Here is a 72089-nt window from a genome sequence, read left to right on the forward strand (position 1 = left end):
GGTGTCTTTCTTGGAACATTGGTTTCTGTTTGTATATATGATGAGTTTTCTTAAAAGAAATGGTAAAATGCTCATTAAGTGACTAAGATCAGTTGTAGAGATCGTTTATGTGTTCATGTACTAATATATTGAGGCAGAGGCTGAAAACACCGCGGGCGATACACACGAAATTAAATCTATATGTGGATGTGTTTAAATATTCAAATGTAACCCCCTTTGTAATCGTTAACATTTTCATTAACTGTAATTTAATTACACATTTTGTCTTAGTAACTTTAACTAACTACAGTTACATTTATTTTGTAATTAAATTACGTAACGCCGTTACATGTAACTAGTTACTCCTCAACACTGGTTGTGACTAGGGCTGCAAAGTGGTGGAAAATTCCCGTAAACTTTCCAAAAATCCCCAGAAGATTCCAAGAAATCCTGAAAAGTTCCACCGTTTTGCAACGCTAGTTGTGACGTATCACTGTAGCGTCTCAGATCAAGCAGCACGTGAACCGACCATATCTTCTTTTTTACTAGTTATAACATGAAGTAAACATGAATGAACATCAGAAGGTATTTTGTATCTCATTTCAACCACAGAGAGACAATACACACCATTTTTCAAGTTCAAGTCCACTGAAGTTAATCAGCTCTCCTTTCTGGTTTGTTTGACAGACAAAATAGCAGATTCTGAGTTATGATTGGTCAGATCCCCTGTCAATCAATCTCCCGGGGAAGGGTGAATTCAGACCAATATTCAGTTAATTACACATTTAGATTCTCATTTTCATTGTTCATCTTTTCACAGAATCTGCTGTCTGTATACAAATAAAAATAATGACGTCAAGGGAGATTGTCAAAATATGCAAAACTATCAGCCCTTTAGGCTCAAAATGTAGGATGGAGGAGGCTAACGTACACAGGCCGATTAACTATATGGACAACTGGGCAAGTTTTCAATGTTTTCAAATCTAAACCGGGCTGTTTTTAGGGGTATAATATTCAGATGACACATTTATCAAAGTACAGTTATTTGAAGTGGTATAATCTTAATTCAAAGGTAAAACAAGATTTTTTCCCCCAAAAGTAAAGTAAAAATTTAAGTTAAAAAAAAACAGTAAAAAATTAGATCCTGATTTTTTTTTTATAGTGTGCTTAAATAAATAAATAAATAAAACTTAGCTAGCTAGCAAACATGGGCAAACAACCAAGCTGAAACTAATCAAACTTTCAATTAGCAAAATATTTAGCCTTGGCTAACAGCATAAACTCTGTTGTTGGTGTTGGTGGAGCCCAGGATCATAGTCGATTTATTCTTCTACATGATGTTATCATCAGACCATCACATGAATGTTGACCCTAAGTCGTCTGAAGACAACACCATGTGAGATAATAAATCAATGATGACCTGTGGTCAACGTTCATATGATGGTCTGAAGAAAACCTTTGAGAAAATAAATCAATGAGGACTTGAGTTCAGCAGTCATATGATGGTCTGAGGACAAACACATCAGTAATGACAGGAGGAGCAGGGCAGCTTGTGCAACCTGAAATGTCTCATGCTACACAACACTACTTACAAATCAGTCAAAAAAGACGAGGAAAGAGCGATTATCTGTGGCCACCATTCTCCTTTTTGGGGGTTGTCTTGCTGATGCCTCTCCAGTGCACCTGTTGCCACTGATGAAACTGATTCACAATCACTTAAGACTTTTAACTGGAAAGACTGATTTCCCTAAGTGACTTGGTGTGATGATCAAGTTTTCCATTAATTCTATGAGCAGTCCATAATCATTAAATAAATAATCTCCCACATTATATACAATGGTTTCGTCAGTTTCCGAAAGGCATCATTACCAGTGAAGTGAGGCAGGGTGCTGCAAAATATTACATAATCTTTCCATTGATGTATGGTTTGTTAGGATAGGACAATATTTGTCTGAGATACAACTATTAGAAAATCTGGAATCTGAGGGAGCAAAAAAATCTAAATATTGAGAAAATCTCCTTTAAAGTTGTTCAAATGAAGTTCTTAGCAATGCATATTACTAATCAAAATATCTTCATGGAACATGACCTTTACTTAATATCCCAATGACTTTTGTCATAAAAGAGAAATGTATAATTTTGACCCATACAATGTATTGTTGTCTATTGCTACAAATATACCTGTGCTACTGGTTTTGTGCTCCAGGGTTGCATTTTAGTTTAAATGAACTCAATTTTAGGGCAACCAGGTTAGGCTGCTTAAAGTTAAACCAACAAATCATTTTTACATTTACATCTTTAATACTTCCTATGCATGATTTCATTCTAATTCCACCTCAACAATAAGAAAATTAAAATTTCATATGAAAACAACTGTAGTGTGAGTGATATGGTGTGAAAGCAGCAAATCCTTTGCTCCTCCTGTATTGCTCCTGCATCACAAAACTTTATTTCTGACGAAGATCCAGGTGTACAGTAGATATCATAACAGTCTATGGATAAACCTTGTCCTCTGCTTCTGCTGCTGCGGACTGAAGAATAAGATGAATGATGGGGAGGAGATAAAGCTTGCGGCAGTTTTAAAGGGGACCGAAGTAACCGTTTTTTAGAGGGACAAAGTACAGATTTAGGGGGGCTGAAACGCCTGTGAGTAGGGCCTACTGACCCCCCTGGCTTACATACAAAGAGTGCTACTTGTGAATCATTGACTCATGTACCTACAGCTCTTATCATTGAGGCTGACGTTTGGCAACTCGAACCTTCAGCTCCCTCCACAGATTCTATGGGATTAAGGTCTGGAGACTGGCTAGGCCACTCCAGGACCTTAAATGGTATACATTTACCAAGTTACTGGATGTCTGTTTTTATGTTCACTAAACACAAATAAAATGATTTGGTACAACGTAATAATTTTACATGCACAAATAATTAAAAACATGAATGATTAATTGTTAATTACATTGTATAAGATTTGAAACTTTGTTTTTGCATCCCTGATGTCATCAGTTTTCACTATATATGCTTACCCTGGGTTCTATCTTTAGGAAACATGGGGTTTCTTTTCATTGCTACGCTGCCGATATGCAAGGCTCAGAATAATCAAACAGCTTTAAATCCTCTGTTTGCCTGTTTGTAAGAGGTTTCTAAAAACTCCTTTTTTGAATGCAGATGAAACAGGTTATTGTTTTGGCCCCTCTGTTTCTTCGGGAATTAACACGATTGATCTTGGATATCTATAAACTTTTTTTTCCTCATGTGCAGATTTAGGTGTGGAGTTTGGCAACTCTCTGAAGTTTGATAAACATATTTGCTCTGTGATTGGATCTCGTTTCTTTCACCTCCGCTTGCTTGCTCAAATTAAGCCGTTTCTATCTGAGTGTTACGGGATCTGTGGTTGTAGAATAAATGCCTCGATGAAGGACTAAACAAACAAAGGAAACTTTAGTCTTCATCAACACACTTTCCATAAATCAACATTAAACTCAGACAAAGACAGAGGGAGAACTGAGGACTTATAAAGGATCAGGAAACAAAGGAGTAAACGAGATGATTAATACAAAACAGGTGGGGATAATAAACGATGATTAACTAATGACAAGAACCGGAACAAAACCAAATAAACTAGACGGGCACACACGTAACACTGAGAAGACTGTAGGAAATTCCCGAATGTCACGCCTCTTCTGAAAGACCTTAGCATTGAGTTCAAAATCCTATTACTTTTCTATAAATCTTTACATCATCAAACACCAAGTTATCCGTCTAATTTACTCCACTCCTAAAAACCCTCACAAAGCCTAAGATCGGAAGATCAAAACTTACTCCAGAGTCCAAGAACTCACTATAGAGCTTTTTCTGTGGCTGGTCCCACTTTATGGACCAGTCCTCCAAACTATATTAGGGTTGCTTCTCCTTTATCTGCAAATCTGTTGTCTGCAGACTTTGCAAACGTTGAAAGAAAGGCATCTGTAGTATGTGTGCCTAACATATTCAATGAAGAAAACACAACACACCCTAGAATAAGATACACACACTATCTAACACTACAGACGCGGCACTAACATATAGCACCTGAAACACACAGCTCACACAAACAAAGCTTATAATCATGTCTTACGCAAAAGTACTAGTCAAACCTAAGAAAGAAGATTAGATAAATGAAGGGCTATTGAGGAATGTGAGCAGGGATAGATGTATGGTTGAGCAAAGCTGAGACTTAGATGATTATAAATGAAGATGTGAATAAGACATCGGTTCATTTTAGCTGTTGTAGACTATAAGGACCTTTGAAATGTCTGCATTTGGTGAAGTGATATAAACATGTAATGCTGTGAAGACCTGTCTGGAACTACTTTAGCTGCGCGTTTCCCTGAAAAATAACTGCACACCTTAGAATATTAACCAACCAATCAACATGAAGCCCAGCCCAGTAGTATAACAATCATTTCCTTTTTTTCTATGGTACTCAGTTTATGAGTAAAAAAGTTCCCTGGACTCTTGTATTGTTAGTGCCATGCAGGACTGATGGAGTCATGAGTTCACAATTACTTTCAGTGTCTGATACACTCGAGGGAAAAGTTCCTGGGAGTTTCCATTCAGTGTCATCAGAAACAAGGTTTATCACAGGTTAATAATGACAATCTTCTGTACTCTTCTTGTTTCTGGAATATTACTGTTTTGTTGATCATAGCTCAGATATACAAGATGTCATTCCAGTCTGTGAGATATGGTACCACGAAAAAGAAAACCATCTTATCTTTTTATGTGGCTGCACATTCTGGAATCAATCCAAGCTTCTTGTATCTGCTGTCATGTGTTTTCCAGTTTGCAGTTGCTTATTCTGAAAGTAACACTAAGTGAAACTGCACATTGTTGATTGCTCAGTCAACAGAGAATAACCACTGAGAGCCCAGGAACATCCCCTAACTCACTCTAGACCAATCAGCATCGAGAGTCTGGACCTGGAGGTGTGTCTAAGAAATATATCAGGAAGCTGCAACATGAACACAACTCAGACTGAAGTTAGACTGGAGTGAACTAAAGCACACAGGTAAGAGACGTTCCTTCATTCAGATCATTCTAGCTCTTGTGCTGCAAACAATACAATGTCCAGTGTTTTACAGTCAGCTTCAGCTTCAGCACATTCTTCATGTTTGGTTTTGCTCCTGCAGATGATCATGTGTGACCGTGTGTCGCTGAGATTTCATGTTGGTGATTTAATTCTAGCACTCTGTGTGTGTGTGTGTGTGTGTGTGTGTGTGTGTGTGTGTGTGTGTGTGTGTGTGTGTGTGTGTGTGTGTGTGTGTGTGTGTGTGTGTGTCTGTGTCTGTGTCTGTGTCTGTGTCTGTGTCTGTGTCTGTGTTAGTGAACTCTACAGCTTGACTTGTCTTGATAGATGTTCTGGCCATGTTTTGTTTGAGCTTTAAAGGACTTTGTTTATGTGACATGATTAACTTGTAGAAACCAGCATCAACTAAACCCAGTCTGGTTATAGACTGTAGCTGGACACAAACAGATCTGACAGCATTTATCTTATTCAGCCTGCTTGTGTAGTTTGTTGTGAAAGTGAAAGTTGCCCGAGCAGAAAGAGGAAATGTTGCTCATGTGGGGAGTTACCGGACTGTGTAATGCAGGATTATTGGAGTATTTCTCAATGCGGTTGAGTAAAGGAAGTGAACTGTGTTTGGGTCTCCAGTGGCCATGGACAAACCAGTGTGCTTGATTGACACGGCGTCCGACGGGAAGCTGTGTGTCCAGCGGTCAGCGTTGCAGGTTCTGGAGCAGATCCAGCAGCCCGTGGTGGTGGTGGCCGTGGTGGGTCTCTACCGCACCGGGAAGTCCTACCTGATGAACCGACTGGCGGGGAAGCAAACAGGTCAGCAGCATCCAAACGCTCAAACGCTGTTGTTCAAATGATTGCATGCGAGTCATTGTGGGGTTTCTGGTGTGTGGTTATCAGGGTTTGCACTGGGCAGCACAATCGAGTCCAAGACAAAGGGCATCTGGATGTGGTGCGTGCCTCACCCCACTAAAGCAGAAACCACTCTGGTGCTGCTGGACACCGAGGGACTCGGGGACGTGGACAAGGTGAAGTAACAGCCTCTATAGTCTGAAAAAAACATTTAGAAGAACCACTGATGAGAAAATGTGCAGGTGCGGGTGGGACGGGTGACGGGCGCGGGTATTTGCTATTGGCACTCAATCCGGTACACACTGATAGGCAGCTGCTTTCAAATGGTCCCTAGCTTGTGTTCACGCTCTGGTAATTGGTTAAAGCCTACTCAACTGCCGCTTACAAGAAGATGAAATGTTTTTTACCTTTGGCAGTGCCTGGCGCGAAGAGCCCAAAAAGTTTGAGTTTCGTCTACCTCATGTTGTTTGGGTCACGGTTTTTATGTCAAACAGGTCGGGTCGGGTACGAAATTAAATTAGTGTTGCTGTTGGATAACGGGTTGGGTGTTGTGTCAATTATCAAACAGGACCCGTGCAGGACTATGCCCTCCAGTGATGCATCATCCAGGGTAGAGCGGAGACACGATTAAAATATATGAGGGAAGACACGGGAACAACTTGAGAGCCAAAACTGTGTAAAAACAGTTTCCAAACTTTGAGATTGTTTTTTCAAAATGATGTTATCTGTGTACTTCAGTGGAGAGAGTGTGGCAGGCAGGCAGGGTGGAGGATTCGCAAGCTGCAAAATTCTGGGAATTTAAGACTGGAAACTTTTCATGGAATTGACGGGAATATATGGGAATTAAAGGGAATAAACTGGAAATTTGCAAAATTGCAGGTAGTTGAGAAAAAAATCTTGCAGCATAATCTTGGTTAAAACAACCAGATTTAATGCAATTTCAGTTGCCCAACACATTTTGTACCCTACACATTGCTCGATCACATGCACAAAGCTTACTCGGGGCTATGCACTGTGCTTTCCTCCTTAACATGCTCAGATCATTTCTGAAATCCTGCACACAAAATATCAAAATATCCATCTTGGTAAGTATTCATGTAAATTACATAAATATTACACAAAAAAAATGTTAACTTCCTTGTGCTGTGTCTAATATACTGTGCAACTAAATTAGGCTATACCATTATAAAAACAAGTATACTGACTGAACAAACATTTAGGTGAGATGATGATAAAACAAAAGTCTAAAATGACCCCCCCACACACACACATTCCCCTCCATTTGCTCTGAAGCACACTTGCTGCATTAGAGCCCAAAGACTACATCTAAATATATTTGATTCCATATGAATTGAGCTATCTCATGTAACAAAGAAAGACAGAGATGTAAGATTGTGACACAGATGACTGATTATTTTGATCCCCTAGTCTAACGCTCCACAGAGACTTACTGAAGTACTGTTCATTTTCTCAGTTGCTAGGGAAGTAGACGGTCAGTTATTGTCTCGAGGCTGTCAGAGTGTATGCATGCCATTCATGCAATGTCCATTTTTGTCAATGATTGTCTGTCTCAGGGGGACTCGAAGCATGACACCAAGATCTTTTCTCTGTCTGTCCTTCTGAGTAGCACTCTAGTGCTGAACAGCCAAGGGACGCTCGACAACAGAGCTATTGAGGAACTGCAGTATCCTTCCATTCCTACATTATACATTACTTAAAGAAGAAGCTTTAAGGACTCATTACGGCTTTCCACCAAAATAACATCTGAAAATTAATTAAAATGTTAAAGCAAATAACCTAATTTTACAGTTTTATTATCAAATATAATTACTTAAATACTCAATCAAACTTTTAATTACAGTACCTCTTGAGCACAAGATAGTTTCACCATGTCCGTGTAAATAAGCTGAGGCAGCGGTTTAAAACTTCTTCTTTATTTCAACATAGCCATTATACTAGTTGATTTGACATTTGAATGGTTATAATATTTGTAATGTCTTGCCATTGGTCATTTGGTATTGCATTATGCCTGTCTAGGTGAGAAACGGAAACGTTTGGGAACCCTTGTACTAGACAAATGCACACACAACCTGTGATAGCTCAAATAAATGCCCAGCAATTTGCATTTGGATTCTGCATTGAAAATATATGTGCATGCGCTGTTGCATTTGTAGTGACTTATTTTGACCAATATAAACAGTTTGATCAGTGATATGCTACTCAAGGAGCTCTCTATTTTCTCTACGGCATTAGGATGTTCCCCATGTGCTTAGTATCCAAACCTAAACCATCTCCAGATATGTCACAGAGTTAACGGAGTACATCAAGATCAAATCATCTGAGGATGACGAGGACTCAGAGTTTGTCAAGTTCTTCCCCAATTTCATCTGGGCCGTGAGGGACTTCACCCTAGAACAGAAAATTAATGGCAAATACGTGACCGAGGACCAATACTTGGATTTTGCCTTGAAGCTGAAACCAGGTGATATTCAAATAGAGCTTTTAAATGATCTGACCATAAATTAGAAGTATAGTCAGCCAGTCAATTAATACTAGCAATAAAATAATTTCTGCAAAAGCATGCACGCATTTGAAAGCAACTGGGAATTTCAATTGAGAAGCAACACTGTTTTGCTAATCTCTTTGACAAATGCATCTTTTAAAGGCTCTGCGAGAACCGTCAACGAGTTCAACCTTCCACGGCAATGTATCCGAAATTATTTCCCATCCCGGAAGTGTTTTACTTTCCCTTTCCCAACCGCCCCAGAGAAGGTGTCTCATCTGGAGAGCCTGGATCCTGCTGACCTTTCCCCAGATTTCCAGGAGGTCACACAACGTTTCTGCAACTTTGTCTTTGACAAGAGTGAAGTGAAGAAGCTGAAGGACGGATACACCGTCACTGGCAGAGGTGATCCAATAGGATTTTAGAAATTATGTGACATAACAAATGTGCAATTATTGAACAGAAAATTTACAATAATTATAAAAATATGAATCAAAATCATCCATTTCTCTTTTATGACAAAAATCATTAGGATATTAAGATCATGTTCCATGAAGATATTTAGTACATTTCCTACTGTAAATATATCAAAACTTAATTTTTGATTAGTAATATGCATTGCTAAGAACTTCATTTGAACAACTTTAAAGGAGATTTTCTCAATATTTAGATTTTTTTGCTCCCTCAGATTCCAGATTTTCTAATAGTTGTATCTCAGAAAAATATTGTCCTATCATAACAAACCATACATCAATGGAGAGATTATTTATTCAGATTTCAGATGATGTAGAAATCTCAATTTCAAAAAATTGACACTCATGTCTGGTTTTGTGGTCCAGGGTCACATATTATATAATTTAAAGAATTGGAAAAGAATTAACCATAAAATATGACCAGATTTACGGTATGAAGTAGAAATGAGACCTGTCTTTTTCTGTAGTTGTTGCTAAGCTGCTGTCAACAGAGGAACCATGTTTTGAGTTCAAATACCTAGTTAAAAAAAAAAAAGGTATTGTGCTTGTTGCACTACATTTATATTGTTATTGGTTATACACCCAACCTGGCCAAAGATCAACATGTTTCTGGCATGTTATATGATTAGTAGCAATTCTTTTAACTCTAACTGATGCAGTGTGTAGCTTTTAATTTCTCAAACAACCATGTCCATATTCCAGGATGACAATGCCATGAATCATTGGACCCAAATTGTGGTTCAGTGAGCATGAGGAATCATTTTCACTAGAGTCCTGACCTTAACCCCACTGAAAGTCTTAGTATTAGTCTTAGTCGTAGTATTCCTGCTAAAGTATATTGCATAAGTTGAGTAACATATATAACCATTAGTTAACGTTCTTTTGATTGACTCTTCTCCTCCCCTGAAGTCCTGGGTCAGTTTGCGAAGACATATGTAGACGCGCTCTCCAGCGGTAAAGTCCCATTTCTGGAGAATGCAGTGCTGGCCATGGCACTGATTGAGAATGAGGCTGCGCTGAAGGAGGGGCTTGAGGTGTACCAGACTGGAATGGAGATGCTGAAGAAGTCCTTTCCTCTGGAACTGAAGGAGCTATCATCAGAACACCAACGTCTCAGCAGGACTGCAACACAGGTCCTGTTGAAGCGCTCCTTTAAGGACAGCGAGGGGACGTACCTGAAATCCCTAGAGGTGATGACCTTTCAATACTTATGTACCATTTCAACTCAATTGTTATTAAACATGCTGGTCAGGGAAATTCATGAGTCAAAGTTTACTATAGTGCAGCATCTGGTGTTTGAGGATACATTGAGACGAGGTGATGGCTGTTTGAAGGGCGATCTGGGCATATTTGTTCAGAAAGCAGCGACTCCATTCAGTCTCTTTTTGGCTGTAATGAGTGATATATCTCTGAACCATTCAAAGAAATCTAAAGGCATCATCACAGTCAGCTTTTGATTCAAAGTTATTTTCAGTCAATGTAGCCTCTAAACCGTCTCTAATATTTTTTGTGTGGTGTTGCAGGAAGGCATTAATAATCTCTTTCATGGATACTTGTGTCAAAATGAGGAGGCTTCAAAGAAACGATGTGAGAATATTCTGTCATCCCTCTCTGGAACAATGACAGAGAAGCTGAAGAAAGGATCCTATGCCATTCCTGGTGGTTATGTTCTCTTCTCCCAGGACCTTGAAGACATTGTGAAGAAATATAAAATACAAGCCAATAAAGAAGTCAAGGTGATTATCTATGTTTGACACAACCTGGCCTTTCAGATATGAGCAATGCTTTGATGGCTGAGACATGGACACTTGTTGATTTGGACAAAAGCAGAACAGCATGATGAAACGTCTTGTTCTGCTGCAATGCTGTATGTGACAAAAATGTGACCCTGGACCACAAAACCAGTCATAAGTGTCCATTTGTCGAAAATGACACTCATGCCCCATGCACAGTTGACCCGAGCATTAGAAGTCTTTTTTTGATAGTACTAGTCATAGATATGTGGTAGCGGCGGTTCACTTTATCATGTATGTGGTATCCACAGGCAGAAGACACACTTGAAGAGTTTCTGAAGCAGAAGTCGGTGGAGTCTAAAGCAGTTCTGCATGCTGACAATAACCTGACGGAGAAGGAGAAAAGAATTATGGGTGAGAGTCTTTAGCATGAAACAATAGCTCCTTCTAGAGGAGAAAACCAGTTCATCAGAGAAATGGTGCCTTCTTTACAGTGAAACTAAAACATTCATAAATGCAGTGTAGTTCCTTGCATTTCTTGCATGCCAATTATTGTTAGTATTACTAGAAAAATGCACAATAGTCTTAACTTGTCTTACGTAATTGTCTTAAGTAGAGTAAGCTTTGCAGAAATGTTTTGTTAGAGAAGCGATTGAAATCATGCATCATTTGAATCAGACTCTTTAGTCATGAGTTAAGACATCATTTAGATTAAAGTGCATCAATTCTGCTAAACTGGAACCACTAGTTTTGTGCTTTAAGTATACCAGTTTAGTATATTAATAGTACAATTGCAGGGTATTTTTATTAAGTACATAAATATGTATTTGTTGTATATTCTGCATGAAATAAATGTATTTCAAATCTCATTTTAGTATATTTATTTTTCACTAGGGTGAACATAGTGTTTATCTCCTTACAAATCATGTTTCCAGCACTTTATATCATATGCAATGTTTCCATTTTCCCCAATTTGTAACATAAATACTGATTTTTGCCAAATTAACTAAGTTGTGCTGACAATGTACACTCTAACACGACAGTCAGTCAAATTTCCAGTTTGTCCATATTACACTTTCCACTAAGCTGTATTACTTTTGTCTGATTGTCTTCTTCCAGAGGAAAGAGAGAAGGCCATTCTCCTGGCTCAAGAAATAAACACCAAGGAACAGAAGCAGCGGCAACTGGAGGAGAAGATGGAAGCAGAGAGACAGAGTAATGAAGAGAGGATGAGACAGATGAGGGAGAAGATGGATGAGGAGATGAGGCTTCAGAGAGAGGAGGCCCAACGAGCCATGGACAGCAAACTGAAGGAGCAGGCCGATCTGCTGGAGAAGGGCTTTCAGGACAAAGCTGACAGGATGAGCCAGGAGATGGAAGAGTTCAGGAGGAGGAATAAGAAAGCAGAGAAGGAAAATGACGAACTGCTTAAAAAGATGACCGCAAACATGAACAAAAGACACGCTGAGACTATGAATCTGCTGAAGAAGCAACACAGCGAGCAGATGGAGGCAATCAAGAACATGCCGAAGCCATCGGCTGATTCCTCTGATCTAGTCTTACGCCTGCTACTCGTTGGTCTCAGCAGCTTTACCGGTGGCTCATGTCCCTTTTAAAGCAGCCATCTGCTTTGGCTCATAGTGTCTGAGGATGGAGGAGCGAGGACATCATCCGTTCGGATATTGAGTAGCACCTCAAGTCTTTTTCTTTACCCCATTCCTTCTCCATTCAAACCCTTCCAATCAGCTAATGCACTGCCATGATGCTCTGACTGGATGAAACCTTTTGTAATCCTGTAATTACTGAGTTTTATAAAGCCATATGGCAGTGTCAGTGGTGTTCTCTTCAACAAACTGCAGAGCCATTTTACACAAAATCAAACTTTTCACTTACAGAAGGTTAAAGTCTGTACTTTAGATTACCTTTTTATTCAATGTATGTATTGAGTTTTAAAATACACATCCAACTGAGGTGATGTCAGGTCAAATAAAATACCCTACAATACTTGAAGAATGTATTTCTTAAAGTTGTAGAGAAGAATAGCTCCCCGTAGAGAGATGAGAATCAAACAATAAGCCAGTCCTTGGATGAACCAAACAATAACTGATTTAATCAAAAGTAGAAATAAAGCATTCTATAAATATAGTAGGTATTACAGTAGTAAACAGTATTTAGAAATTTAGGACAGAAAAAGATAAAGGTAGCAAAGAGTAATTTTATTAATGATCAATTAAAAGGATTCTACATCTTTATGGAAGGTATTAGAAGATTGGGACTTCACCAATGGGCAAGTCTGAACCTAGCTCAACCAATATAGGGTTATAGAACTTGAATTTGATAGTTGCAAATACGTTGAATAATGTCTTCATATTTGTTGCTACCAGTTTAGTGCAAAAATTCCACTGAATAAAGGAATCTGTGGTATTGAATTTGTTAGGGTTTTTTTCAAAGAAAAGGTGCGTTGTCAAATTCTCTTAATTTTAGAGCAATTAAAGGTGTCTTAGGCTGCATTTACACTGCAGGTCTTGATGACCAGGACTACGTGCTTACGTTTCTTTTAAAAGTGACCCGTATCCGATGTGTGTATTTTACACTGCACTTGGTGAAACAAGCCAATAATAGCATATGACATCACAAATCAATTTGAATAGTACACTGAGTTTAATTTATTGACATGGAAGTCATATAGAAACATTTTTAATGCAATAGTTACATCTATACATGAAAATAATTATATAGCCTAGTACAAATTCTTCAGGACAGTGATGTACGCCGCTCCGCTGAAAGCTTGCGAGTGGAATAATACTCAGGTGGTAGATAATGTTAAGCATGTCACATCGTCTTTAGTAATTAAAACCAAATGCGTTCATCAGTGATTGTATATCAAAGGCAGGGACATGTTTGCATGTTATTTTGTGGTTTCAATGGAACGAACGGGACTGAAGCGCTCGTCTGACAACAGCAGCAACGAGCACTCAGCATGATTTCAAAAGCAACACGTTTCAGCGTCAGATCGCCTATTATTTAACACAAACGAATGAAATTAATACTCTGCTACTCAACTAGAGAGGTTTCATTTGTTACAGGTATGTCTGTATTTACAGGGGAATATCCGATCTGACCGCTTACACGGCAGGCGCAAATGCACATATCCGATTTATTTCCACATATGAATGAGGCCTGAAACCAGAGAATATCAGAATACATGCAATTTTTTCCTGCTTACACAGTCGTGGGCCATATCTGATTTGTGCCACATGGGAGGAAAAAATCAGAATTGGTTCACTTGAACCACAAATGCAGTGTAAATGCGGCCATAGGGTGTTTTCACACCTAGTTCATTTGAGCCCTGCAAACGCTCTCAGAGCAGTTCAGCTCGTATATGTGAACAATCAAGTGATCTCAGACCCCCTAAAAGGACCCAAAAGCAAACCGTACTCAGACCACCTCCGGAGGTTCGATTTCCTCGTGGTTTACAGGAAGGTACACATTTGTATATTCAGAGACGAGCTCAGCTCTGTTGGGCTGAATCTAAATTGTGACTCCACTTATGTGCGTTACCTAAAGATGAATCAAATAACACAGTTTAACATTTATTATTTTACTCACATCCTGTTATTTATAATCTTTCATTTACATTGTAGCATTTGTCTTAGAAAGACAGAAGTCTACAGAGTTTATGCTTTTTTAGATATTAGGTTTCAAGGTGTAATAAAGCTGTGTGTGAATGCAAAAACCTGCAAGTTTCAAAGATGAATTTAATAATCATAAATGTGTGCCTTGGGACAAAAAAACTTTGAGAATAACTAAGCTATAGCAAAGCATTCATATGCACAAGACATAAAATAAAAATAGTAGTGAATTAATAACAGTTTAATAACACGTTTCTATGATCCTACACAGTTTACAGTTGTAAGGACTTTGTTTGAATCAAGGGTTACATCTGAAACTCTTTCCTCACTAAATGCTTCTCTCGAGTGTGAATTCTCATGTGTGACTTGAGATTTCCATTTTGTAAAAAGCTATCCCCACACAGTTCGCAGGTGAAAGCCTTCTCTGTAGTATGAAGTCTCACATGAGTGTAGAGGCTTACTTTACAGCTGAAACTCTCTGCACACTGATGACACACGAAGCTGTTCTCTCCTGAATGTTCTCTCTTCGTCTGTGAATTAGGGGTTTCATTGTATTTGAAACTATTTCCAGATGGATCACGTGCGAACGACTTCTCTCCAGTGTGAACTCTCATATGGGACTTGAGGCTTTCTTCATATTTGTAACTCCTTCCACACTGATCACATGTGAACGGCTTCCCTGAATGAATGGTTATGTGTTGATTAAGGGCTCCTTTAGTAAAGAAACTCTTTCCACAGTGTTGGCACGTGAACGGCCTCTCTCCGGTGTGAATTCTGATGTGCTGATTAAGACTTCCTTTAGTAAAGAAACTCTTTCCACAGTGTTGGCACGTGAATGGCTTCTCTCCGGTGTGAATTTTCACGTGTTCTTTAAGGTTTGCTTTCAGTGTGAAACTCTTTCCACATTCATGGCATGTGAACGGCTTCTCTCCAGTGTGAACTCTCATGTGGGATTTAAGACTTCCTTTAGTAAAGAAACTCTTTCCACAATGTTGGCACGTGAACGGCCTCTCTCCAGTGTGAACTCTCATGTGGGATTTAAGGTTTGCTTTTAGTGTGAAACTCTTTCCACAGTGTTGGCATGTGAACGGCTTCTCTCCAGTGTGAACTCTCATGTGGGATTTAAGACTTCCTTTAGTAAAGAAACTCTTTCCACACTGATCACATATGAACGGCTTCTCTCTAGTATGAATTTTCATGTGTTCGTTAAGGTTTACTTTCAGTGTGAAACACTTTCCACATTCATGGCAAGTTAAGTAACTGGGAGGTTTGGTCTTCTGAACCGAATTGGTTTCAGTCGATATGGATTTTTTTACAACAAAGAAATCATGTCTCTCATGTTGATCTTTCTCTTCGATTTCTTTCAGTTCTTGACTCTCTTCTTTTATTGCCATCAGGTCTAAAGTGAAAAAAGAAAAACAGAAGTTAATTGAGTTTAATGGCTCAAAGCAACAGAGAGCAAAACTAAGCTTAAAGTATTAAAACATCAAAACTAACATTAGGCAATAAAACCGGGTTATTATAGACCAATACGGAATCTGCCATTCAGGTCTAAAAGATTAGAAAAATAGAGTCAGCATTACTTTACAATGGTACTTGTGAACAGTTTCAGTCAGGATTTAAACAAGCTAAACAAGCTACAAGCCCCCGCCACAGGCCTGTGATGAGGACACATCCCTCCCCGATGCACTCAACCACTTTTATTCACGGTTTGAAATGCAGAATGACACACCTGCACAAAAACTGCCCACACCTCCCAACGACCGCGCGCTCTGTCTGTCTCCAGCCGACGTAAGGAAGACCCTATCTAAGATTAACCCACGCAAGGCTGCGGGTCCTGACAACATACCTGGCCGTGTTCTGAGAGACTGTGCTGCACAGCATACAGATGCCCTAACAGATATCTTCAACACCTCGCTGAGCCAGGCAGTCGTCCCCACGTGTTTCAAATCCACAATAATCATACCGGTACCAAAGAAATCACCTGTGTCCTGTCTAAATGACTACTGTCCCATAGCACTGACTCCAATCATGATGAAGTGCTTTGAGAGGCTAGTCATGCATAACATCAAAACCAGCCTCCCCAACACACTCGACCCGCTCCAGTTTGCATACCGTCCAAACCGCTCTACGGACGATGCAATTTCCTCCACCCTCCACCTGGCTCTTACCCACCTAGAAAATAAAGACTCCTATGTTACTTTACTTACTTTTTACTTTTGTCATTTAGCAGACGCTTTTGTCCAAAGCGACTTACAAATAAGAAAAAGTAACTAAAAGTTACAACTCTATAAATACTATCTACCCACATATTTAAGAAAATAAAGAAATTAAATAAAATTGACATGCATATAACAACATTTCAATAATAAACGAAAAAATTAAATAAAAAGCTACTACTATCCCTTGCCGGTGTCCCTGCCCGGTGGAGTCGCACGGTAGAGTCGATGGTCTTCACACTCTTTGGTCTTCACACTAAGAGGGCTTCACACGACGACTGCCGCGACCGCTGCCGCGGTATAATAACCTTTATTATACCAATCTAACAAATGATCGTTTCAATTCAGCTGGACCCACTTTCCTGTTTATCAACTACAAATGGCCAAGCAAGTGCACACACTGACAAGATACGCGATACAGTACGAGACCAAACGCGATTTCAGCAACTCAATGTTAGAATGCTGTTCATTGACTTCAGCTCGTCATTCAACACAATAATCCCACAACAGCTCATAAATAAGCTAAACCTGCTGGGCCTTAACAATTCCCTTTGTAACTGGATCCTGGACTTTCTAACTGGAAGACCTCAGTCAGTCCGTGTCGGCAACAACACCTTGAGCACTACAACATTGAGCACAGGTGCCCCACAAGGCTGTGTGCTCAGCCCGCTGCTCTTCACACTGCTGACCCACGACTGCACTGCCAAGTTCAGCTCCAACCACATCATCAAGTTTGCTGATGACACAACAGTGGTAGGTCTCATCAGCAACAACGATGAAACGCACTACAGAGAGGAAGTGGCACAGCTGGCTGAATGGTGTGGCACAAACAATCTGTCCCTCAATGTGGAGAAGACAAAGGAGGTTGTGATGGACTTCAGAAGAAACTCCGTTGACCACCCCCCACTGACCATCGACTGCTCGACTGTGGAGAGAGTCAGCAGCACTAAATTCCTGGGGGTGCACATCACAGAGGATCTCACCTGGACCACCAACACCATGTCACTCTCCAAAAAGGCACAACAGCGCCTACACTTTCTCCGCCGGCTGAAAAGAGCAAGTCTCCCTCCACCCATCCTCACCACATTCTACAGAGGCACCATTGAGAGTGTGCTGACCAGCTGCATCACTGTCTGGTACGGGAACTGCAGTGCTGCTGACCGCAAGACCCTCCAGCGGACAGTGAACACAGCTGCAAAGATCATCGGTGCCCCTCTCCCCTCCATCCTGGACATCTTCCTTACACGATGCTCCAGCAAAACCAACAGCATCGTGAAGGACTCCACCCATCCCTCCCACAGTCTCTTCCAGCTCCTACCATCAGGAAGACGGTACCGGAGCATCAGAGCCCGCTCCGCCAGACTGCTCAACAGCTTTTTCCCCCAGGCTGTGAGAGCCCTGAACTCAAACCACCCCGCCCCCCTCTGAAACCCCATGCAAACCCCTACCTCCTGAACATGGACCACCCCCCACCCCAAACCTTACCACACCAAAGAAAAACTGTGAAAAAATAAAAAAAATTATTTTAATTTTTTGTGCAATTGGAAGTGTGCTACACACAGGTGAGTGGGCCTGTACAAACCACCTGTAGTAACACACTCTCCTCTATGTGCACTATGGACACTTTACACTATGTGCACTATGGACACTTTACACTATGTGCACTATGGACACTTTACACTATGTGCACTATGGACACTTACACACACTGCTGCGTGTACACAATCCCACAAAAGACTCAGCAATATATGTATGTTTACATGCTCATGCACTACAAATCATCCTGCACTGTTCCCCAACCAGCTGCTGACTCAAATGTCTCTCTTTGCACATGTACAGTATTTGTGAAGCATTCGTATAGTTTTTATTTTTTATCCTTTATTCTTTTAGTTTGTATAGGGTAAATACTTATAGTATACTTATAGTTAAATCTGTCAGTAGGTTAGTAGTGTATAGGTTTATAGTGTTTTTTACTTCATTGTTGTATGTCTGTATTTATGTAGCACCGTGGTCCTGCGAGACACGACATTTTGTTCCACTGTATGTCCCCACATGTAGCGGAATGACAATAAAGCTCAACTTGAACTTGAAACACCATCATTATTGAAGTGTAGGGGATGTACAGTGAAGACCCAAGGACCAGATATGCTGAACTAAGACCAGGAGTCAGAGATGCAATTAACTGAAGAAAAATTGAATGAAGAAATATAGTAAATAGTTTGCAGTTTCGTCAGCAGAAGTCACTCGTGAGGAGCTCATAGGCCACTTTACTATATTGACTGTTTTATCAAACATATACGTTTACTACATTTCTGGACCTGGGAACATTACAGTTGTGTTGCTGTCTATGAGAGGGTCTGAGAGCTGTCAGATTTATATCTTCATTTGTGTTCCGATGATGAACGAAGGTCTCACGGGTTTGGAACAACATGAGGGTGAGTAATTAATGATAGAATATTCATTTGCAATAACCCTTTAAAGGGACAGTGCTAAACATGTTGCCAACTATCATTAAAGGGATTGTTCACCTTTCTGTCATTATTTACTCACTCAATATGTTGTCCCAAACCTGTATTAATTTCTAGTGCTGAACACAAAAGAAGATATTTTGAAGAATGCGAGTAACCAAACAGTTGCTGGTCCACATTGACTTTGATAGGAAAGAAAAATGGCATTTATGTTCAGCAGAAGAAAGAAACTCATTCAGGTTTAACACAACTTTTGAGTAAATGATGGTATAAAAATACAACATTATGACAGAATTGACAGACAGATGACAGAATATTTATTTTTGGGGGAACTAGTCATGTAATGTTAACAAAACAACAAACGCAAAGAGAAAAATCCCTCACTATTCTTGACTGAAAATCTTTAATACAGTTGCTTTAGGAATCAGTCTATATAGTGTTTTATTTTTATATTTGTTCATTCAATGTCATTGAATGCTCTGCTAAATACACCCATTGTACCTGAAAATAAAGCACTGTTTGTTTTATTTGTATATTATGTGTGTTTGTAATGTGTGTCTTTGTTCTTATTTTTTAATAAGAAAGATAAAATAATGACACAGATTTTTATCTTTGGCCTAAATATCTGCCGTGTATCTTTGTGTTTCTAGTTTGGCTGTAACGCTCAGACAACTTGTGAAACCAACATGACAAAGAATCGGGATTAAATCGTGATCTTTCTAAAACAAATAACTGTGATATGATATTTTTCCCATATGGCCCACCCCTAGATGAAATATGTTTTTTACACTTTGACTCCAGATAAAATAAGAGTTTACATGATTTAATTATTTAGGCAGTATGAAAGATCAAGCCTTAATTCATATTCTGTAATATGCACGTTTGAGAAGGCATTTATAATAGCAGAATAACCTCTTTATTCCTGACATATTTAATAAGATTACTGTCAAATGATCATAAATACTATGTCATGTGATCTCTACATGAAGAGTCAAATAAAAGCTCTTTAATATCATCACAATAATATCGTTCACCTGTGTGTTGTTGTTTCAAGCTGAACACTGCTTCAATCCTCAGGTCTTCAGTCTCCTGTTTAATCATCTCCATCTCTCTTCTGCGCCTGGAGATAAGAGACACACTAAATCAATAACGCATATCTACATGAGCACAGTGCTTCGAACACAAACAAACCTTACTTCCGCCGGATATACAGAGAGTGTGAGGTCACAGCGACCGGCTGCCAAAATAAAAGTCCCGTTCACAGCGGCTGTCTAAAATCACATTCTGTTAGGAACAAAACAAGTGTTAGATTATATATAGTAGGCAGAGTTTTAACGACTGCTGTAGAGTCCGGGGATAAACCAGCATTAAAATGCAAAGAGTGCGATACAATATTATTTATTATTATTATTTATAAACACAAACTGCTCTTCTCGCAGGACATTTACACAGCTATTGTGCCATATCCAGACCCACAAAAGCATCTGCCGAAACACAGCGTGTCAGAACGCTAGCAGCACAATTATTATTAAAAAATAATTAATTTAAAAACTGTCAATACACCATTCAAAAGCTTGGAGTAAGTTTAATTTTTGGGAAAGAAATTATAGAAATTAATATTTTTATTTAGCAAGGATGCTTTATAAATGTCTTTATCAATGGTGCAAGGCGCGAGTGTTCATGAAGCACAAACAGATCATTTTGACCATTTGCCCAACGGGGATGGAAGTAGCGCTAGCTCCTTGGATCCAGTCAGAGCACCTCGAGGTGGACGTGGCGTGCTGTGCGTGGGAGAGGCAGCGGGGTGATCTGGCTCTAAATAGGGCTTGGAAATAGCGATGACAATGGTGGCTGGGTTTTTCTGAGAAATGAAGAAGTGTATCAAACGCTTTGATAAGCTGTTGGTTATCTAGGAGAGAAAGATTTGACCTGCACCCTTAGACTTTCTGTCCCTCATTCTGACTGATGACTTCTGGAACCTCATTACAAATGAAACCAACAGATATGTTCATCAGTTTCTAAACTCCCAACAGCTGAAACCCAATTCCAGATTTCATAATTGGTATGATGTCTCTGTCTCAGAGATGAAGGCCTTCCTAGCACTGCATTTGTGTATGGGGCTGGTAGAGAAGGCAGAAATTGAGGATTACTGGGCAGAATTTTGGCCAACTTACACACCTGGGTTTGGCAAAGTAATGTCCAGGAACAGATTTGAGATCTTTCCTCCATTTCACAAACAATAGTGAGTATGTGGGGAGGGGTCAGCCAGGTCATCACAGGGTGTTCAAGGTGCGTCCAGTAATTTCTCAGCCGTGTATGGTCCACTCGAGGAGCTTTCTCTGGACCATAGCATTCAAGGGAAAGTCCACCTTGAAACAATACAACCCTAAAAAACAAGGTGTATGTGTTGAGTGAGGCCAGCTCAGGTTATGTTTTGCAGAGATCCATGTACACTGGCCAAAGTGCTGATGCTGATTTAGGTGCCACCCATCTAATTGTTCGTCAGCTGATGGCCCAATACACAGGGAAAGGGCATGAGGTGTACATGGATAGTTACTACATATCACCAGCCATAGCAAACGAGCTGGCACATAATGACACTGGTAAGTGTGGGACAGTGAACTCCAAAAGGCGTGGTATGCCTAGGTGTCTGAGACAAACTGAGTTGCCTTTGAGCAAAGGAGATGACCCAGTGTTCATGAGACATGGCAAACTGTTAGCTTGTGCATGGCCTGACACAAAGCGTTTCACTATGCTCTCGTCGCTTCGTGGGAACTCATGTGTTCGGAAACGTATCACTGGCTTTCATGAGATAAACAGACCTGTGTGCATTGACAGGTACAACAACTTCATGGGAGGAGTAGACACCTCTGATCAGAGGATGAAAACCTACCTCTTTCCACATCGTTCAGTACTACCATCTCTCCAAGTTTCAAGTCTCTACGACTTACGGTTTGGTCTGCACGATAAGTTTTATGTGGAAATCGCTCATCTGTGACCATTCCAACAATTACAATACGGTTTCAGCGCTACCCACTTGAACCCCTAAAAATATGCAAATAAGTATATCTACTATTTCTGAATATTATGAAATTCAAGTGGGCCGCCCCTCTGATGACGTCATAATATGCCAATTAGATGAGTATATTTAGACCCCACATAAACTTTGTCATCCCCAACATTTTTCTAGTTTACAGTAGATCTTTAAGCCCTTTCAAGCCACAAGATTTTGACATTTTGATGGCACGAAGCGAGTTGATAATTTTAGTCTCGGAAGAGCCAACCTAATAATAATGCCTATATATACATATGAATTTCTTTACAAGTTGAATCTCCAGAGCTGGAATCAAACAACGAGCTCAAATATAAAACAGTTTTCAATTGTGTCACGTTTTGCTCACTATATAATTCCAACAATGTCATTTCATCGTTTTCATGAATTTACTAGTATGTGGAAAGCATAAAAAACTAGTCGATGTGTCCAAACTTTGATTAGATTTTGGAAATAGATGAATACTCATAAATATTCATGTACATCTAGTCTTCGTTTTCATTTTTTATTGTTTGGTTTCACATCAATTTTGTCTTAAGGATATCATTCAGGCTATGTTTACACTAGTGCGATTTCATTTTAAAACAGCATCTTCGTCTACACTGTAGTTTCCGCTGTGTTTCAGAAATGATCTGTCTGCACTACACAACCGAAAACGCATGTCACATGACCATTCATGCATGTACAAGCACAGATAGGTACAGTAGCCCGATTATTTAGATGGCAGATGCGTCTGCGTGCTTGGAGCGGTTGAATGGGGCTTTACCCATACATATCAATGCACATGATGTTATTGTTTACACGGTCGTCAAGGATATGCAGAGCGAATGCAACAGCTCATGCCATCGTTTTCAAAAGTCTCCGTTATGCTCCGTTTACACTGGAATGCAACCCCGGCGTTTTCAAAAGTCTTGTTGATTAGCTGATGGTTTTCAGGTGTGTCTTGTTAGTCTGTTAGCTCGTGTATTTAAACCCCAGTGTTCCTGTTTCCTGTGGTCTTTGTTGGTCTTGTTGAAGGTTGGATGCGTTGTTGGTTTTGTCGGTTCTGCATCAGTGTTTCTTGGTTTTTATTCCTTGTTCTTGGATTATTGTTTGTGTAATAAATGCTGCATTTTAGTGATGGTGAAGTGAAGTGTTCTGAACCAGCGAAGCTTTCAACAAAGTTGTATCGGAAAAAAGGATCATTACGCGAAGCTTTTTAACATTGTTTACGTTATGGCCATCTAGTGGTCATAAAAATGAATAACACCTTCCAAAGTGCTGTATTCAATTACAACGGTGCTTTCACATCTGGTTCTACAACTGATTCTTTGTTTTATTTTACTGTATATAAATAATGGTCATTGTCAAGTCATTCATTTCAGTCGGTGTACTGGCAGTAAAATAAATACAACAGAAATTCATAAATTAAATCTTAAGATCTGTCTATTTTAATAAACTATTATTTCGTATGCAAAGTTCATTTGAGCTTAATATATAAATTACGATATTGAATAAATAAAATGCTAACACAATATAATATAATGTAATGGAAACAGCGCTGAAGTTACTGGAGATGGTTTTCAGGCGTCATAGATCACGTGCTTTTGGCAAAACGGATCCGATACAGTGCTTTAATGTGAAATATGTGTTGTTTTGATACAAACTTCGAAGCTTCGGTGTTGAAGGTAACATCACTACTGCATTTGGATCTTATTCTCCCTCGCCTCTAGTGTTCCCCATCATTACAAGGATAAGTACCATAAGAGTAGTCCATATAACTTCTGAAGCTAACCAGTGATAATCATCTCTTCTGATAGTGTGTTATGCCTGATGTAAGTGCAGTACTGTAACATCTTTCATTCAGCACCTTTATATATAAATATTTGTATGTGTGCTCAATATGTAAGTCTTTTTTTGTAAGTAAAAGGTTTAATTCTTGATTTCAGGTGCAAATGTGCTCAGTGTGACTGCTGAAATATTGATATCTGCATCATAAAAACAGAAGTGAGTCTCAAACTTTAGATGTAAATATACTATATAAATGGATTGTATGTGTGTTTTTCGCTATTTTATGTACGGTCTCTAAAGTTAAACGGACATTGCTACACACTTTTCTAACTTCAGTAGCATTCGAAGAGGATGACTTGCAGTCATGAAAACAACTGTAAAGTGTTCAAGTAACAAATAACACGTTTGATGTCTTGTATATGATTGATGCGTATTGTAACAATGAAATCTAATCAATGTAGAATAATCTTTAGTTTAGCAGAGAACATTTAATCATGCGTACACACTGTTTAGTGTCATGGGAAAGCTTGTTTTATTTGTCATACCATGTTATGGATGAAATGTGGAAATTCGGTATCATACGCATGTTATGGTATTTCATAGAAGTATTAAACTGGCAGAGATGGTCTCCTCACACGATAGATGAAGCATTGTTAATTTATGAAATCTAATCAGTGCAGCAAATCCAAAATTAGGAGACAGTACTGATGTTTATGTGGATGCCAATGTACAGAGCAGAGATGTACAACTGTATTTACATCATCTGGCTGAAAAGATTTTTTCATGAGATTTGAGTTATGTATTGGCTCCAAAAAGTTAAAGTTATACTTTATATGAAATGTAGGAGCCATAAGATAATTATTTTGATAACTTAATAAACAGTATAATGTTAAATACAGGTCTTCAAAGATGTAGCTTGCATTATATTTGGTTAATTTTAAGTTTTGTATCCGTTATCCCTGGGGGACAGCTTGATTGCAGAGATTGAGACTTTAGTTTGTGTTAACTAAAATAACTTGTGCATTGTGATCAATGAGAACAAGATTGAGTGACTCATTTAAACGGCCGTTTTCAGCTAATAATGATCAAAAGACAAAAGAAGAAAATGATTTTTTTTTAAACTTTGTTTGCCACATTTGCTAGACTATTTACAAGATTTGAGTCTGAAGTTATAATACAGTGCATCATGCTGATGTATTTATAAGGCTTATAGAAGATATGCTCAGATCAGAATAGATTACTGCTCTTTTCTGCATTCTGTAAAGAAGGAATTTATGGAGCGAATTTTGTGCCAATATTCATCAAACAAATCCAGTGTTTTGCAAATAAACACAATCTGCTTTGCAAAGAAAAACTCGACTTTCAAACAAACTCAAAGTGATTTTCAAATACAAAACTCTATTTGAGAGAAAATGCAGAGGTATGGACAAATATATGTATTGTGTGTTACAACTGTGAGACTCATTTGCCTTTTTATGAGGAAACTTGGCTTGATTTTCTCACAAATGCGTGCGGGCAGATTTTCTCACAAATACAACAGGCTGATTTTCTCACAAATGCGACGGGCTGATTTTATCACAAATGCGACAGGCTGATTTTATCACACGAGTATACAAATAAAACTCTTGAATCTTGAGTGCGGGCTGATTTTCTCACAAATGCGACAGGCTGATTTTCTCACAAATGCGTGCGGGCAGATTTTCTCACAAATGCGTGCGGGCAGATTTTCTCACAAATGCGACAGGCTGATTTTCTCACAAATGCGACAGGCTGATTTTATCACACGAGTATACGAATAAAACTCTTGAATCTTGAGTGCGGGCTGATTTTCTCACAAATGCGTGCGGGCAGATTTTCTCACAAATGCATGCGGGCAGATTTTCTCACAAATGCGTGCGGGCAGATTTTCTCACAAATGCGACAGGCTGATTTTTTCACAAATGCGACAGGCTGATTTTCTCACAAATGCGACAGGCTGATTTTCTCACAAATGCGACGGGCTGATTTTCTCACAAATGCGACAGGCTGATTTTATCACACGAGTATACGAATAAAACTCTTGAATCTTGAGTGCGGGCTGATTTTCTCACAAATGCGACAGGCTGATTTTCTCACAAATGCGACAGGCTGATTTTCTCACAAATTCGTGCGGGCAGATTTTCTCACAAATGCGTGCGGGCAGAGTTTCTCACTAATGCGACAGGCTGATTTTCTCACACGAGTACAGGCTGATTTTCTCACAAATGCGACAGGCTGATTTTCTCACACGAGTGCGGGCTGATTTTCTCACGTGCAATTGAGCAACTTTCTTTTCCAAAAACAGCAGATGGCGCTGTCGGTCAATTTACGCTAGTCTCCCGAGACCTGAAACACCTCTTTACCTTTTCAGACCAATATGAGTGGGGAACAGGTGAGTTTCTGTCTTACTAGATCTATAATTAACCATTTAGATGTTTTCACAAAGCGACCCTACTACAGTGTCAGTGAAAATCACAACAAGTGCTGTAAAGTTGTTAACATGATTGATTAGTTCAAAAATCAGAGGTGACATGGCTAAACATTTAACTAGTCTTTCCCTATAAAATCTGATCCATTCTCCGTACCTCTTATCCTCTGTTGGATCGCGGGATACAGAATATACAGATATATTGATACAATTGTTCAACATTCAAAACAATGCAGGGGTATAACAATGTATCGTGTCACAATATATTGTAATACTAAAATGCAAATGTATAATGGATAGCGACAATATTGTGTACCAAAAATGAAAGCTTAGTCAATTTAATGTAGTATCAGATATAGTAATATCACCCAAGAGGTCATTAATTATTAATAAAAAAATGAAAACAAATCACATTATTTAGTGCAATATCTAAAACTTTTTTTAAAATGATGTAACACTGTGCAATCATTTGTCTAAAATAATTACGTATTTTTTAGCTTAGCAAAATTATGAATATTTATTTTCTGGTGTCACTCTTGTCCTGTCAATTGGGGAGAAGGATCAAGTGATAGGATCACGCTGATATAATACTAAATTCATCATTTTAATAAGCAGTGGTTTAATAAACAGCGTGCTACACGGGTGAAGACACCCTCTGGACAGCGAGGACTCTTCTAGGAGCGACTCAGATGACCAACCTTTGCATTTTAAAGAGCCACTAATATAATTCCTGACCGTAGCCTTTTATTCTTAACTTCAAGAGTTAAAATGTTGCTCGGCCATATATAAAAAGATACATCATTTTAGTTGAAGACTCGAACTTTATAAGCCGGAGACTCGAACCCGCAACCATTGGACTCGTAATCCAAAGGTTGTGGGTTCGAGTCTCGGGCCGGCAGGGATTGTAGGTGGGGGGAGTGAATGTCCAGCGCTCTCTCCACCCTCAATACCACGACTGAGGTGCCCTTGAGCAAGGCACCGAACCCCCAACTGCTCCCCGGGCGCTGCAGTATAAATGCTGTCCACTGCTCCGGGTGTGTGTTCACTGCTGTGTGTGTGTGTTATTGTATAATTTTGCCATAGAATATAGGTTATACTAACAAGAAAATGTAAATCATGGAAGCAATCAATATACTAAATACTGTGTTAAAATAGCCTGAGAATGAATGCCTGTCTATGTGCAGTGAGTTCATAGTGAGTTCATGTGAGAGGCACTCAGAGGGAGAGTTAGTTGGAAATTTCCATACCATATTTGAAGAATATGTAAAACTAGGACCGTTGACGGTTGAGTCACCTCAAGATAATAAAGGTTATGCATGTTTTTTAACCTGTTAACCTTCAACCCCATTTAGGGCCTCGCAGGTGAAAATAACCTACCTGAATTAAAATGGTAACAGTTTGTGACAAAGTGTGCTTACACAAACAAATTAGGTATCTTTGGAAAGAAGAGACTCTGGGCTTTACTATCTATCATCCAGAGTTGATAATGCTCAAAAAGATAAAAAGTTATAGACACTGACGTGCCTTGAAAAATATTTTTCCACACTGAATGTTTTTTTATTTCATATACAAATACATGAAATAAGTCCTGGAGCAATCCAGAAAAGTAATGGATCGAAAGCCACATGTCTCATGAGTTCATATTTCAAATTTGAAGAAGATACCATGAAAAATGAGATTCCTGCAATATTTTTTCTGAAACTATTTATAGTCCCCCCACCCCCCTGTTTGAGGAAAAATAACCACCAAATGGATTGCAGAATTATACAAGCTATTTTAGTCATTATACATGTTCCTGCATAGTTTTTCAATTATAAAATAATAGACAGATTTATTTGAGCACTAAAAAATACAAAAATAATTATTTGAGTAATAAAAAAGGAAAAAAAATAGAAAAAAATGCTTTGTATATAGTATGTATACTGAAGTATTCTTCGTTATTCGTTATTACAATGATAAATATCACTGCCAGACGTGAAGTGATATTGCCAGACATGGTCATAGAGTCAGTAAACACACGCTGATGTGCTTCCATTCAGATTATAATCAAACAGATGGGCCATATAATCAATAATAGCTGATCAATGAATCACAATGATAGCCGTCATAGAGTCGCTAATAAACACGCTGATGTGCGTCCATACAGATTATAATCATGCAGACACGGCCACATTCCCCACACAATACACACACACACATATAAAAAATGTAGAAGAAAAAAAAAACAGTTTTTTATGGATAAAGCAGATCGCTAAGTTACGCCCCGCTCAGATGACAGCGTGCGTCACAGAAGCGTCACTGCCGGCAGGAGGGAGCGCCAAATTCAAATAATCTATATTCCGCTTTTCTGAGACTTTTTTTTCCGTAGACGGTCTCATTATGTTTGTAAGACCGTATTCTACAAAATCGTTTTGTTTTTTTACCATCAAGACGCTGTTTTTGAGCGTAATTTATTCCATAACGGACGCAAACAATAACTCTCTGAAGAAATGAAACGTAAACAAAGGAATATTCATCCTTATTACAACGTTATTGTTTCGCTGGACTAAAAGTGCTCGCTGGTATGTTGTTCTGTGGACCCTTACCTCTCTAACTAAACTGGGATTTCAGCAGTGGACGCGTTTGTGGCTCGTTATTACAATGATAAAGGTACGTACGGCTTTTTTACTCTGCGTGTTTGGATGTGTACTGCTTACACAAATGTAGCAAATTTGTGCCACTCATTCCTTATAAGCTTTCCATCGAAAAACAGCGATCTGTCGTCGATGCTTGAGGCTTAGACCCTCAGAATGATATAGAGTTTGACAAGATTAACTTTGTCCCGTTTCATTTATTCTATTAGAAAACAATGACACATGCAAACAAAGAGCGTTCAGTGCGAGGTCGCTCTGGTGCAGGCTAACAGGTTTAAACAAATACTCCAGGAGCATCATTCCACGCTTGAAGCTATGCCTAGTGTACTCGCTGCAATGAAATGCGCGTTGACATTTGGAGCTTCTACAGCTACATGCGAAAACTAATTTTCCACTCTGAAAAATAGTGTTGTCAAAAATATCGATATTTCGATAAATATCGATACTGAAATATCTGAACGGTACCAATATTACTTTCCCGAAGTATGGATACACCGATACTAGCCGAGCTGTCACTTTCACTTCTCTCCAAAGGCGCGTGGACAAGCACCACACGTGACCGCACTCGTCTCCTTCGCTCTGGTTAAATAGCAAAAGTGAAGTGAATAGAAAGATGACTGCTCTGGTTGTTAAAGAACACAGCAGGAGCGCTATCTGTAGGATCTATGATCTCCGCGATGCAGAGAACGCCACGGAATCCAGTCATAAACACGGAATTTACAGTTTAACACGGAATGTCACGGAATTTGTCAAAGTTTGGATGAATTAATCAAAAGTAGGTCATTACACTTTCTATCTCCTTTATGTTCCTTTCTGACCCTTATCTTGATGACACGACTGTGGTGGGTCTCATTAGCAACAGAGATGAGACAAACTACAGGAGCGAGGTGAGCCGCCTGGCCGGGTGGTGCAGTGACAACAATCTCTCTCAGAATGTGGAGAAGACGAAGGAGATTGTTGTTGACTTCAGGAGAGTACACACTCAGCATGCCCCTCTGACCATCAACGGTGCGACTGTGGAGAGAGTGAGCAGCACCAAGTTCCTGGGTGTGCACATCACAGAGGACCTCTCCTGGACTAAAAACACTGTAGCACTGGCCAAGAAAGCACAGCAGCGTCTCTACTTCCTCCGCAAACTCAGAAGAGCCAGAGCCCCGGCCCCCATCATGTGCACCTTCTACAGAGGCACCATCGAGAGCATCCTGACCAGCTGCATCACTGTGTGGTATGGCGCTTGCAACGCATCCTGCCGCAAGTCACTTCAACGCATAGTGAGAGCAGCTGAGAAGATCGTTGGTGTCTCTCTCCCCTCCCTCCAGGACATCTACAGCACCCGTCTCACCCGCAAAGCCCTCCGCAAAGCCCTCCATTGCAGGTGATCCCACCCACCCGACACACAGCTTCTTCAGTCTGCTGCCATCAGGGAGGAGACTGCGGAGTCTCCAGGCGAGGACCAGCAGACTGAAGGACAGCTTCATACATCAGGCTGTCAGGAAGCTGAACTCCCTCCCGTCCTTGCCCCCCCTCCCCTCTTTTACCCCATGCAACACTGAACACTGACACTACGACCCCAGCTCCCCACATCCCCAGGACCCTTCCACCCCCCCCAACTTAAAAAACTGTGACCAGCACCTTGTGCTTGTCACTTGTGCAGCATTGGACTGATCACTACCTCATCTGACTGCAAACTACCTCCTCGGATAGTCTCATAAAAAGACTGTTCTCCTGTCACTTTAACGGACTGATAAGCTCTTCTTGCACTACACATATATCTGCACAGTTTTTGTTTTATATATATATAACTGGTTTGCACTCTATCTATTCTGCCATGTGCACTTTATCTCTTTATTTTTTATTTTTTCTCTACAAATGTCCTCAGACTGATAAGCTCCTCTTGCACTATATTTATACACTCTATACATATCTGCACAGTTTTGTTTTATTTAACTGTTTTGCACTCTATCTGCCATGTACCTTATGCCACCTGATCTCTTTCTTTATTTTTTTTTACAATGTCCTCATTTATATATCTGTATAGTTGTATGCACATATGTTTAAACTGTATTAATCTGTATTTGAACGTCTACTGTCAGTGTTTAATGTTTACTGTTTGCACCAAGGGTCTGAGAGTAACGCAATTTCAATTCTCTGTATGTATGTGACGTACATGTGGAAGAATTGACAATAAAGCAGACTTGACTTGACTTGACTTGATCTTTCCTTTCTGATTCTGTTTTTCATGCTGTCTGTTATAAAATGTGAAAAAGAGCAACGGCAGCCATATTCCACAATTAGATAATAAGCAAAGTGGGCTATGAGATAATGGTGGCAAACCGGCCAGGTATAGCAAATAAAAAATAGAAGGTTCTAACATAGATAAGAGAAAGGTATATAAGGTGATGTACCAACACTTGAAAGCAGTTGATGTGGCGGCTGCGTTCTCGGCTTTGTTATTTTGTTATAATAAAGTCTTTTCTTTCACATTTGAAACTCTGCTGTTTTGAGCCTTTCTAATTGCACCAACTGAGATCCAGACGAGACAACCTCGGCGGGCCACAACAGTGTTCACTTCTGTGTATGTGTGTGTGTGTGTGTGTGTTCACTGCTGTGTGTGTGTGTGTTCACTGCTGTGTGTGTGTGTTCACTGCTGTGTGTGTGTGTGTGTGTGTGTGTGTTCACTGCTGTGTGTGTGTGTGTTCACTGCTGTGTGTGTGTGTTCACTGCTGTGTGTGTGTGTGTTCACTGCTGTGTGTGTGTGTGTTCACTGCTGTGTGTGTGTGTTCACTGCTGTGTGTGTGTGTGTGTGTGTGTGTGTTCACTGCTGTGTGTGTGTTCACTGCTGTGTGTGTGTGTGTTCACTGCTGTGTGTGTGTGTTCACTGCTGTGTGTGTGTGTGTGTGTGTGTGTGTGTTCACTGCTGTGTGTGTGTGTGTTCACTGCTGTGTGTGTGTGTTCACTGCTGTGTGTGTGTGTGTTCACTGCTGTGTGTGTGTGTGTTCACTGCTGTGTGTGTGTGTTCACTGCTGTGTGTGTGTGTGTGTGTGTGTGTGTTCACTGCTGTGTGTGTGTTCACTGCTGTGTGTGTGTGTGTTCACTGCTGTGTGTGTGTGTTCACTGCTGTGTGTGTTCACTGCTGTGTGTGTGTGTGTGTGTTCACTGCTGTGTGTGTGTTCACTGCTGTGTGTGTGTGTTCACTGCTGTGTGTGTGTGTGTGTTCACTGCTGTGTGTGTGCACGTTGGATGGGTTAAATGCAGAGCACGAATTCTGAGTATGGGTCACCATACTTGGCTGAATGTCACTTCACTCACTTCACTTGAATTTCTCCAAACAGGCTATTGTCAGACTAAAATCTGCTGGTATATTGGTTGAAATAGGAAATATCTCCTTACAGGCCACTTTTAGTTTGAAATGTTATACAAGGCATGCATATTACTATACTATATATAAGCATAAATATGATAATAAACTATGATATCCCTTATGACAATTAAAGTTGTTTTTACTATAGTAAAAGTGTGGTAACCATGTTTTTTTTTGCAGGTTATCATTTCAATATAAGCAGCTTTACTACAAATACCATGGTATTTATTTAGTAAAACCATGGTTAATTTTCATAAGGGATATTAATGTTTAGATTATATTTTGGTACATTTATATAGCTGAATCACAATAACGCTCACCTGAACTTGAACTAGTTTGATTATAGTAGTCTATTTGTATAATTAGATTAGTCTACTCCTCTCAGGAGGTTGTCTATGTGTAGTTTTATACTGGTTTAAACTTTTACTGCAGAGGTATCCTACAGCATTTCTCTCCACTGTAGGCTATGTTTCAACATATATACTGTAGAAGAAAGACAATAAATCTTACTTGACCTAACGTAAAAATAACATTCAAAATGCTTTCATTTTTGGTACACAATATTGTTGCTATCTATTATACATTTGCATTTTAGTATTGCAATATATTGTGTCACGATACATTGTTGTACCCCTGCATTGTTTTGAATGTTGAACAATTGTATCAATATATATATGTATATTCTATATCCCGCGATCCAACAGAGGATAAGATGTACGGAGAATGGATCTCATCTGTTCCCCACTCATATTGGTCTGAAAAGAGGAGTTTCAGGTCACATGTGAGAAAATCAAGCCCGTCGCATTTGTGAGAAAATCAAGCCCGTCGCATTTGTGAGAAAATCAAGCCCGTCGCATTTGTGAGAAAATCAAGCCCGTCGCATTTGTGAGAAAATCAAGCCAAGTTTCCTCATAAAAAGGCAAATGAGTCTCACAGTTGTAACACACAATACATATATTTGTCCATACCTCTGCATTTTCTCTCAAATAGAGTTTTGTATTTGAAAATCACTTTGCGTTTGTTTGAAAGTCGAGTTTTTCTTTGCAAAACACTGGATTTGTTTGATGAATATTGGCACAAAATTCGCTCCATAGGGATTGCTTGCTTTTTTTCTGCAAAGAAGAACTGCTATTTCTTGTTGAGATTCCTTAAATTCTGGACAGCTGCACAAGACGACTGACCTTAGCACAGATTGCTTATATGCAGTTGTGGTTAAAATTTACAATGCGCTTCTCTAAGTGTTCATTTTATAGAAGAAACCAGACGACTTCTGGGACAGCTGCCAATGGGCGATACAACATGAAGAAAGAGACATAATGGCTGTGGAGATCAGGAAAAGCAGAAGGGTGATTGGCTAAACCCCTGTAAGAGGAATCCGACACTTCTGGGAGGGACTATATGGGGACAGACTGAGAAACAAAGCAGATGTGAAAAATCTGCCATGAGAGGAAGATAACTGCATCCCGAGTCAAAAGCAGATCCTCATCAGCGAGTGAGAGACACTAACAGCCGAAACATGTGCAACTCACTGATCATATCCACAGGTGGGTTACACTTACTTCAGTGCATTTACTCGAGTTACTAATACTTTTACAGTATATTTTAAAATGGGTACTTTCACTCTTACTCTAGTATATTTTTAGAGACAAAACGGTACTTTTACTTCGTTACTGTGGGCGACTCTCCTCTCGTTACTGCATCTTAATGCAATACAAGTTAAAAATGCTTCGGTTTATTCCAAACGCGCCGTCTACTTTTCTCTGGGAAATGAACGATGCCCATTCGCGAATGATTCATTCTTTTGAGTCGATTCTGTTTAAAGGCTTTATCAAACCAGTTGGCAAACCAGTGAATCGGTTCGCGAATCAGTTTGAATGATTCGTTCAGTTCCCTGCCGCACGCGCTGAGTCTCTGAAGCGGTTCTCAGTGTTGCCAACTTAGCCATTTTGTTGCTAGATTTAGCAACTTTTCAGACTACCCTAGCAACTTTTTTTTTCAAAAAGCAACAAATTTAGCAATTTTTTAAAATTTATTTGGCTACTTTTAGCAACTTTTGAAAAGGGACTCAAATCTAAAGAGCAGTAGCCTAGTGACTGCAGACTTAACTCAAGATGAGCGATTCATTCATAAATTGTTAAGATCGCTGTAGAAACACAAACCGCAAGACTAAAGACAATGAGTGCAGTGGCGTGGCTATATAAGGTCTAAATAGCCAGGCACAGAAGCTGCAGCAGCCATGTAGTGATAGCTGCAGCCCGGAGACCTGCAAGTGGGAGGAGCTTACGCCAAGAACAGCAAGTGGGAGGAGCTTACGCCAAGAACAGCAAGTGGGAGGAGCTTATGCCGCAAGTAGACAGGATTTCATGGTAGTTTAGAATGACATAAATATAACACATTTTCATAGTAGTTTAAACTGAAATTCATAGTTTTGTCATTGTGTTTGTCCAATTTCACTGTTAACAATGAAATTATGTCTTATTCTTAGTTTTGTCATTATTATTTGTATTCAATAGCATTCACTGTCAAAATTGAAATCATGTCTTTACACCTGTTACCATGCTTCGTGATGGTGTCATTTTAAGTCCTTTAACTGTAGTAATTTAAGCATATTTCTGGTTATTACATTTTACTTCTACAGTAGCCTTTTAAGGAACATTAAAGTTTAAGGATCATATTTTTTTTAAATCAAATTACAACACATGACAGACTAATGTTCTTCAGAACATGTTACACAAATCAATGTATTAATCTGAAATCTCAGGGTGGGTAAATGCTTTTATTTCTGATGACTCATGTATTCAGCACAATAGACTTGCATGCAGTGGACACTGCACAATCCCAGCATGCATTGCTTCTGAGTAAATCCCACGGAGAATACCACATAACCTGGTGGGTACACAAGAAGCACAATGAGCATTAGGGTTAAACCCAATTTAAAACATTCTCCCCATGCCATCCATGATATGCATGAGTTTATTCTCTTGTTGAACATGTACACACATTTCAAGAATAATCTCTCAGCTCTGTAGGTCTATGCTATGCAAGTTAATGGTGTCCAGAAATTTTAAGTGACGACATGAAGAAAATGAGTCTTTATTACTGTTTTTATATGAAGTATTCCTCTTAAAAACCACTAGATAAAATGATAGTTTATTCACCATTAATTTACACAAAACTGATTATTGATTATTATTATTAGTATTAAATAAAAAAAGGTTATTTAAACTATGTTTTAAATATATTACATTGTGGATTAGGAGGTTAGGAGGGTTATATCTAGAGAAATGCTCCCTCCATACCTCCAGACCTTTCTTTACTGATGAAACAGCAGAAGGAACCCCTCATCCCAGCAGAACTGCTCTGCATCAGGCTAGGAACAAAATAAGTAGAATGCTGTAAAACATGACAAACAAAGATCGACAATAATTATGTGATCTTTCCATTAATATAGAATAATACAAAGATAATGTCACAAACAGAGTTATCCAGCAATTCATAGTGAAATGATGTGGTTGCTCAACCAAGTTACTGTGATCAGTGTATATCATTAAAAATATATGTATGTGAGTGAGTGAGTGTTTGTGTGTGTGTGTGTGTGTGTGTGTGGTGTGGGGTGGTGTGTGTGTGGGGTGGGGTGGGGTGGGGTGGTAAGTACATATCTGTGAGTCAGTGAGATGAGTGTTATAAAAAATTGCACGTTAACTCAACACTCATTACATGTTGTAATAATCAGTGCACTAATATATAGTGCACTGATTTTTTTATGACATAAAATTAACTAACTGAATGTGCAATTTTTTAATAACCCTTTTTTTTACATAATAGCTAAATAACACTCTTACCTACTCATATACACACTCTATCCCTCTCACATATGTATTCATCTCTCCCCACACACATGATATTTTTAATGACACAGTATCTTGGTTGAGGAACCACATCATTTCACTTTCTTGCTTGATAACACACACACACACACACACACACAAACACGCATCCATATTTATATGTTAGTGATATGTAAGTAATAGCGTGCCTGTGTACAGTTGAAAACACATAAGCATGCTGAACTGTTGTTTACACACATGCACATTGAAGTTGTTAACGTTTCTTCGTAAAGACAAAATGGTTTTTTTTTTTACTTACCAGCACAGCAAACTTCTTTTTTTAGCGGTTTGCAAACAATTAGACTTATCTTCTTGTCAATGCTTTTTCCTGTTTCTAAATAATAAGTATGTGACGTATTTGGACACAGGCGGGGCTTGTGACGTCACGCTTGGATGTGGGCGGGCTTGGATGTCCACCGCAGGCTGCAGCGAGACGCTCCTCAAAATTGTTGCCTGGGTGCAGCAGCAGTAGCACGCATTTCAAACTTTTTGATAAAATAATTAAAACAACAACCACAGTTAAAACTCAGTGAATGTAGCTGTTCATGAATTTTTGATCTGGAAGAGACTTAACTACATCTATCAACATGTCTCAATCACTACACAGATGCTTCCGGGTCAAAACCATTCGAAGAACTGTGCAAAGCTGCACTGGCCGCCCTCTCCTTGCCACACTCAAACGCAGAGGTTGAACAGCTGTTCAGCCAAATGAGTGTGGTCAAGTCAAAGTTTAGAAATAGACTGTCACTGCACACTCATAACTCCATACTCCTTGTGCGGTATGGACTGAAGCTGGCTGGTGATACTTGTTACCAGCAGAAACTACCCCACGACGTTCTACAACAGTCTGGCACCACCGCAGCATACAGTTTAAAAGCCATTCCATTCTCTTCTGCTGATACCAGCTCATTGACAGAGCAGCTGGACAGTGAAGATGAAGATGATTTGCTTGCTAACCTATGAATCATCAAAGAATGCAGTTTCTGGAACTAGTGGAATCAATGGCAGTGTACACTGCATTGTGAATGAAAATAGTGCCAGAGGAAACACTGGACAGCTAACCAGACAAGAAGAACCACCATCCTAAGAGAAGCCTAGCAACAGACACATCATATCACATACAAGTTACAATGCTAGCTACAATTGTTTGATATAATTGTTCATTTACTGATACCTTGTTATTAACATGTATAATTGTTGTTCATTTGGGTAGCATATTAACTACCAATACGGTGCTTTAATTGTTGTTAATTGATAATTTTACAAGTTAAAAAGAAAATAGACTACATAAACTGTGATTGTTCAAAAGAGTGTAACTGTTCAATATCAGTGTTATATTTAAAAATAAAAATATCTGATCAAAAAGGTCTTGTGTTTGTATTACTTTTACAAATAGCCTACTACACGTATATCATTTTTTCAAACAAATCTAAATTAAAATTTTAAATAATGTTTTAGCTGAGGTGGCCAATTTGAGAAAACTCATTGTGTTTTCTGTATATTACATAAAGATGCAGTTTTACGGTGCGATTACGTAATGACGTCACAGCGTCTTTTAGCAACAAATCGTTCCGCCTTTAGCAACTTCCTCTGAAAATGAGTTGGCAACAGTGGTGGTTCTCACTCAGATAACAGAGAGTTGAAGAACATCAAGAGCGCTGAAGACGTGGCTTTGGATCTACAGTCAGGTGAAAGCACATCTGCAAAGGCTTGTTTGCTAGAGCTATATGAAGATCTTTATTAGATGAACACCGCGTGTGCTGTCTACTGTTCCACAGGTATAGGCCACGATACCACTATGACATTACCAGTTTGTACATGTACCTTACATTAAATACAATGTATCATTTATACATTAAATAAGCTGTCACAGAGTATGAAATGAACACCCATGGAACCCGCGTTAGCTCTGCGCAGCGGCGCACGGCCTGTTCTAGACACAATTAATATTCATATTTTTACAATATTTACGCTTGCAAAAATATAGGCTACATTTGTTTACATTTTGCAGAACAGAAGATCCGTCAATATGCATTTGTTTCGTTATGTTCAGAGCAGTCATGTGAGGCGTTTTCAGAGGTTTCAGTGTCAGAGGTTATAGGATAATACATAATTAATTTACTTTAAAATATAATTTAATTCAGTGATGCAAATCAGAATTTTCATCAGCTGTTACTCCAGTTTTCGGAGTCATATGATCCTTCAGAAATCATTATAATATATTGATTTATTACCAGTGTTGGAAACAGTTTTGCTGCTTAATATTTTTTGGAACCTGTGCCATTTTGTTCAGTATTCTTTGATGAATAGAAAGCTAAAAAAACAACAGCATCGATAATAAATCAGGCTGAAAAAAATCTGATTCGCATCATTGAAATAAATTACATTAAAAAAACATTAACAGTATTTTGAACAGCAGTGTGTGTGTGTGTGTGTGTATATATGTACTCTATGTATGTATATATATCTATATATCTAAATAAAAATAGAGTATATTCAGTAGTGTATATGATCCAAAGTAACTAGTAACTAACTGCTTGAGTAGTTTTTTTATTCAATACTTTTTTACTCTTACTCAAGTAACTATTCAAACCTTTACTTTTACTTGAGTAAATATTTCTTGGAGTACTTTTACTAAACTTGAGTAAATATTTCTTGAAGTACTTTTACTTGAGTAAATATTTCTTGGAGTACTTTTACTAAACTTGAGTAAATATTTCTTGAAGTACTTTTACTTGAGTAAATATTTCTTGGAGTACTTTTACTAAACTTGAGTAAATATTTCTTGAAGTACTTTTACTTGAGTAAATATTTCTTGGAGTACTTTTACTTGAGTAAATATTTCTTGAAGTAAAAGTCTAAAAGTACTTGAGTAAATATTTCTTGGAGTACTTTTACTAAACTTGAGTAAATATTTCTTGAAGTACTTTTACTTGAGTAAATATTTCTTGGAGTACTTTTACTTGAGTAAATATTTCTTGGAGTACTTTTACTTGAGTAAATATTTCTTGGAGTACTTATACTTGAGTAAATATTTCTTGAAGTACTTTTACTTGAGTAAATATTTCTTGAAGTACTTTTACTTGAGTAAATATTTCTTGGAGTACTTTTACTTGAGTAAATATTTCTTGGAGTACTTTTACTTGAGTAAATATTTCTTGAAGTACTTTTACTTGAGTAAATATTTCTTGAAGTACTTTTACTTGAGTAAATATTTCTTGAAGTACTTTTACTTGAGTAAATATTTCTTGGAGTACTTTTACTTGAGTAAATATTTCTTGAAGTACTTTTACTTGAGTAAATATTTCTTGAAGTACTTTTACTTGAGTAAATATTTCTTGGAGTACTTTTACTTGAGTAGAGTTTTTGGGAGGCTTTCATCTCTTCCCTCGTGGGGCATATACAGTGGTCACCACAGAGACTGATTGGTCATATTCATTTGCAGCTTGATAATTCACTGCTCTTATAGCAGTTCTCTGTCATCTGTTCATCTAACAACACACTGCTTTCTTTTAATAGGCACCAGTCCAACCCTATGATTTCTCCATCAGCATTTAGCGTAGAGAGGACTTACTCTGAAATATAGAGTTTAGTTTCTGATTTAAAGACAGAGCCTCTGATATGATGATAAACATAGATGTTCCAGGACTCCTTAAAACAAAATAGGGGAGTAGAGGGGCACAAAGTGTCCAATTACAGCATATGGATGGTCAAACAATGATACTGGTCACTCCATCTTGGTTAACAGATATGTCCTGAGACTGAATTTAAGTAATAACTTTCAAAAATTGAAAAGAAAAATCCAATTCATGCTGTCCTACCCAGAGATTGCAGTAACATGATGTTAATGTTATTGGCCACGGATCCAAGATCATGCGATCATTAGAGGCAAGGCAAGTAGCCAATACTCAGAATGATTTTTGTCTTGATTTATAAATCATTTTCCTTAGAGACAATAGACGACTGAAACTGTCCGTACTGCGGACGAACAAATCATTTTATTGTACTATTAATGCTACAGTTAATTACTGAAGATGAATATATAATTGATAACAACCCGTTATGATAAATTACGTTCATCCCACTTGAGCTAATTTGCTACGGAGTTGGAGACATCTTGAAAAAAATGTCTTTAAAAAAAACAATTGTATATATATGCATATTATATAATATCCAAGGTACACATCTCTAGTAATTGTGCAGTTAATTATCATATTTTCAGAAAGTTTTGGAATATTTGTCCTCTCCCCAGATTTGTCACTCACTACCGAAACACAGTAGTAATAATTTATTAGAAGGGTTATATTGACCTACTAAGATTTTGTTTACATCTACATTGTAAATATGTATTTTTGCTATTTTATAAAAAAAAAAACCCAGATACATCAACAACAATACATTTTTGTAACAATATTTCCAGTGCAATTATGAGAGTTATATTTTGAATCCAGTTTTTCTTTGTAAAAGGCAAAAAGTTGATCATACTGATTTGAAAGTTAAGGATTCATTAGTTTGAATATACATTGAACCAGAAACTATCTGTAACGTGGTGAACTTTGTCCATGTGCAAGCTTTTAATTAGTCCAAAGGGGCAAGGCAGAGAGATAATCCAGGTACACGAGCAGTAAACAGGAAACGAGACTATAAACACAACAAACTAAACTTAGACTTACAAAACACAGAATGGCTCGGTGAGGCAGCTAACACGTGGAGAGTGTTAAACGCAGGATCAGCGTCAGAGCTAGACATACACACAGACAGGTTAACAGAAAACACAGGACAATACACAGGTGGGATCAAACACTGGTGAACAGAAATGGCATGAGAGCTCAAAACACAGACGGGTGAACAGCATACACAGGATAATGCTCAGCAGAGAGGAAGAGGAAGTCCATGGTTTAAGTAGAGATTGTGTGATAGTTCTCAGGTGTGAGCGTGATTAGTGCAGTCAGCTGTATATATGTCGTCAGTGCAATGGATGATGGGAATTGTAGTTCAGTGTGCTGCGTGGTGTGAGAGTCAATATGATGGAGAGGTGACCTCTGGTGGCTATCGGGTGGAAGGCCACAGACCGGATTCGTGACGCTATCATAACATCTCAGTTGATAATTCAGTATACTTTATCTTTGACAAAATATCCCATGTTCCGGTAGTGACTGCACATTTTTAATAGTGACAGAAATGCTTTGGTAGCGACCACATCACATTACACAACGTTAACTCACAAACTAAAACACAACTAAAATACAAAAAAGCCCAGCATAATTGTACTAATATTCAGTTTATTTCCCCCCAATGATGACATGTTTTCGGTCGGTAGTGAAACTCCACCAAATGTTTCGCTAGTGATAGATTTAGATACTTTTGATCCACGCCTGACCGATGGAAATGTTATTGGCTTTAATTTCTTTGCAGTGTAAGTTTATGCTAGAAATGTTTCGTAATGAGATATTTGTATGATTTGTACATATTAATATCCCAGTCTGTCTAACTTTCTTTACAATGAAATTTTATTATAAATGAGAAACTTTTTTTTTTATGTCTGAAAAAAAAGCATAATTATTGCTACAATTGTCATATGGAACATGCACAACATATGTAGTACATTTTAACAATCAACAAGTTAACACATCATTAACCAAAAAGGTAAATCAGATAATAAATAAATCAAAAATCAATATTTCAAAACATAATTACCTAAAATTGATGACACACACTTAAATGTAATTAAATTAACTCTAAAGTACATATTCCACAAAATTTGCTTAAAACATTATAATAGAAGGAATGTTAAATACAATATACCTTTTTAACGTTTTGTTTATGTTGTAATATTTAGTTTTTGTGCTTTTAGGACCCCTTGAAAATGAGATGTCACCTCTGAAGGGGCAATCCTTTCTATAAATTCAATATATTGATTAAAACATCAGTTTGAATAAGGAAAGGAATATCTTTGTCGTAGTATCCCGTCAGTGGTTAAAGTTGCCAGTCATTGCATTGGTGCACTTTACATGTACATTTTTTAGAATTGGAAAGATAATAAAGCTATTGTTTGGTAAGTGAGATCTCTGATTGTAGTTCCTAACCCAATGTTGGTCGCGCTTAAGTCTGTTGACACCAATAAAATGAGCTTAATGTGGCAATTTACTGATCTGAAGACATCAGCATAACGAATGAGGTGAAAACAGGATCTATTGACATGAAATAAAGAGTATTTTCAGTTGCTCTGATAATAGTGACGAGCCATAGACTATCAATAGCAATTAAACAAGCCATTCAGGATCATCAGCAGACCATTTCACTTTAATCTGAGTGTTTGCTGTTAGAAACAGATCGTTTGAGCCAGAATATGTGCTGAAAGCCTGTTCTGACTCTGCCTGTTTTAGCATTTCTGCTCCCCATACTGGTCCTTTTGTATTCTACTGCTTGAATTTATTATTATATATTATGTGTCATTCCATCATATTAACAGCACTTAACGAGTCACTGCCGGTAAGTAAAGTTTGATTACTGTTGATCTGTAGATGTAGATATAATAGCTTTCATAATAAGTTATTGTGAAATACATAGTTCTGTTTATATTACAACATCTTTGAACAGCTTAAGATGTTATTAAGCACTTATCCCTCAGTATATTAGTATTATGTAAACATTTTACATGATTATCTCATCCCTACTGAAAAAAAACAATGGAACCCTGCCCAAAACGCAATGGAAAATGTAATGGATTTAATGGTTATGATGGGAATTGTATTGGTTTTAATGGAAACTATAATGGCATGGTTTTTAGGAGCTCTTGGCACGTACGTGTATATACCTCTAAGAAAAAGATAATACCACCAAATTGATTAAATACATGGAAAAATATTTCACATACAGGAACTATTCACCAATTTAAATTGCTATTCAAAGCTGTAAAATCCACAAAAGTCCACTAGATAGTGTGCTCACAGCACAGGGATATAGGCTCATGCGAGACACAGCAGAACATAGAAAGTGCAGTATACTTGCAGCAGCGAGCATGTGAGGACAAACGTCTCAGATCTGAGAGGGGAATTGATGGAAATCCATCTCAAGTGCTGAGCTGCCATACATACACTGACATATTTTGTTACTTATAGCAGTATTATCTTTCAGTAGAACACTTTAGCATCTATCCCGACTCATATAATGTGTTTCTAACAGCAAACACTCAGAATAAAGTGAGATGACCTGCTGATGATCCTGAATGTGTTGTTGAATCTGAGGCTCATCAATATTAACAGCTGCTGAAAACACTCTTTATTTCATGTCAGTAGTTCTGTTCTCACCTCATTTATGATGCTGATGTCTTCAGATCTCCTGTAAATGGCCACTTCAAGCTCATTTCATTGGTGTCAGCAGACTGAAGGTATTTACAAATATGTGCATTTAATTACACAAATGGGTTTATATAATAAAAACAAACTTTTCAGGCATATTTAGAAGAAGAATCATTTGATGACGTTCAAACACTGTGTTTAAGGATCATAGTGCAGCCCAAAAATACTCATTAATCATCCATTTAAATCTCTATACTTTAATACCATCCTTCAAAACACTAGCTTTTACCCATTTGTCAGAAAGAACAAGTTTATAATCAGTTAAAGTAGCCTAATAAAATTAATAAACTTTACTGTAAAATACAGTATTTTATCAAAAACAGGTCAGAATAACTATAACTAATATAACTAATGACTAAAGAATAATTATACACACATTTGCACTTAATGGGTTTTCTGTGAATAGATATCACTTTGGTCACTTTCATTTGTTGCAGAGACTAATATTTGACATCTGGTCTTTGACCCTATAAAAACAAACTCAGTAAGTGATATATTTTTTATTTTGGCAGATCAGCTCCTCCCATACTGGAACGCGTCATAAGTTAAGCCCCTCCCACTCTGGAACTCATCATCAGTGAAGCCCCTCCCACACTGGAACGCATCATAAGTTAAGCCCCTCCCACACTAGAACTCATCATCAGTTAAGCTCCTCCCACACTGGAACGCATCATAAGTTAAGCCCCTCCCACACTGGAACTCATCATCAGTGAAGCCCCACCCACTCTGGAACTCATCATCAGTGAAGCTCCTCCCACTCTGGAATCATCATCAGTGAAGCTCCTCCCACTGCAGTTCAGTAATAAATGCTGGAAGATGTCCATCAGTTCAGGAGTGAAGAGGAGCATCAGAGCATCAGGAAGAGCTGAAATCTGATCAAAGACTGAGTTTATTAAAGAGGACAGAGAGAAGATGAGAGATCCAGAATCCTGCAGAATCAAACACACTCAAGATACTCAACAACAAACAGGTTGGTCTTTATTCTTCATTCATGATGCTGAAGAACATTCATGTTAGAAAGATTCAAGCACTTCATCACATTTAGAGAAAGATTTCAATAATGAAATTGTGTTTTTGTTATATTTTTAAGCAATAAACAGCTAATTGTATGAAGTAAATGTGCTTTCCAGACTGTCTGACAGGGTTGAAGGAATATCTTAAAGGGATAGTTCTTCCAGAAATGAAAATTCTGTTATCATTTCCTCATCCTCAGGTTGCTCCAAACCTGTTTAAATTTCTTTGTTCTGCTGAACTCAAAGGAAGATATTTGGAAGAATGTCAGGAACTAAACAGATATCACCCCCCATTGACTACCATAGTATTTCTGTTTCATACTATTTTTCCTGCTATGGGAGTAAATGGGGCCGAGATCTGTTTGGTCCCTTTAAAGTGCCCCTATTATGCCTTTTCAAACATTACCTTTCATGCAGTGTGTCATGTAGCAGTATGTGAACATAAACTTTCTGCAAAGTCGTGAAGCCGAAAGTGCACGATATATAAAGTAAATGACTCTCAATCGGCTAAACGAGCTGTTAGGAATCCAAATCTTATTCTGTTACGGCTGTACGTCACGAAGTAACACATTTGCATAATATCCGCCTATGGCTGTCATTCACACTGTACACAGTAGACCAATCACAAAGGACTGCGCCATCTGACCAATCACAGCAGGGAGTGCTCACGGAAAGGAGAGACTGATTCTTTGAACTGCTTTGCACGAGTCGTTTAGAATCCTTTAGAAAGGAGGTCAAATTAAAGCTGTTTTTGAGAAAACTAGTGTTTTTTTACTTGGATGCATGTAAACCTGTTTTAGGAGACTCATAAAACAATATTAGCAACCTTAAAAATGGCATAATAGTGGGACTTTAACATTAGATGATTGATAGTACTCACTACAACAAAATTAATTTGTGCCTAAAATGTTTTGAAAACAATACCTGAAATGTCAATCTACCTCATTCATGCAATTAATTAATAAAAACACAACAGAATCAATATAATGTTTCACAGCAGCTGACTTGTTTCTGTTATTACAACAGGACTCACTTTCATATTTCGCTCTTTGAAGATTGGTTTATTTAAAGACTTATTTAATGATTTTTAAAATAATTTTTTCATTTCAGAGCTGATGGAAGAAAGCGAGGAGAGTAAAGAACTGAGTGAAGTGGAGGAGGAGCATCATGACAAACCTGGAGAAAAACCCTTGAGTCACTCGAAGACTAAAAATAAATTTTCAAAGAAAAGAAGAGCCAATCAATCAATCACCTGCACTCAGTGTGGCAAGAGTCTCACAAACAAACAATGTCTTGAGCGTCACATGAGAGTTCACACCGGAGAGAAGCCGTTCAAGTGTGATCAGTGTGGAAAGAGTCTCACAAACAAACATCGTCTTGAGTGTCACATGAGGATTCACACCGGAGAGAAACCGTTCACATGTGATCAGTGCGGGAAGAGTTTCTCACAATCCGTACATCTTAAACGTCACATGAGGATTCACACCGGAGAGAAGCCGTTCAAGTGTGATCAGTGTGGAAAGAGTCTCGCAAACAAACATCGTCTTGAGTGTCACATGAGGATTCACACCAGAGAGAAGCCGTTCAATTGTGATCAGTGTGGACAGAGTCTCACAAACAAACATCGTCTTGAGTGTCACATGAGGATTCACACCGGAGAGAAGCCGTTCACATGTGATCAGTGCGGGAAGAGTTTCACACACTCAGCACATCTTAAACGTCACATGAGGATTCACACCGGAGAGAAGCCGTTCAAGTGTGATAAGTGTGGGAAGAGTTTCACATACAAACATAGTCTTGAGTGTCACATGAGGATTCACACCGGAGAAAAGCCGTTCACGTGTGATCAGTGTGGAAAGAGTCTCACAAACAAACATAGTCTTGAGTGTCACATGAGGATTCACACCGGAGAGAAACCGTTCAAGTGTGATCAGTGCGGGAAGAGTTTCACAAACAAACAATGTCTTGAGCGTCACATGAGGATTCACACTGGAGAGAAACCATTCAAGTGTGATCAGTGTGGAAAGAGTCTCATAAACAAACATAGTCTTGAGTGTCACATGAGGATTCACACCGGAGATAAACCGTTCACGTGTGATCAGTGCGGGAAGGGATTCCCATACAAACATAGTCTTGAGTGTCACATGAGGATTCACACCGGAGAGAAGCCATTCACATGTGATCAGTGTGGAAAGAGTCTCATAAACAAACATAGTCTTGAGTTCCACATGAGGATTCACACCGGAGAGAAGCCATTCACATGTGATCAGTGTGGGAAGAGTTTCACACACTCATCAAGCCTTAAAGGACACATGAGGATCCACACCAGAGAAAAGCCGTTTAAGTGTGATCAGTGCGGCAAAACATTTCGTTGGTCTTCATACCTGAAAACTCACCTGACAGTTCATACGAAGGAGAAGCCACATTCCTGCTCTGAATGTGGAAAGTGTTTTTCACTGCTGCAGCGTTTACATCTACATCAGAAAATACACACCGGTGTGAGAGAGTACTTGTGCTTCGAGTGTGAGAAGACTTTTATTACAGCGGGCTCTTTAAAACTGCACCAGATGATTCACACTGGAGAGAAACCTCACAAGTGTTCATACTGTGACAAGACATTCAGTTGGTCAGGATCTCTGAAAACACATGAGAGGATCCACACTGTAGAGAAACCTCACAAGTGTTCATACTGTAACAAGACATTCAGTGTGTCATCGAATCTGAAAAGACATGAGAGAATCCACACTGGAGAGAAGCTGCACACGTGTGATCAGTGAGGAAATAGTTTCGCTTTTAAAAGTCACCTGAAGCTCCATACAGTGGAGAAACCACACAGCGATGTTCACAAGTCAGATCGCTGGAGTCAGATTCAAGACTCGAGTGATTTAATGGCTTGCTAAAAAAATCTCATTAAAAATCCTCATGAATTGAAATCATCCTAATTTAGCTCTAGACAAAATATATGATCTTCTATGATATGGTATTTTAAGGTTAATGTACATCCAGCCTGTTACTTGGGTTTTAATCCATTACGATGTACAAAACAGTTGATCTGTAATGCTATTCTACAAGAGATCTGCCTGATCTACCATGACACATAAGGAAATATCTGACAGATATTACAAGACCATACAAATAAAGTCTTTCTTTATGATACAAGTCAGGGGTGTTCAGTTAAAGTTCCAGGAGGTCCGTTCTCTTCCCAGCGGAGGTCTGGACTAAAATAAATTATTTAAGGGGCCATTCTACAGAATTCCTCCAAAGCCAGAGTTGGAAACGTCTTGAAAAAAAAGTATTAAAAAAAAATAATAATGGTATATATGCATATTATATAATATCCAAGGTACACATTTCTAGTAATTGTGCAGTTAATTATCATATAGTATTTTCAGAAAGTTTTGGAATATTTGTCCTCTCCCCAGATTTGTCACTCACTACCGAAACACAGTAGTAATAATTTATTAGAAGGGTTATATTGACCTACTAAGATTTTGTTTACATCTACATTGTAAATATGTATTTTTGCTATTTTATAAAAAAAAACAACAGATAAATAAACAACAATACATTTTTGTAACAATATTTCAAGTGCAATTATGAGATTTGTTGTATTTTGTATCAAATTGTTCTTTGTAAAAGGCAAAAAGTTGATCATATTGATTTCAAGTTAAGGATTCATTAGTTTGAATATACATTGAACCAGAAACTATCATAACATCTTAGCTGATAATTCAATATTCTTTGACAAAATATCTCATGTTCCGGTAGTGACTGCACATTTTCAATAGTGACAGAAATGCTTTGGTAGCGACCACATCACATTACACAACGTTAACTCACAAACTAAAACATACTAAAATACAAAAAAACCCCAGCATTATTGTACTAATATTTAGTTTATTTCCCCCCAATGACGACATGTTTCAGTCGTGACTTTTTCGGCAGTGAAACTCCACCAAATGTTTCGGTAGTGACCGATTTAGATACTTTTGAACCCAGTGTAACGGCTCCTATCTGCGTTGTGTGTAATAATTGCGACAACCGACACCATCTCACGCCTCGGTTGGATCATTTAATTCTGTTAAAACACATTCAAATGAAGTGATCAGTTTCACAGCATTCGTACACAACGTCCTGCAATGACGGGTGCACATTAACCTTTACAATATCATTTGGTAACAAGAAAGTAGAAAATATATAAATACATTTTTCTAGAGCACTCACCAACCACAACCACTCTCTTGACTGCGAATATTAATGACTTAACCGGAACCAGTTTCCAACATGACGCGAGCCAACGAACAGAGAGTGAGGGTCGATTATAATTAAAGGGCCATACACATGTAAAAATTAAAGCAAGTGGAAGCACCTTTTTTAACGTGTTACACCCCCCCTACTGAATTCCACTTGCTTCCACACAAAACACAAATGCTAGTACTGCCACTGACCACAATATAACATCAGGTACATAAACACAACCATATACAATAATAAGAAATTAGAAGAAAAAAAATGCATTAAGTGTTCAAAACTTCATGAAATTGTCAGTTCAATTCAGTGTAGACACTATTCCCCTCAGGAATTAAAGTGAAAAGAGGGTGGCCAATCCCCTGGACATTCATAGACAAACATGCCCATTACATGTTAGCTAAACAATGACAATTAATACATTTGGACACCCAAGTTAAACGATTATATTCATATAATCCAAAGGATGATGTAAACGCTGTGTACCTCCGATCATCTTCATGAACTTCTACATTATAGTAGCCAGATGTGAGGTCCATGGTAGAAAAATAGGTATTTTCACCCATCGCAGCAAGAGCATCTGCTTGATGGGGAAGTGGATGCTCATCCTTGATTGTGCGAGCGTTAAAGTTTCTGTATATTTTGCAAGACAACTGTACATTCAGAACTATACTCTTCACACACACTCTTATATACTGATTCAAGATCATAATCCAACAATGATGGGGGATTATCATTTGGCCTTACACTCACCCCCTCCACATGCAGGCCTATTCGTTTCCCGTACGTGGAACAGCATCTGACTCAGGTAACATACTGGCAGTGCAGGCTTTAGCTTTAGGACACTACACGTGCATGACCTGCTTTGTGACAAAGAAAACACAGATGATTTGCTCGGCAGTGAAAATGGGTGGTGTGGCCAACATCTCCACACACTTCACATGGTAGAGTAGGCCGTACCCTATTTCTTTGTGACTTAGGCAGATGACGCTCTGTACTGGCCTGATTTCTTGATTGCCTGTTCTCCAATACACGTTCCAACATTGTTAAGATTCGTTCCATTGGTTCAACGGGCTCTTTAGGTGGAGTTTGATGTACAACAGATTCTGGTATAACAGTTGTTATAAGCTTTGTTTCAGAAGGCTGAACAGAGACTTCCTGTTTTAAAAGAGTGATGGTTGGGGGCACTCTAGGCACAGAATTACATCGTTTCTCTCTACCATACTCTTCCAAACGTGCATGGACATCGGCTGCTGTCCATTACTCCACAGGTCTGCACTTGAATATAAGGGAGAGCTCAGGCTCCGGACAATGTCTGATAAACATTACGGTGAGCTCACGGGACAGATCATCAGTCTTCTTATTCTGTCTCTTTAAACAGTCCTCGGCCATGTCCATGGCTCTATTTAGCCTCAGCCAATAATCAAAGGGGTCCTCACCAGCATGTGGGAGTGTGCCATAAAAATCAGCTAATGGCATGCTAGAATAAGCTGTGTCACTGAAATGCTGTTTCAGCAAATCAAAAATAGGACTTGGGCCCTTGCACAAATCAATGGAGGGGTTACTGTGCAAGCCCACCCTCACAACTTCTCGTGCCCGCCCCCATAAGTCTACTCATGACTTCATCAGCTTGTTCGTCAATTGGCGTCCCGATCTTGCGCAAATATGACAGCACTATGCCTTTCCACTCATGTATTGTGTATGAGTCAGCTCGGTCACCCCTAAAACAAACAGGTTCTTTGATTTCGGAGTTTAGAACTCTGTTTAAGACAGAGACACACTACTAGGCCCGCACACTTTAGACTCCAAACAGGAAGCAATGCTCTCCCCAATAGAGCGTCCCATCCGTTCCACCATCCCCACTAGTAATTCCATTGACTCATTGCCTTCCTTTAAACTTGCTTGTTTCAATTCACCTTCACTTAACTGAGGTGGTGGAGTACTTAAGCGATTGTTTACATCCTGTACAGTCTCTAAATCAAACATGGGAGTGGATATGACAGCAGTACAATATAATCTACCTCTCCCCACTGGCACTGCTGGCATTGGTGAAAACATGAAAAGCCCTCTACCTCTCCCAAAACTGTTCTCTGACTCCATTTCCAACACTGACAATAGCAAAGGTGAACAAAAAAATAAATAAAAATGCTTACTCAAAAAAAATAATTAAATGTTCACTCCTTTTTGTAAAGAAAAATTGTAAATGTGTTGTCTCAAAACTTTAAAATAACACTTTCAGAGGGCAAAAGAAAAAAATGCAAATATATCCTAGTTTCAGGGCTCAAAGATCAATCAAAATGTATTTGTGCAAAATGTCAGTCCCTTTCATACAACTTTTCAATAAACCTGTCTTCAAAAACAAATATGTGCTTCAAATTTAAATGTTCATCTGCTCAAATTGATGCCTCAGTACCAGAAACTTTGTTCCTGCGGTGAAACACAGTCCTCTACTCCTTGTGGTTACAATTGGTACTGCACCAAACAGCTCCTCCTCTGAAACCCCCCCCCCCCCTCGTATCTCCTGGGCGATCAAACCAGGATCTAATGAGGAGGACCCCCTTTTTGTCACTCTTGAAAAAAAACCAGAACTCATACTCCCAACTTTCCAAGAGAAGAAGACTTTTACGACCTTGCTATCAGCACATTCCAGGAAAACGTGCCTTTTCTGGGGTGCTATCGAAATAGACAAAGAGAGCCACACCCTGAAGGATTTTGTGTTAAAGAACAAAGTTACACTGGTTTCTGCTATTGAAACAATATACTCGGGAAAGAAACACTATAGACAATATAGTTAGACATATATTAATAATGTTGTTGGTTGTGACATTTATAAGCTTGTTGTGTTTTATTTTAAATCTATGGTAAATCTGTTTCCAGAATGTATAAAGTTTACCTGATGACGAGATGTCAGGTCACATGCGCGATGTTTATTGGGAATTTAGGATCGTTTGATCAATGCCTTAACTACGAAATTGAATATAGAATCAATATATGTGTTTTGGTTATGCAAAATTATGTACTGTTTGGTTTCGGATGAAAGCTGATTTCGTGAATAATAATATTGTGGTGTGAATGAAATCTTATCTGTTTTCATTAATGCATATTTACAAGACGAATAGAAGTTTGCTGTTATAAGCTTTTTTTGTGATAAAATAACTGCGCAGATAATGTCTGTGCAACACGCAACTGTGCAGGGGACGGGGCTCCGCCCACAGCTACACTTGCGATTGGATAAAAGGCCCAACAGAAAAGAATCCGATTGGATCAGGCGCCCGGAGGCAGATCCCAAATCGGCTCGTTAAAACCAGATGCACAACCGTGAAAGGTGTTGGAGTTGAAAACTAAAAGGAGGCTCACGCACGCCTCGCTCCTCTCTCGTTCTGCTCACGCTGCAAAGCGCTTCTGGCCTCGCACATCACGGCAGGGCTTGGCAACTGAGACTAAGACTCAGTTAAACTTTGAAAGAACTTTAACATTGGAAGCTAAGACCTGAATCGACTTCCTGAGAGCTTCATCGAGTCAGAACGAAGTCCTCCAACCACTGAAGAGTATCCGCGTCACACGACCTACCGAGCAGCCAATCCGCACGCGGTCCGTCTCGACCAAAACAAAGGACGGAATTCACCTGAGGAAAGAGGCTCTTTAAATCTAAAGAAACCCGAACAGTAAGGCAAACCAACTTCTCTTGAATCTACTGGAAACTGGTGATATATCTATCTCTTGTTTAAAAGTAAAGATAAGGGTTCTTGCGTGTGATTTTCCCTCAGGCTGAAACGAGCATTAAAACCTAAGACTCTCTCTCTTCAGATGCAAAACAACTCGCTCCCATCTGTGTGTATGTTTAAATCGTCTGTTTTGTGTTGTCTAGTCAGTAGTGTATTAGAGTAGGAATAAACCTTGATTTTATTAAGAAATCTCTTGTCTGTGCTATGTGATTTTGCATATCGTAATTATTTGCCAAAAAGATCGCGTTTTACCTAAGCTCATAAACCGGAGAACTAAGTTAACTAGTTGTTTATTTTGATCGTTGGCCGCGAGTAAAATAAACAAAATTGTTAAGAGATAACTTGCTGATATTAATGCTTGCTGGACAAGTCGTTAATAAGGTATAAGTTGGACGTTCTGATTAATATCCATTAATCATATGATCATCACTCGTACGAGTGATTCCCTAAAAGTAAGATAAAATAAATATATGTAGGATTAATTTCTTACAATTACTTGCCAAAAAGATCGCGTTACCTACACTCATGAATTTGATAACTATTTGGTTTGTTTTATCGTTGGCCGCAATAAGATAAACACAATTGTTAAAAGATAACGTGCTGATTTTAATGCTTGCTGGGCAAGTCATAAATACTTCTGTTGAGAGACTGACAAACCCTGCGTGTTTTGAGTTTGAGCTCCGTCAAGTTGATTCTTTATCGTCTATTTTTATCTTAAAAACTATTTTATACACTATCATTTTCGTTTCTATAACGTGTGAATATATCCACGATAGCATTCTAAAACAAAAACAATCGGAGCGCCTTGTTATCACTAGTTTTATTTTGAGTTCTCGTGTTTGCTATTAGCTTATAGCCCGTTAGCATAGGCAGCGTGCCTGCCGCTAATCTCGCTTACACTGCTAATACTCTATTCACACACATTGCCTTTGTCTCACTCTTATTTGCTTAAATGGTGGATTTTTGTCTACCTTTTGAGTGCAGGTGAGGACACATTCGAGCTGCATTCGGTGCAGCTGGAGCTGGAGGCCGTGGAGAAGCAGATCCGCGACCTGGTGGAGAAGCAGGCCCAGCTGAGAGAGAGGAGAGCCGCGCTGGAAACATCCCGGGCTGACGCTCACAAGTCCGGGCTAAGTATACAGCACGCTGCTAACACTCCCACCAACCTCTACTCCGTGTGTTTCTCTGCACAGACCCTGTGCACCCAGAACGCGACGGTGTGATCGTCGGAAGCTCCATCGTCCGGCATGTCCGTGCTACGTTAGCTGAAGGTAAAGTGCACACTCACTGTTTCCACGGTGCTCATGTTCTCGATGTTTCTGCGCAGATACCCGCGATCCTGAAGGGCGATGACAGCATCGGTGCTGTCGTGCTGCACGTGGGGACTAACGACATCAAGCTGCGGCAGACAGAGACACTGAAGAGGGACTTCAGGAGCCTGATCAAGACGGTACGCAGCACATCGCCCGCGGCGAAGATCATCGTGTCAGGACCACTTCCGACGTATCGATGAGGACACGAAAGGTTATCATTTGGTTTAAGCCAGGTTTCAGTCAGGCAGAGTACATCAAAATGATTATCTGTGATCATTTCATTTACAATAACTGCTTTGGGTGCGAGTGATCTAATATTTAGGAGCCCAAGCTTTAAAAATTGTTTTTGTTCATTTATTTTGTGTTTTTCTGGTAATCACGATGAGATTTTTTCTAGATCCTGCATTAAATTTATATTTTGACCTCGCTATTCGGGGAACAGACACAGTCTGTATAGATTGGACAACGCAAGTACTTCTATCTTTTAAGTGGGTAGAACAAAAGTCATCATAGCAGTTATTTGAGAATTGGCTTACTAGTCAGATGGAGCGTAGCGTCCTGGAGATGTTGTCCGACAGGAGTTCCGCTCCGACTCTGCTGGGGTGCAGGCCATCAGCACGGAAAAGCCTAGGACGCTCCCAGAAAAGATTCCAATTATTAACAAAGAGCAGTTTCTGTTCTTTACACCATGACAATAACCATTCGTTTAAAGCAAACAGTCTACTGAACCTTTCGTGTTCCCGTCGATACGTGGGAAGCGGTCCTGACACGATGATCATTGTTGCGGGCGATGTGCTGCGTATCGTCTCGATCAGGCTCCTGAAGTCCCTCTTCAGTGTCTCTGTCTGCCGCAGCTTGATGTCGTTAGTCCCCGCGTGCAGCACGATAGCACCGATGCTCTCATCACCCTTCAGGATCGCGGGTATCTGCGCAGAAACATCGAGAACACGAGCACCGGGGAAACAGTGAGTGTGCACTTTACCTTCAGCTAACGTAGCACGGACGTGCCGGACGATGGAGCTTCCGACGATCACAGCGTCGCGTTCCGTCTCGCGGAGGGGAGCGAAGCGGTTCCGGGTGGAGATCTCGAAGACCGGAGGCGGAGAGGTCGTCGCCCGGGGTCTGGCTTGCGTCTTCCGCAAGGGTCCCAGGGTCCGTGGCGTCCCGGCGCCGGAGTGAAGGACATCTGGGAAGAACGCATCCTGGGTGCACAGGGTCTGTGCAGAGAAACACACGGAGTAGAGGTGGTGGGAGTGTTAGCAGCGTGCTGTATACTTACCCCGGATTTATGAGCGTCAGCCCGGGATGTATCCAGCGCAGCTCTCTGTTCCCGCAGCTGGGCCTGTTTCTTCACCAAGTCACGGATCTGTTTCTCCACGGCTTCCAGCTCCAGCTGCACCGAATGCAGCTCGAACGTGTCCTCACCTGCACTCAAAGGTAGACACAAATCCGCCATTTAAGCACGTAACAGTGAAACAATAGTAATGTGTGTGAATAGAGAATTAGCAATCTAAGCGAGATTAGCAGCTGCCGATGCTAACGGGCTATAAGCTAATAGCAGCCACGAGAAATCAAAATAAACTAGTGATAACAAGGTGCTCTGATTGATTTTGTTTTTGAATGCTACAGTGGATATATTCACACGTTACAGAAACAAAAATTATAGTGTATAAAATTGTTTAAGATAGAAAATAGACGATAAAGAATCAATTTGACGGAGCTCAAACTCAAAACACGCAGTCACAAATCAGCGCATGCGCATCTTTGACCGTTACTGCCTTGCACATTTTTTCAGGAGTGCCACAAACCACTGATGTAAGCTGTAATGTTATTTTGAGTCCTTCAAATTCAAAACTATTACTCAGTTTGTGTGTATTACACAGAGGAAGTCCTCAAGATACTCATCCAGTGAGCTAGGTTTACTGTCCCCACAAAATAAACCTATTGCCACGGGTTCCTCCTGCAACAAGTTCTGCACAGTTTGAAGAATCATCCAGAATTGAGTTGCTGAACTCGTCACCTGGAGCTCCAAAATTGCTCATGTTTCTTAAAATGTGTGTTTTTATAGCATTCCCTTGAAATGGATTGCAGTACACCAAAAACATAGCACTGACCACCAGCCTTGTTTTGCACTTCAGTTCTGCTGGAACGCACTGTTCCTAACAGTGTCCTGGCATCTTTTGGCAGATTCAGATTGTGTTTGTGGAGGATATTGAGTAATGAATTTAGTGTCACACGTGTTATTTTATGTTCTGCTGCCCATCTTGCCAAGTCATCATTTATGGAATCGTATCGATGGCCCCGGCCACTCATGGTCAATCGACGAGCCACTGACTGTAATAAATACTAGAGAGAGACGGACAAAGACACAGCTAAAAACACTCTTTGCATCGCATTCCTTGTGATCCTAACACATCAGAGAGTGTGCAGGAACTTTAGTTTTGTCTGTTACAATTTGATATGTATTGAGTGTTTTTCTGTAGGGATTTGCTGTTCTTTCCTTTGCTTCACTGTTTATGTGGTTAACACAGGGATACCAGTTTATCTTAGTCCTTCTCTTAGTGCACTGATTCCAGCCATATGCTGTAATACTGAATAAAATCCTTAAGCAATCTTCATGTGAGATCTACTGTTTTGTACCCAACGAAGTGCCTGAGTGCGATTAAGGGACACAAATGTATGGATGTGATGATGCTCTTGAACTGTGATGGAAGTTTTTTATGTAACAGCCTCAGAAGGAGTCAAAGGCATTTCCAATATCACAAAATGAAATGTGCAGACTAAGGATGCTCAGATCCATGTATCCATTTGAATACATCATGTGATTCAAGAATTTAGACTTGCCCAAAAAGTGCTTATTAGTAGAACCTACAGTAATATGACTATCTTAGATCATTAACCAATCGCCAGAAAAAATCCAAGTGAAGAAGACTATATTGACATTTATTTGTTATACTTAAAGCTGTAGTCCGTAAATTTTTTTTGTTCAAAATTATTCAAAATCAATATTTAAGCAAGTATATAACCAGCCAGTGTTCAAAACTCTCTGTGGTTATTAAAAATCTCATCACACTCATCATAAAGAGTAGGGGTGTAACCCCGGTGTTCTGGCCAAATTCCCACCACTGGCCCTTGTCTATCATGGCCTCCTAATAATCCCCATACACTTGATTGGCTCAATGACTCTCTCTCCTCTCCACCTGTAGCTGGTGTGTGGTGAGCGCACTGGTGCCGCTGTGCTGTGGCTGCTGTCGCATCATCCAGATGGATGCTGCACACTGGTGGTGGTTGAGGAGAGACCCCCTATATGATTGTAAAGCACTTTGGGTGTACATCAACACATAATAAAAGCGCTATATAAATGCCTCATTCATTCATTCAAAACTATCGTCTTATTTTAGCCCGATTCACAACAGTTAGTTTATATGTTTTCTAATTTGAGTGGTACGGGTAGGTTTCCGTGGAAAATTCGAGCATGGCACTGTGTCATTACGTCACGTCTGTAAACGTAAAGAAGTTTTTCCGTCTAGAATGCTATCGCATGTGAGGATCCTGCAGGTGGTGGATCATTAGCCTTTTCTCACAGCAGCTGGAATAATTAAATATATCATTTGGATGGCGGATTGTAATCCAGAAAGGATTATGTGCTTGTGAAACACATGTGAATTAAATGATTCCAGATTAATATGCTTCTGATTACAGATAGCCTGGAATTACACAGGATTTGTACTGTAAAGAGAACCAGTTTTGAAGGAAGAATAATTAGCTTTTTGGGATAAAGAATTTCTTAATATGAAATTTGAATGGTATGACAATTAGATATTAGACTGTACAGAAATTGAACTCTACACACTGCATACACGTAGTCATGCAATGCTGATGTTGTTAACATTAACAATTTGAGAACAAAGTATAACAATAATAATAATTTGCATGATTTGATGTGACATGAGCTAACTGATCGTTAGATTTAATCGCCATTGGTAGCGCGATTTATTGTAATGCTTTTTTCAGAACAAGCGTGGCAGACTTGTTACTTTTTCTGATGACAATATCCGGTGAAAATTCTTATTTGGGTCATATATTCCAAGACGTAGGCTAGAATGTGTGATTCCTAGTACAGTATCCACACCGGTGCAGTGACCGACAGCCACACATTCACCTCAAAACATTAGATTTATCCGCGTTGGAGCAGTAATAATTCCCCAAGTAACTGCAATTGCAGGTTTCAAACAGAGATGGCGACAAAGAGGCAAGACTTACGGACTGCAGCTTTAATTGTAAAGATTTAAATGTACAGATGGTACTCAACCAGAATAAAACTTCTACCGCTGTGTTAGTGGTGTGTAAATGAATAAATGTAAATGTAGATATGCATGAGCAGAATTTATTGTTTGCAGAAGCTGCATACATTACACAGTATACATTATGGCAATGCCTCAAAATATACGTGATTACATACGTTTATCAGGTACAGATTGCGTAGATAGCCTAATGTGTTTGCTGGGCAAAAAGAATAGAAGCTCAATGAAAGTTATGAAAATCATTCACTAATAACACATCACAGTTTGATTACTGATGCAAGCAATTCCTGGAAAAAGAAAAATACTTCCTTAATTAGTAATTCCAAAAAGAATGTCTTTTTTGGCAGACAGAAGGGATCCACCACATTGTTCTTGACACATTTCCGGCATTCCATCGCATTACTGTTTCTCATACACCGATAAAGAGGCACTATCGCATCAATGTTTTGAAATTCTGTTTGGAGATCCTTGTCCTTGTCCTTCTGCCAGATCTCTTGGAAGACAAAGGCATTCATTTGGCCTTTTCTTTTATTGATCCAGTTTCTAAGGCCTTCCATAATATTGTCGTCACTCTGAAGGCATGTTTTGACACAAGGTGAGTTGTACGAATAGAACACTACGCAGCTTTGGTCTCTTGCCTTTGCTAGTAGTTTGTCCATGAGAGAGTTACCTACAGGATACAGCAGAACATGCTCAGAATGTTCTGTTGTTTTCTCATCTATTCTAACTGGTCGTGAAGCAATGACATTTTTTGGCTTAGTGCAAAGTTCACATTTGGCACCCTTATTGAGAAGCGTTTTCACTAGTGCTGCATCATCCTTGTGAAACACATTCTCGATATTAGCATTTTTATCTGTACAATGAGCCGGTGGGACATAGATGGATAATGCATACTGAGCATCAGCTCCTTGTCCGGTCTTTGGCTGGACACTGAAAGACATAAAACAGCATAAGGTTATTGCAATTATCATAAAACATTATAGTATTTGCCTTGTTCCATGTGCATTTTGTCATTCAAACCACATGCACAGTTCAAACTGAATATATTGATTCATTCTTCGACTTCATGCACAAATGTACCTACTTGTCATAAAAATACTGGGTCATTTTAGCAAGACACACAGTGTTCACATCCGGAATGCCTTGAACACACAGATGAAGCAGGCAGAGGAAGATGACGAGACCCCTCAGTGGGACCAGAGATGCCTAAAGTGAAAACATTACTCATTTCAGCACAAAACTTGGCTTCATTTCATGATCTGAAGAACCGGAGTGTTTAAGCGTGTACTCACACTAGGCATGTTTACTAGTTTCTCCGTGTAGAGTACATGTAGCTTTCTCTAGCGCAAAGGAGATTATAAAGCTGTTTGACCCGACGCTGATGTACAGAACTAACATTACATCTGAGGAAGACATATCTTGCTTTCAGTGGCCTGGTTTCCTTCATTGTGTATCATGGCTTGTGTGACGCTGAGCTGTAATGCTATTAAAGACATGTTTGGATGAACTAAACCTTGACAGTTTGAGAGCTTTACGATTAGATCTGTGATTGATTGTATCATCCCAAGCGTGGAGTAGCACGCCTCAAAGTGAAACATTTAAATCATCATATCGCATTATTTAATATGATTTATTATTATGAAAGGAGCATTATTAGCATTATTGCATATCTTTTCAACACGGATGGATGAGAGAAGTGTGTGAGTGACAGAAAGAGATCTGAAAGCGTGAGTGTACCGTGTGAGAAAAGTTTACTTAGTTTCAGTACTACATTATATACTGTAGTCCTGATAATGCCAAACGGCTGATTTCACCAGTAAAAATGGTCCTACATCATTCATTTCTATGTATTTAGTCAGTGACAGAGTGCAAAACTTCAGAATCATTAATAATTTTATTCTGGTGTCACCACTGAACTGTGACAGGGGACCAGAACCAAGCTCATAACAAATTTAGCAAAGCAACAGCACATTTTACAACATTTTACCATATATAGAAGTTATTTTGGCTTATAATATTATGACCGTATTGTGAGTTCCTTATTGAGATATGTATCGTGACATGATTGTATTGTTACAGCTCTAATAATGCGTTAAACGAGTGTCAAATCTTACCCTTATGATGACTTACCATTCTATCTGCTGCTCAGAATCAGAGAGTTCAGAGATGCTGTGTGAGTCTCCCTTTGCTCCATCTGTTCACAGTTTATATTCTGTGGTGAGTCTGCAGAAACTTCTCTGTGACAGAGTTTGCTTTGCTCCTTTTCTGCTGGTTATTAAACTTTGCATGTCACAGTGCATGTTTGCCATGCTAACAAGGGCTGTTCTCAAACATTTAAAGAAGAGGCAGTGATCCAAACCAAGAGAAATGGCACCAGATCACTGTTGGGTACTGTATTTAATGAATAAGTACTATTAACTACTGAATACAGTCTCTACAATCACATTAGCACTAATATCAGAACCTCGATGATTCAAAACTCACCACTGATGATCAAACTGCACATTATTACAACCTTTAGCGCATTTTTTTAATTGCTTAGATACAATACAAACAAACCCTTTCTTTTCTTTTCTGTTTTTGTTGCTTGGTCTATTTTTGGAGTTCAAAAGTATTTTTATAAAAGACGTCCCAGACAAATGAGCTATAATGTGATTGGTTATCAAGGCAACTGGGATCATAATTTACAGCGACACTTTCTCCCATGGCAGAACCGTGGAGGTTGTTATCTTTATAGTTCATTTAGAATAAAATATATATAGTGTAGTTTTAAATTTCCCTTTGATTTTTTTGATCTATGGTGCATCTGCATAAATGCCTCCGTGATTGAGTTTGTTTTGCTCGTTTTCTGCTGATTATTAAACTTGTTCTCGGTCAAAGAGCATGTTTGCCATGCTAACAAGGGCTGTTCTCAAACATTTTAAGGGTCAGTGGTTCAAATCAAGAAAAAGGGCACCAGATCACTGTTGTGTACAGTAATCAGTACTAGTACAATGAATAAGTACTATTATCTAATGAATACAGTTTTTACAATCACATTGGCACTAATATCAGCAAAACTCACCACTGATGATCAAAGTGCACATTATTACAACCTTTAGCACATTTCTTTCAATTAGATACAATATGTAAAATAATGCACGATACGACAGTGGTTTCAAATGTTCAGAGTTCGCTTTACTTCTTTTTCTGCAGTGCAAACATACACGAGGAAGAGCCTGTTTCTTAAAGACACGCTGACAAAATGACAATTACGTCCCCCCTCCTCAGCAGAAAACCTTCCAACTACTACAAATATATATGCAGCTATTATGAATGTTAAACATCTGACTGCTGTTTTTCTTTTCTTTTTTCAATTCTGCAGATAACATGCAGGACATCCAAGTAAAACATGAACAAAGGAATTAGCACACATTCTGTGTCAAATTTAGTCAATGATGCATGTAACAATAACAATGAACAGTCAAGCATCATCATATCTAACTAGGAAGGAGAGGTTGCCAGCACGTCACTTCCACGAGGTGTCTTTACCATACCTTTCCCTGACTATATAAGCAGAGCCTGTTTGGAGGCGTCCCGTTTGGTGACATACTGTCCAGCTGGCAGGGGTTGTTTGCCAGATGAAAGCTCTTTAGGCAGTGATTGGGGCAAACTAGGGTGGTCAACAGGTGCATGCTCTTCATCACTCAATGTCTCTGATATTTCAGTCCTGTGTTCATTGTTAGGCCCGTGACAGGCCTCATTGGCTTTCGCTGTGCTTTAATGAAGATGCTGAATGTCCACAGTCTACAACGTAAGATCTTGGAGCACAATGCTGTCTCACTACGACACCAGAAGACCACTTGAAATTTCCAGGATATGGTTGCATCCTTACTTCATCTCCAGGATTCAGAGCAGGTCGAGGACCACTTGCCCTCAAGCGGTCATAGTGGAACTTTTGGATGCTTTTACTTTCGTACAGTCGGTGTTTCACTTTGAGAGGGCCATAGGCACTTCCCAGCCAACATGCATATGTGGGCCCCGCATGGTTTTTATTTGGGCTACTTGGGTACCAAGTGGGCATGGTCCCAATATGGGCAGCATCTATGGGGCCCACTTGGGTCAGCTAAGTAGGTCCCATATGGGAAAAAATAAGTGGGCTCCCTATATGGGTCCTATCTGGGTCATTAATGGGAAATGAGTGCTTGGGCTAAAAAAGGGCAACACATATGGAGCCATCATGACTAACCCATATAGGTCTGACATGGGCTAACACAATCATTACCATATAGGCTGCCCACATGAGCCCAAGCCAGATCCCACATAGGTAGCCTCTATATGGGTTCTGAATGGTAATCACATACAGCGGGTAAAATAAGTATTGAAAACGTCACCATTTTTCTCAGTAAATATATTTCTAAAGGTGCTGTTGACTTGAAATTGTCACCAGATGTTGGCAACAACCCAAGTAATGCATACATAAATAAATAATACTTGGGATTCTGTGACGTCATCTCACAGAATGGCAGCTGAATCCTTAAGGCCTTTCCACACTGGGCACGATAAAGCGAAACGAATTTCGGACGCGTTTATGACACGACAAACAGGTATCAATCAGTCCATTATAAAACATACAAAGAGTGCATGTCTACCTATTATAGAATCAAAATACATTTTAGATCACAATCGGAAGTTATTACAAGCACTCGATGATGATTTAAAGTGGGTTTTGAGCAAAAACGTTAATAGTCACACATTTTCAATGTAGCTTGATGCTAATTGTACCTCTAATTATTTCAGATGTATTCTTGTAAGCATTATGGCTATTTTGTGTTTCTGATGAAGAAATACAAGTTATTTATCTTAATTTAATGCTGTATATTGAGCAGCGGACGATGTAAACCACACGAGATACATATGCTACATGAAGAAAAAATGCACGGTTGGTCAGCGCCACCTAGCGTGCAGGTGTGAATTAGCAGAAGGTTTCACGCTCGGTGTGAAAGCAACATTCAGGGGCCATTTGCATCGCTGTTTCGCATTCGCGCTTGTATTGTTCTTATTAGTAGAATTCATATTATTATTATTATTATTATCTTGTTAGTATTGTTGTTGGGTTTTTTCCCAGAAACACTGAATGACCAAAAAAGTGACCACCACTAGTCCTAAGTTCAGTTAAAATGACTAATATGCTTTCATACATGGTCAGCAAGTTTTAATTCTAATTACTAAAGAACCAAAGAACCAACCCGAAAGAGTGACTCATTTGCAAAAAGGGCATTACTCATGCTCCAGTAAAAAGGTTTGAATAACACCCTTGGAATAAACTATGAATTTATTAACAAAAACAGTAATAAAGCAACGAGACGAACATCGCCTGGTGTAATGAGGTAAAAGTACCTTTTTGGCATTAGAAATGTACGTGATTAATAATAAAAAGTACCAATAATTAAACCTACTCTGAAAAACCTTTTTCTGTAATTATTTGAGTAATTAAACACACAAGACCAGTACTACACTGATGAAAACATTTCTCTCCACACTGTAAAATCAGTCAATACATACACTGTATGCATTTCCAAAGGTTGCATTTTGCATGGAAAATCATGACACTTTGGTTAAGTCATTTGTCACAATACGGTGTAGATGAACACTTACAGACTTAAAGATGAAGGTTAAAAGTCTTTAATAGCACAATTGTATTTAATAGTAAAATCTGCAAGTGGAGTAGGAAAAATAATCTTGTTTTAAAAGTAATTTACTTACCCCAGTGGCAGATAATTTTACTTGTTAAAGTTAAATTCACTTAATTAAATTTTTTCCCCAGCAAACAAGACTAAATATACGGTATTAGTCATTTTGCTAATTTAGTAAATGCATCTTGATTTAAGAATTTATAAATTTTGTCTTGTTTCTAGTCAAAATGTCTAAGTAAGATAAGTCTTTTTGTTTTCAGTGCATTAAAAGTCCTTTTTGGTACTTGTAAACTATACAATGCAATCATTAATGGTTTAGTTCACCCAAAAATGAAAAGTCTGTCATCATTTACACGACCTCATGTTGTTCCAAACCTGTTTGAGTTTCTTTCTTCTGTTGAACACAAAAGAAGGTATTTTGAAGGATGTTGTAGCCATTGGCTCCACAGCATGGAAAAAATACTACTGTCCAATTTTCAGTGCAATGCTTGGACTTTTGTGACTCAAATGTTTTGTAACTTGTCAAATCCGGTTGTCTCTTTTACTGCTTGATTAATGATGGATTTTTGCCAGATAAAGTCATGTTTTGAGAGGTCATGTCCATGTTTGTATTGAAGAAACTCAATGTAATGTCACTGTGATGCATATGGCTTAACATGCTAGGCCAAGCAGCTCATCTTCAATAGTGCTTGAACATGTTGACTTGACCACTGATGCTAGGCCAAGTACTGTTGTTTGGCCATGGTATTCATGTTTTTGTTTTTTTGTTTTTTAAATCTGGCTTTTCTTATGTATCCATAGCTCTGATCGCAAAAACATCACCCTTAGTGCTTCGGTTCATTTTACTTTGAGTGAAACAGTTCCTTTTTCAAAACCTTATAGTTTTTTAATGAAGTTTCCTCTGTTCCTAAGTTCTTCCAACAACTCCCTCCAACTTCTTGAGCCTGCACGGAAACTAAGAGCCTTTGAGTCAAAGTCCTTAACCAATCGACTTCGAGACATTTATTAATGTCTTGATATTTTTTTATGTTGCTACTTATATTTTGTAACTTTCATGTTAGACTATGTGAATTTGTCTGTATCCGTATGGCGGATCCGGGGACTCAGGAGGCCATGGCGGATCTAGGGACTCGGGAGGCCACGGCCTTATTTCTTCGGGTTGTGTGGCCTTGGCCCTCGGCCCGGCCACACAGGCCGTGACCCTATAGCCCCCCCCCCCCCAAATTTTCTTGGGGAGCCACTGAAGAAAGGGCTCTATGGGGAGCGCTGGGGGAGCGGGCTCTGTGGGGCGCTCGTGCAGCGCGGACTCTGGGGGGCGCTCGTGCAGCACGGAGCTGGACAGAACCAGCGGGGATGCAGGAGAGCTGGACGGGACCAGTGGGGACGCAGGAGGGCACTTGCGAGGAGCCGGCACTGGAGGGCGCTCTGGAAGCGCGGACACTTGGGGGCGCTCTGGAAGCGCGGACACCTGGGGGCGCTCTGGAAGCGCGAACACTTGGGGGGCGCTCTGGAAGCGCGGACACCTGGGGGCGCTCTGGAAGCGCGGACACTTGGGGGCGCTCTGGAAGCGCGGACACCTGGGGGCGCTCTGGAAGCGCGAACACTTGGGGGGGCGCTCTGGAAGCGCGGACACCTGGGGGCGCTCTGGAAGCGCGGACACTTGGGGGCGCTCTGGAAACGCGGACACCTGGGGGCGCTCTGGAAGCGCGAACACTTGGGGGGCGCTCTGGAAGCGCGGACACCTGGGGGCGCTCTGGAAGCGCGGACACCTGGGGGCGCTCTGGAAGCGCGGACACCTGGGGGCGCTCTGGAAGCGCGGACACTTGGGGGGGCGCTCTGGAAGCGCGGACACCTGGGGGCGCTCTGGAAGCGCGGACACTTGGGGGCGCTCTGGAAACGCGGACACCTGGGGGCGCTCTGGAAGCGCGAACACTTGGGGGGCGCTCTGGAAGCGCGGACACCTGGGGGCGCTCTGGAAGCGCGGACACTTGGGGGCGCTCTGGAAGCGCGGACACTTGGGGGGCGCTCTGGAAGCGCGGACACCTGGGGGCGCTCTGGAAGCGCGGACACCTGGGGGCGCTCTGGAAACGCAGACACTTGGGGGGCGCTCTGGAAGCGCGGACACCTGGGGGCGCTCTGGAAGCGCGGACACCTGGGGGCACTCCTGAGGAGCTGAGCTGGACGGGTCCAGCGGTGACGCAGGAGAGCACCTGCAAGGAGCAGGCACAGGAGGGCGCTCTTGAAGCGCGGATTTGCGGGGGCGCTCTGGAAGCGCGAACGGCGGTGGGCTCGGGAGAGCTGCGGACGACAGCGAGCTGGCTCAGGCCCGGACGCTACAGTGGTAGTTTGCCCCGAGCCAGAACAGCTTGTTAAGAGTGGTTTCATCCCACGCCGTCGCCGCGGCGATCTTGCAGAATCCCTCCGCGTAATCATAAAAGGGATAATCCCCACGGATCAGGGAGGCGAAGCGGGAGGCGGCGTCCATGCCGCGGAGGAAAACTGGGGAAAAACAAAACACTTTCAAAAAACGAAAACAAAAATGTCGGACGCCACTTACTGTGTTAGGTCCGGTCTTCTGTCAGATCCCTCTCGGGGCACAAGGAGCGAGGAGACACGGAGATTCCAAAAGTAATACTTTAATGAAATCCACATAAAGACGAGGAGCTTGGGGAGAGACAAACATTGATGACGATCAGACCGGACACAGAGGCAGGGAAACACAGGGCTTATAAACATGGGGAAATCAACGAGGAACAGGTGAGGACTAATCAAACAGGGCTCGGGACTAATTAACTAATGATCACAGGAACGAGGAAGGTCAAATAGAGACACGAGAGGAGGGGAAAACAAGACACAGGACTGACAAATACCTTAATTCTTAATACCTTTAATTACCATTACTGTACAGGCCCTGTCTTGGATGAGGTGGCCATTTTAGGTGGCTATATCGGTAAACATGACTTGCAATATGCTATTTTAGCTAACAGCTTTAAAATTCTTTTCCATTATATTATAAATCCATTTTAATTAAATTTTACTAGTCCAGGATTCGGCTTTTGCTTTCTTCAGTTACCATTCATTGTGTCATTTTTGTATTAAAGCCCTGCGCTGGACTGTTTTCTGTTTTCTGCTCCCACAAACATTCTAATATTGCATATAACTTTTGCACATCAGGGAGCCGCTATCAATATGCAGAGTATTTCAATCTCTTTTGAATGAGCTCTCGCTGTTCACATATTTTGAGTATTGATATTTGGGATATGGTCATTGGGGGGGGTACCACTTTGGGGGGTACTTTAACCCTCCTCAAACCCATCCATCCACCTTCTCCATCTCCAGCAGCTGGCACCCCACATTAAGGAACACAACACCCAGATGCGACAAGTAGTGTGTGCACAGAAGAGAGTCGCAATTGCACTGTGGCGATTAGGAACACTTGTAGAATATCGCTCCATAGCGCACCTATTTGGTGTCGGGAAAATGACTGTGCGTGCCATTACAAAGCAATTCTGCACCGCTGTTCGCGGTCATCTTCATGCACTGTAGCTTTTCAGTCAATGCTCCTCGTCTATGGAACCAATTGCCGCCAGAATGCCGCCTTGCACCTTCCATCACCAGTTTTAAATCAAGATTGAAAACATATATGTGGTTTGATTCCTTGCAGCAGACATTTTGTAAAATGCATTTTTCATGAAAACTGTCACTGGTGTCACCTTCCTCATGGATACCAGCAGTGAAGATCAGTATATCAGCTCTTATGTCTGTTACTGGTGTTACTGTACTGTTTTTGTCTGTCACAGTAAATAAATGATACAATCTCCTTATTTCTTGCGCATTTTCATTATTTTTCTGTAGCTCCAACTACATGTGCTGAAAAAACTAATTGAGAAATAATGTTTCATAAAAACTTTTAACATTACTAAAGAAGGTAACACCAGTGACAAAAAATGATACATGTGGTCTTGAAATAATTGCACAAAAAAGCTAATAAAAGAATAAATAAATTAAGCTGTTATTTATGTGTATTCATAAAGTCCAGTGTGATTTTGAAAATTCATGCTTTAAATGTTTCTATAAATCAATTCTTTGTCAAATGTATCATATTCTGGTTATAGAAATCATGTCCAAAATTATGCTCTGCAAGAGTGGGAAAATTCAGACCATGTGACTGAAAAGATAATGTGTTGATTTATGTTTAGGGAGGAGAAACATAGCAATATCCCGAAAAAATTGGTCAAGACACCATTTGGGATGTGTCCAAAAGCCATGTTTAAAAACTCAGGACACCATCAAACCATGCTTTTAGCCTTGTTGGCTTTTGCCACTGCTTTTTTGCCATCACTTTTTGCATTTGAGCACCGTTCCAGTGTGCTTTGGCCTGCACACCAGCTGCTACTTAACACCACGATGAGAAGAAAATCCAAGTCTCGTTTCATCCTTTTATTCTTTTACTTCATTTTCTTTTCTTTCTGTTGAGGGTTTTGTGTCTCCGAGTTCACTTCGAGTGTGACCGCCTCAAAACTTCAACCAGCTCACAACTCCACATCTTCAGCCAACGCCCAACCAATGACTTCCCAAGACATCACTTCAGCAACTACTGAACTTCCAACCAATCAGCAACTTGGGAAACCCCCTTTTCTGCAAAGACGATGACAAAAGGGATTCCCTTAACACAAAGTCAACGCCAGTACAACTCCAGATTTTAGCTGAGCTGGTGCATTTAATATAAATTTTAGCCTCATTGAGAAACTCAAAGCGAGGGTTACATAAGTGATTGGTGGTTGTTCAGGTCTATGCAATTGAACATATTGCTGTAAACTTGGGATTTCACATTTCCATTCTCTTAAACTCATCCTTTCCTCACTTTCTGCAACGTGTGAATGTGTGAATGCTTGTGTTCATGTGTTAGATTAGATTATGTCTTAGGTTTATATAAATACAGTCTGATTCATATTGAAAGAGAAGTATCTTGTGTTTTGTGCTCACAAGTTAATGTCTTAATCTGCCGATCTAGTTACAATGCTGTTTAATAGTGTTTTCACTATATTTGGATGTTAATATCCAGTGCAGAGTTGATGTTGCATGTCGTTCAGTGAATCGCTGTGTTGTATTAGAAATTTATTAAATGTTTAATTTAGGTTCCAATACAATAGTATATAAACTGAGAAAGTGAAACTGAATTTAGCATTTGAGGCACAGATGATGCCATTCTAAAATCAAGTCAGGCAGCCCAGGCACTTCCTGACCATTTGACAGGGTCCCAAGTTAAAGGTGATACTGTCAGGATGATTGGATTAGCACCTATACATCTGAATCACACTGTTATGCTGATGATGTCAGGGCTGGGGAAATTCTGGTAATGGGCCGATTCCTGTACTGTATTTGCATGCTTTGTTTAGATTGTCTCCACCTCTATGTATCCCTCCCCCTCGAAATGTATATAAACTACCATTTATACTGTTTGAGTCAGACTTGGATGACTACAGCAACACACAGCGAGTTCTCAATAAAGAGTAATTTATCCCAAAGTCTCCTGGTCTCTGCTTTGACGAAGGAAAAGTTTCCAACAGCTGTGAGGATGAGCTGGTGGAGCTACTCATCATGGTGAAAAATAAGAAACAATACAGATCCCAGGTAATGATTCAGTGGAAATTTATTGTGAAGGAATAAACACAGAGTACACATTTCTTTCTATTTTTATGTGATTAAATGATTTGAACGTGCTTGAGGTACGGTTTTAGGTTTCAACGGCAATTATAGTGTTTCACACATAAATACAAAACAGAAATATAATATAGGAACACAAATATATTAGTAACATTATGAATATTTCCTTCTTGTAACCCACTTAACAGTAGTTAACATCAAGTTTAATGCAGTTATACCTTAAAAAACAACCATGTTAGCTGACAATAAAAGCTGCCCCTCATTATTTTCAGTAGTCTAAGAAAGTCTCTCGTTACTTGACACCCAGTCCCTGTGCCGAGCTGCTGAAGTCAAATAAACTGTAAGAAGTGCATTAGGATGTACATGACCTACAAGCTTATACACTTAAAGCAACAAAACTTAAATGGTGAAGACCCCATGAAATCAGAATTAAAGTGCATACGCTGTTTTATGTAAGAAAGAGGAAAACCAAACATTCAGCATCTGCTTGAAAAAGAAGTCGGTTTGTTTCTCACAGCAGGTTGTGTAATCTGACACAGAGAAAGTGAGGAATCATAAACCCTGAATCCAGCATAGAGGGGTTCAGTGAATGTGGTGTTGAATGTGTGCAAGTGTGTGAGTGTGTGTGTGTCAGAGACGCTGTAGAAGGACAGAGTGCCGGCCGACACGTCCACATACACTCCTACCCTGCGGGATGAAGGGGCTGATATGTTTTTGTTCACATTATTGTGCCAGACAGTGAATCCATTAGCAGTGCAGAAAAGACTCCAGGAGTTGTCACTGTATCCAAACCAAGACTCATTCTCTTCTTTCCTGCTGATTCCTTTATAGGCCACTGCTATATCAGCCTTACAGCCGCTCCATTCAGCCTCCCAGTAACAGCGTCCAGTCAGACTCTCAGCACACAGAACCTGCTCATGGCCTTCAAATCGCTCTGGAAGATCGGGATACGGCTGATGATCTTTCACATGTGTGATCCTCCTGTTCTCCTCAGACAGGATGAGTTGAGTGTTTACAGTGATTGGATCCAGTGTGAAAAAACAGGCATCTGAACACAGGAAGAGAGATGAGAACCACATGAATGACAGTTTTAGACTCTCTCTGTCTGTCTGTGTGTGTGTGTGTGTGTGTGTGTGTGTTTATGTGGTTTATGAGGACACAAATGTGTATAATGACATGGGTATGACAGAGGTATTACAATATGAAGGTGGTTTATGAGGACACTGCCTATGTCCCCGTAATTCAAAAGGCTTAAACATACTAAATGGTGTTTTTTTGAAAATCTAAAAATGCCTCCTGAGGATAAAGTCTCCTGTGAGGGCTAAGTTTAGGTGTAGGGTTGGTGTAGGGCAATAGCACACACAGTTTGTTCAGTATAAAAACCATTACGCCTATGGAGAGTCCCCATAAAACATGGAAACCCAACATGCGTGTGTGTGCGCGTGTGTGTGTAACCTACATTTTCTCAGTCCTGGTCTGATTCTGAAATGGCTGCCATGTTCCAAGCTAGAGAGAGACAAATATAAAGCCACAAATGATTAATGTTTGAACATCAAAAGTGTTCAAGAAGCAGCTAAAATTTCAATAAGCACTCTAAAATGAACGAATACCGATTTCTCAAATGAGGCACTCAAAAAGGGAAAAAAGGAGTCAAATTCAGGATTCTGGTAAGAAACATTAATAAACTCTAACATCTGTAGAGCTCCAAAGACAGACAGAGAGGATCATATCCAAAAACAATAAACTCAAAACCATGCGACTAAACATACAAGTGCACATTTATTTCTACTTAAGTTAAATGTGGCCGGTTAAATTAAGGCCAGAAACATACTTGCAAGTACACAAATGCAGACATAGATTAGAATTATCAGTCACACACATTCCCACCAGAGGAAGACTGCACAAAAAGTGCACCACATACATAGATACATACATCTATTACTCAACAGTAAATGTCACACCAAAGGATTATGTTGTCTTAATGTGAGAGTAGGAAATATCAATTTTGATTTTGAAGACATTGCTTTAGCCATTAATCTTAATAATCCAGAGCTATTTTTGTATGAACAAGCAACCCAACAACAGCCGGTATGATCCACACAGAGATCTGATCTCACTATCAAGTCTGTAAGGTCCCAGGGTGGAAATAATTTGATCTCAAATATCAGTTTGATTTAGTTTTGTTAATTGATAAATGGTATTTTTGAAAACATATTCCCTTTACATCAAGAGCCTAAAACATTCACACAGTACTGTATATGAGTATATTAGGTAATGTAAATTATATGACCCAACTGAGATTATTAGTGATCTTGAGTAAAACCTTGTTACTGCCCCACGTACTTGAGTATCTGCAGTTTATAGTTTGGATCCTCCAGTTTGTGTTTGAGCAGCTGGACTTCTGATTTTCCTGGGTGATTGTAGCTCAGATCCAGCTCTCTCAGGTGTGAGGGGTTTGAACTCAGAGCTGAAGATACATAACCACAGCCTTCCTCCGTCACCATACAGCCTGACAACCTACAGACACACACAGTCAGATCATCTACAATCACACAACAACATTATGACCAGCTGACTATACACTATCCCTTATATATTCTGACACACCTCAGTATCTGCAGCTGACAGATTGGACTCTTCAGTCCATCAGAAAGTATCTTTACACCAGAGTCCTGCAGGTCATTGTTACTCAGATCCAGCTCTCTCAGGACAGAGT

General features: G+C 39.6%; 4 protein-coding genes and 1 long non-coding RNA gene across 9 annotated transcripts in view; 2 read left to right on the forward strand and 3 right to left on the reverse strand.

Annotated features, from left to right (window-relative positions):
• Window positions 1-4937: 4937 nt before the first annotated feature.
• On the forward strand, window positions 4938-12603 carry LOC306856375 (guanylate-binding protein 4-like). Of its 2 annotated transcripts, XM_079395626.1 has the most exons (11): window positions 5001-5029; window positions 5151-5186; window positions 5675-5854; window positions 5939-6066; window positions 7465-7574; window positions 8188-8372; window positions 8556-8798; window positions 9776-10056; window positions 10390-10602; window positions 10911-11013; window positions 11719-12603. In XM_079395626.1, the coding sequence occupies exons 3-11, from the start codon at window positions 5680-5682 to the stop codon at window positions 12213-12215; spliced, it is 1935 nt and encodes a 644-aa protein (XP_079251752.1). In that variant the 5' UTR covers window positions 5001-5029; window positions 5151-5186; window positions 5675-5679; the 3' UTR covers window positions 12216-12603. The 2 variants fall into 2 exon arrangements, with proteins under 2 accessions (XP_079251751.1, XP_079251752.1); XM_079395625.1 differs by lacking the exon at window positions 5151-5186 and having other exon boundaries at window positions 4938-5029.
• An 81-nt stretch (window positions 12604-12684) lies between these two features.
• On the reverse strand, window positions 12685-20129 carry LOC306856466 (uncharacterized protein). Its single transcript, XM_079395769.1, has 2 exons — window positions 19953-20129; window positions 12685-15630 (listed from the first exon to the last, which is right to left on the reverse strand). Exons 1-2 carry the CDS (start codon window positions 20023-20025, stop codon window positions 14537-14539), a joined length of 1167 nt encoding a protein of 388 aa, XP_079251895.1. The 5' UTR covers window positions 20026-20129; the 3' UTR covers window positions 12685-14536.
• A 13431-nt stretch (window positions 20130-33560) lies between these two features.
• LOC306856424 (uncharacterized protein) lies at window positions 33561-50844 on the forward strand. Its single transcript, XM_079395709.1, has 3 exons — window positions 33561-33724; window positions 43941-44398; window positions 45552-50844. Exons 2-3 carry the CDS (start codon window positions 44341-44343, stop codon window positions 47216-47218), a joined length of 1725 nt encoding a protein of 574 aa, XP_079251835.1. The 5' UTR covers window positions 33561-33724; window positions 43941-44340; the 3' UTR covers window positions 47219-50844.
• Window positions 50845-58098: 7254 nt separating this feature from the next.
• LOC306856612 lies at window positions 58099-60300 on the reverse strand. Its single transcript, XR_013783031.1, has 3 exons — window positions 60162-60300; window positions 59116-59237; window positions 58099-58961 (listed from the first exon to the last, which is right to left on the reverse strand). It is a non-coding gene; the product is annotated as an uncharacterized lncRNA (long non-coding RNA).
• Window positions 60301-69336: 9036 nt separating this feature from the next.
• Window positions 69337-72089, reverse strand: part of LOC306856310 (protein NLRC3-like) — a 6897-nt gene continuing 4144 nt past the window's right edge. For 2 of the 4 annotated variants that reach the window (XM_079395497.1, XM_079395499.1), the window contains exons 5-8: window positions 71981-72089; window positions 71717-71890; window positions 70833-70879; window positions 69343-70421 (exon numbers count right to left, since the gene is read on the reverse strand). The exon at window positions 71981-72089 is cut by the window's right edge and continues 65 nt beyond it. In XM_079395497.1, coding sequence (XP_079251623.1) covers window positions 69850-70421; window positions 70833-70879; window positions 71717-71890; window positions 71981-72089 — 902 coding nt within the window. In that variant the 3' untranslated portion in view covers window positions 69343-69849. Of the gene's footprint in view, window positions 70422-70832; window positions 70880-71716; window positions 71891-71980 lie in introns of all 4 variants that reach the window. The other 2 variants (XM_079395496.1, XM_079395498.1) reach the window with 2 other exon arrangements.

Source organism: Barbus barbus (genome assembly GCF_936440315.1).
Source record: "Barbus barbus genome assembly, chromosome: 3".
Classification (NCBI taxonomy): Eukaryota; Metazoa; Chordata; class Actinopteri; order Cypriniformes; family Cyprinidae; genus Barbus; species Barbus barbus.

Bases quoted from the DNA above. Each gene is read 5' to 3' on its own strand.
- LOC306856375 (XM_079395625.1), top strand. From the start codon at position 5,680: ATGGACAAACCAGTGTGCTTGATTGACACGGCGTCCGACGGGAAGCTG. The intron at 8,373-8,555 runs GTGATATTCAAA...CATCTTTTAAAG, and splicing joins TGCCTTGAAGCTGAAACCAG to GCTCTGCGAGAACCGTCAAC. The intron at 10,603-10,910 runs GTGATTATCTAT...TGGTATCCACAG, and splicing joins AAGCCAATAAAGAAGTCAAG to GCAGAAGACACACTTGAAGA.
- LOC306856466 (XM_079395769.1), bottom strand. From the start codon at position 20,025: ATGGAGATGATTAAACAGGAGACTGAAGACCTGAGGATTGAAGCAGTG. The intron at 15,631-19,952 runs GTGAACGATATT...TTTTCACTTTAG, and splicing joins CTTGAAACAACAACACACAG to ACCTGATGGCAATAAAAGAA.
- LOC306856424 (XM_079395709.1), top strand. From the start codon at position 44,341: ATGAGAGATCCAGAATCCTGCAGAATCAAACACACTCAAGATACTCAA. The intron at 44,399-45,551 runs GTTGGTCTTTAT...TTTTCATTTCAG, and splicing joins AGATACTCAACAACAAACAG to AGCTGATGGAAGAAAGCGAG.